Genomic DNA, 72,089 nt, shown 5'->3' on the forward strand with positions numbered 1-72,089 from the left:
TCTTCATTCAACACCCTTCTTCAGGGACTTCCCTGGTGGCATAGTGGATAAGGCTCCACGCTCCCAATGCAGGGGGCCCAAGTTTGATCCCTGGTCAGGGAACTAGATCCCACATGCATGCTGCAACTAAGAGTTCACATGCCACAACTAAGGAGCCCGCCTGCCGCAACTAAGACCCCACGCAACCAAATAAATAAATAAAATATTAAAAACACGAACCCTTTTTCATTCCTCACCAGGCAAAACTGCATGCAGATCAAGCACTGTCTGTTGCTCGCAGTCATCTCCTCTTCCTTGAGCAGAATTGTGTTCCTCCTGCCTTCCCGTAACACTGTTTATATACCAAAATGGTGTGTCTTTCAACATTATCTTTCCATATTTGTATCCTTCACTGTACAGTGAAGATCTATTCATGTGTCTTCTCCCGTTGTTGCACCATCAGTGCCTGGGAAAGAGTACAGAGTGCTCATTCTTTTATTTAGTTATTTATTTTTAATTCAGTGAGTGTTTGCTGAGCACCTACAAGGTACCAAGAATTATTCTAGGCCCTGGAGACACAGTAGGGAATAAAACAAAGGGCCTGCCTTCATAGAGCCTGTAATCCAGTAGGGGAGATAGTAACAGGGGATGCTATCAGAAAGAATAAAACAGTGAAGGAGTTAAAAGATGCTGACGTGTAGAGAATTGCCACGGTAGGTCTATCTGATAAGCTGACGCTTGATTTCAAAAAAGTCAAAGAGCAGGCCAGGCTGCTATAGGGGACGTGGTCCTCAGAAGAAGCAAGAGCAGCAGTGGGAGTGTGCGGGCAAGTTTAGGGTTAAAGAATGAGGTCGCTGTGGTCAGAGCCCGGTAATTGAGAAGGTCATATAAGTACCTTGGCTGTGAATTGTGTTATGCAAAGCCATTGGAGGGATTTGAACAGGGATGGACATGATCTGACCATTTTCAAAACTCATTCTAAGTAACATCCAACGTTAACACAGGATCTTAGGTAAGATGCTGTTACACAGTAAGCCCCACAGGAGACAGCAGAAGCTGAGGCTGCGGGGTTGGTGCTGGAGTGAAGTGGACCAGGTCAGCTGGGATCGAATGTGTCTGAAATACAGACAGGGGTCAAGGTCTTCGTCTCTGTGAATGAGGATGCCATGCTTCACGTGGCAAACACAGGGACTGAAGCAGGTTTGGGAGGAAAAATATAAAATTTTGCTTTGGGAAATTGTAGGTATATATCCAAGAGGGGTTGTCAAGAGTCTTGAGTTCACAGAGAGGGTCAAGTCAGGAAAAAAATAATTGAAGTTCATCAATAAATACACAAAATTTAAAGACGTGGGGCTGGGTAAGCTGGGAAATGAGTGTAGCTGCACAGAAAGAAGGTACTAGGTTTTAGTTGGGGCAGGACATTTTGGTGCAAAGATGAGGACTATTCAAATCATGGACTGAGAAGGTGGGACTCTGAGCTAGGAGGAGAGAAGGGATAACCCTCCAAGGAGGAAGAGGGCTTCCACTGTGTAAGTAGGAGGAGGCAAGGCTTGGTGAGCGGGCTCACAGTGGGAGGCCGCGGTGGCTCTGGTCTGGAAGCGAGCCCGCTGGTGGGTGGAGAGGGACCGGGAAGAGGTGCCGTGGAAATAGAACGTGGAGCGCCTCTGAGGAGCTGGTGCCGGAGGTGCCCCACTAGGTGTGGTGGCTGTGGTCGTCGTGAGGTCATGAGAGTGGTTTTTATTCGGTGGATTGCTGTGTTGCATTCTTATAATGGGCCCTGGAACACATGTCTGTGTGCTCATGGGAATGAGACTAGAGAATTGATGAAGGAAAATAGAGTAAGTTCTAAGAACAAAATCTTTGAGTCAGGGAACTTGGAATCCTGAGGGCAATACATTTTTCTTCTGCTGGATGCCTAACTGGAAACGTATGCTGTGCAAATACACACTGTGTAATAGCCCATAAGTGACAGTTGACACAAGAGGACCTTTATGTGACCTTGTGTGGGAGGGTGGAACTAATCCACACCTCTAATCTCACGGTGTTGGGTCAGGCTTCCTATTTCAGTAGGTATTTTTCAGAGGACATCAGTCAAAATATGAAATAAAAATATACACAAAGAACCATACGATTACAGTGTTTTTCTCTATAATACAATAGATCTAGCACAAGTAATAGCAAACTGTTCTCTTATTTGGCAAGAGTTTTCAATTGCTTTTAAAGAAATGACAGCAAAGATGTGATTCGAGTTGAGAGTATATAGTCTATTAGGAGGAGAATGACTTCTGTCAGATGAAGATAAAGTTCCCTGGATTGTGACAGCTTTATTTTACTATTATTTCCTAGAAAGTCTACCATTATGTTTTGGTATGACAAATAAATATTTGTTGAGTTGAATTGAATGATATTACCTTTTTTTTTTTCCTTGCTGGATCATACTAAAGATAGGTCAAATTAATGAGTATATCTCCACAGTGGTGAGAGTAGTTTGAATATGTTAGGGATCCAGAATAGAGTTTTTACCTAAATGAAAAACAGGATAAAGACAATGTAGAAAGCGTGGAGCTCAGATGTTGACCAATAAGTTGGGTGAGATGAGGGAAAAACTGGAGCAGAGATTTCCTCTTCATACGGGGTTGGGATGCCAGTGATGAAACTTGTGGATGATGGGAATAGAAAAGATGGATTAAAATGGAGAAATATTGGGGGAGATGATGGTTTGGATTTAATATGTTCCTTGAGAATACAGAATCCACACTTTAGAGTCAGAACTTGAAAGATAGTAGTTGGAAATCAGAAAGCAAAGGCAATATCTTTTCAGATGAAATAGCACAGTTTCCCCACCACCATAGGAAAAACTTTCGTCTCCCACTCATTGCAATAATGCTCATCCTTTAATTGACGCTTTAACCTCTTTGAAGCTCTTTCCACCATTCAGACCCCTAATGGTGGCCCACTGTTTGATCCTGTTTGAGTAAACACTGGGCATTACACGCTGAGAACACAGCAAGAAGGATCAACAACACACTGAATGATGGCCCATGAGACCCATGACAACCAGAGTGCAGTTGTACCCATATATAGAGATTTGAAAGAGTTGGTACTAAAGAATGAGACAAATACAAAATGCTGTTATTAGTACTGTTATTTTGGACATTTAATCCCCAAATGCAGCAATACACCAGACATTATTCTTTTTTTTCTTTTTAACTAAATTTAGCACTTTCTTCCTGGGTAGTTTACAGAAATTTCTAGCAGGATCCAGAATATTTTTCATTACGCATCAATAAAACATGGTTTATAAATTGAAAAATAGACGGGAAAAGGTTTTGCTATTCCATACTGAGGTGTATTTTAGGGGTGAAATTGGTTATGATAATCTTTCCGCCCTGTGAAAAAACCCTGTGATACTGCTTTTAGTTTGTTCTCCATTGGGTCTTGTTTATCCAAAGCACCTTTAAGAGGACAGTAACTGATTTTAGCAATTAGGCGTATCACTAAAATAATTTCATACTGTTAAAGTGACAGTTTTGAGTGGATCATGTTATTATAATGTTATACATTTATTTTTAAAAATACTATATTCCATTTGTCAGAAAACTCACAGTACAAAGGAAGACAACCCGTATGACAGTTACAGCAGAGCCTGGGGGGGAAATATATATATATGTTTATTTTTTAAGTAATAGCACCTTTTTATTCTTGCTAAATAATTTTTGAGTATTTAGCCGGGTTCCCACGAGTGCACTCTGTCTCTTCATGTCTCAGAATATGACCTCGAGCCTTGTGACGATCCTGGCGTCCCTGCCTTCAGCAGGAGAATCGGTTTTCACTTCGGAGTTGGAGACTTTCTGACGTTTTCGTGCTTCCCAGGTTATCGCTTAGAAGGCGCAACCAAGCTCACGTGCCTGGGCGGGGGTCGTCGTGTATGGAGCGCATCTCTGCCAAGGTGTGTGGGTAGGTGGTCACGTGCTTTCATTTCATTCCCCCGGGGGGCAGGGCGGTGCGGTCAGCGGTCAGCGTGAAGGAACCTGCCAGCAAGGGAGGACAGGAGGCCTGCACTGGGCGGGCGCTCCGCTCCCCGGGGAAGCGGAGGAGGGGCCTCTCTGGGCTGTGGTTACCTCATCGGTGAAGCCAGCCCCTTTCAGCCCCAAGACGCCCTGGCTGAAGAGGAGTGAAACTGAAGCATGTGTCAAGGATATTTATGGAGAAAAAAAAAAAAAAAAAAAAAATATATATATATATATATATATACACACACACACACACACACACACTATACCTGGGACAAAAGACAAAATAAAAGCTAGAAGCCATGCTGTATTAACACAACCTTTGACAATTCTGTTGCTTAAAAGCAGTGGTATCACCTGGTATAATGATGGGGACAATTTAAAATACTCGTTTTGTTGTTTTTTTACACTTTAACTCTGATTAGATGATCGTGCATACTCTCGCAAAGTGGGCGTTGTAGACATTTTAATGCTGAATTAGCTTTTTCACAGTGTTCTTGAAGAATTCAAGAGGTCATTCCAGAGAGTAATAGGAATCTTTATTTAGGTACTTGAAACTAGGCACTGTGCTAAGATGGAATTAAGATGCCCATTCAGTGGGGTGTATTTATTGTTAATCTGAACCTGTGCTGCTGTAGGGAGTTCCTCAAATCGTGGTGGCTCAGTTTAACTATGGAATCTTGGCCGCAGGTCTAGAGGGTCTGGTCATCAGCCCCAGAGGCAATATCTGGTAACTGTCACTTGGCCACGTTGCTCAGCATGTAAAGGGCGTACAAGCTGTCCTTTAAAGTCACAGAAACTGGCTAATGTAGCATTATGACATTTGTCTAGTGATGAACCATGGACCCCCTTAATTGTGAGCCGTCTGAGTCCTTGAGGCACCTGTGATCTTACCAGCTGATAAACTAGAGGCAGGTGGGAAAGTTGTGAAAATAAGATTTCATAACCCATAAAAATGCTAAGCTGTTAACTTAGTAAACCAGATTTTTCTAATGCACAGAATCTCTTCAGTTATTTAGGAATATTATGTGGTTCAAAAGTTAATATACTGTCTTTTTGTGTTCCAGTGTGCCATAGATAGTAGGATAGTGAGGCCTTCATTATAGAAAAATTACACAAGTGAACATGAATCAAATCATCTTTATCTCTTGCCAGGGCACATATCTGATCTTTCTATGATGTGGTTTTCTCCTAAAACAGTAGTTCTCACTTTTTTTTTTTTTAGTTATGATTTTTATTTGAGATTTGGATGCCAATTTTGAACACTATCTCAAGAAAAAAAGATACAATATTTTCTAGATGATCCTAGATGTTCCCAGAGTTGCCTAGAATCCATATGCCCCAAATTGGAAACTACTGAGCAAGATAGTTTAAAATCTGGGGGAAAAAAACTCCCAACTGAATGAAGTCAAAGCCTTAATCCACATATGTAACATTGTCTATTGATTATAATATTCCATTTGCATTCTTCTATTATTTTGTCTAGATTCATTATCTTTACACTCTTAATCTTGTTATTTGGGGTTTTACACTGTTGCCTAAAGTATAAAATGAGGAGTAACTGGGGTTGAAATAATGTTTATTGAGCACTGATTCTAGACCAGCACTGCTCTGAGCTCTCTCCATGTGTTATCTTATTTAATCCCCCAGACACCTCTATGAAGTAAGCGCTATTATTGTCAGTTCCATTCTACAGATGGGAACACTGAGGCACAAAGAACTTAAGGCCTTTGCCCACCGGCACACAGCCAGCAAGATTCCAACACAGGGCACCTAAAACCAGGCCTTTCAGCCCTGCTTTGCACTGAGAGAATGGCCTGGCGGGGCCGTTCTGTATTTCACCTCTTTTATTTCACCTCTTGTATTTTACCTACTGCTTCCTGACTTTCCTTCCAGCCCATCTGGCCACGAGAGACCTTTAAATAAACATGTTAGTAAAGCACTAAAATCCACCAGGTGACCCACGTGGCACCTGGGAGTTCTCATTTCTCCCTTTCTCTCATTCTCCACATCGGATTAGTTGCTAGTTCTGAAGATTCTGCCTCTCCCCAGCTCTCCAGGGAGGCTCCCCGCCCATCCTCTCTGCCCAGCCTTGCAAAGGCTTCACATCCTTGCAAAGCTTCACAGCCTTGCAAAGCTTCACATCCCGAAGATGCTTCCCACCTCCAGGACAGCGCCAACCACTGTTGCCGCAGTCCCCAGAGTGATCTGTCCGAATTCAGAACCTCACAGATTCATCCCCCTTAACAGAACCCATGAATCAGCTCCCATAATGTGCAGAACAAACCCTCCACTCGCCGGGGACGCAGGCCCCTTATTCACTGGCCAGACTCTCCGACGTCTTGCCCAGCTCACTCGACCTGAAACTGCCCTGGTTCTCTCTTATGCTCAAGCCTCTCCCTACACTGCTCCCTCATTTACAACGTGCACCCCCTTTTCTGCCAGGCTGACTTTCTCATTTTGGAACTCACCTCCCATGTAAACTCTTTCTACCCGCTTACCCACCGGCTGGAGAGGGACCCTCCAGGATAACCACTGTACTCCAGTAAACTTGTCTTCCTATTTCTGTCTCTCCCGTTAGGCTGACCTTTCCTTACAGTGGAGGCTGCCTTAGCCCTAAATCCAGCTCTGTGCCTTATTCAATACATGTTTGTCAAACAAATAAACATTATTTCTCTTGGAAGCTCCTATCTTGATCTCAAAGTTTGATTCATTAGGACGCTGTGTCTGTCTTTCTTCCTGTAAAACCATAGAAATAAGAATAATCTATCCCTAGACCAAAGTTGCAAATCCAATCCAAAGATCACAGGTGACCCTGGAGGAGTGCCAAGTGGATTATGAGAATGCTCCTTTCCCTTTTTCTAATAAACATCTGGTGGTAAATAGAAGTTCTAGTGAACACCTGGGCTGAGAAGCGGCCCTGTGAGATGAGGGGCATTGCAAAGCCTCGGTAGTATTTAGGGGGGTAAGTTCTTCAGCAACAGAATTGGAATCCAGATTAGCATGATGAGTAAGCAGATTGAGAGAGTATAGATTTTCATCTACTGTGTTACTATCAAATAGTAAATTAATATCCCCAATAAAATATTTATTGATATTGAATATTTATTATTGCTTACAAATAATATGGTTAGTGCTGTGGATGTGGACTTCCAGCTTCCAGAGCTGTGAGAAATAAATGTTATTTTATTTATTTATTTTTTTTTTTTGCGGTACACGGGCCTCTCACTGTTGTGGCCTCTCCTGTGTGGAGCACAGGCTCCGGACGCGCAGGCTCAGCAGCCATGGCTCACGGGCCCAGCCGCTCCGCGGCATGTGGGATCTTCCCGGACCGGGGCACGAACCCATGTCCCCTGCATCAGCAGGCAGACTCTCAACCACTGCACCACCAGGGAAGCCCTAAATGTTATTCTTTAAGCCTCTTGTCTGTGTTCTGTTACATCACCCAGAGCTGCTAAGACCATCTCATGGGTTGATGCTTTTGTACAGAAGAATTAACTGAAAAATCAATTGACTCCTTTCTATTTTGTTCATTTAATTTTAATAAGTTTAGTTCCATTACAAAACTCTCAATGACAATTCAATTTTAATTGCAGTTTCAGGAGGTCCTTTATAAAAAAGAGCAAATGATTCATTTTAAGGGAAATTATATTCATTCATCTTAAAATCACTTTAAATGGATTTTGGGAAGAACTGAAAATTGATCCATTTAATTGCTCTAGGAATGGAGATTTGCAATGGATGTCTGAAATCAAGTTCAAAGAATTTCTGAAATTCTGATGATTTACATTTTGTAACTTTCTGAGCATCTGCTCTTTACCATTTGTTGTGTTTCACTTAGTTATCTCCTGTGGGACAGCGTCTCAGGCTTTAGTGCACCTTCCTCAGTCTTCTTGACACGTTTCAATTCTTGCATTTGGAAATGTGTTGCATTCGTCTTTGTGCACTAGTTGATTTAATTCGAAATAAATTTAAGTCAGTGGCCTGCCTCAGAAACAGGATCCCAATGCAGGCATTCCTGTTCCACGGCAGGACATTCTGTGAGACATTGGATTAAGACGTTCGGAAGTTGTGTTTCCCACAACAGCCTCATGTTCCTACTCTTTTGGAGTCATACATTCATACATGTTCCTCGTGGGTTACTTAACATCTATAAATGTAATTAATTATCACTATTGTATTTTGACAAACATAATGTGGTTATTACCAGACCAGCTGGAGTTCAGATCACAGCTCCACCAACGCCCCCCTCCATGTGATCTTAAGCAAGTTAATTATTAACCTAACACTATCTCAGTTTCTTCATCTGTAAAATGGATTTAGTGTTGATACTGACCTCATGGAATTGTTATATTTATTCAATGATATAATAGTTATAAAAATGCACTCTGTGCAAGTGACAAATAGACCAAAAGAAAAACAGATGGCTGTACCCAGCTGGGCAAAGTGTTAGTACATTTTATAGGCTCTACAATTACTTGTTTGATGATCTTCCAGTGTGTTCCTCTGGACTGGGAATTCTAGAATTTGTTGACATGTCCATTTTCACACTACAACACTCTGTGTTTTCCTTTAAAGTGTTTAGGATTCACTGTTTTCTTTTAGTGCATCTCCTCTTTTCCAAACAGATGTTTATCAGGACACCTCTGCGCTCCAAACCCTCCAGGGATCCTGATTCAGTGACACCCATACACCCACTGCCATCTGGTTCAGTCTCTCTTTACAGCCAGATCCCCTAAGTCCTCTCAAATGTTCCCCTGCTTTGTCGCGCCCGTAAGGCCACCTGAACACCCACGTGTCTCACACCTGAGACTTTGCCATGTGCCATAGCTCCAGGTCCCCGACCCGCATTTCTCACCAGACCTTTGATGTTGCCAGCCTGCTATGGAACCAAGTCAGAATGAACCAAGACCCTCAAGACCAAATGGCTGATCACGTTCAGCCTGTAAAAGGTCATATTTTCTTATTGGTCTTCACATAAAATCAGAAAACAACTCCAGCAGCAGCCACGCATGTTCATCGGAATAGTGTCAAACACAAATAACTGCCTAAAACCGAGGAAAGTAACAATTTAAAAAAATAAAAGTAATTACATGATGATCTACATGAAAATCTTTGAAGAATATAAAGTGATACAGATATAAATCAAATAGTAATAATGCATATTATATGTCTATATTAAATAAAACACTATAGTAAAATAGGCTTTTTAAATTGATGTTTGTATACCAGGTTTGTATACTCTACAAGCAATTTCATATTCTTGGGGAAAAATTTGAATAAATACTATCTTTTAAGTCCTGTACTGTACACTCTAGAATAATGAATTCTGACCTTCCACTTCTAAGTGCACGTGCCATGTATGTTTAGGTTCACTCACAGATGTATCATGAGTAAATTAATTGTTACTGCTTATTCACTTAGGAACTTTACTTGCATCTCAGGTTATGAGCACTAGTTGCCCTGACGCTAGTGGAGGTTTTGTGTTCAAGAGGCGAGTATAAAGTGAGCGGAGACGTGCCGGTGAGGCGGCTGGCCCTTTTCCGCGTCTTTCTACCAGTTACAGCAATGGCCTTGTTCCTCTGCCAAGAATTACTGGTTACGACCGGCCAGTTAATCTCCCACACTCATTACTTCGATGTCGTGTAGACTTGCACTTAATCAGCACCACTTATTATATATCTGCTTTAGAAAAAAATCCCAGAATCCAAATCTTCACAAAAAGACATGTAAAATTACATCTTTAGATTTGATAAATTTTTTCTCCCTGGCTACCCAAATGCTAAAGCCTTCTTTCTAGTCCTACCTTTTTGTTGTATTATGAGAAATAAATGGTTAATATCCTAAATGCTAATGTGAAAACAAATATAACCTCAGTTAATTGGTAACTTAACTTTTATCCTATCTGGATAAAATCTTTAAAAGTATACTGTCTTCTACAACAAAATTTTGCTCTGCTAGTTTCATTACCAATAATTATGAATAATATTATGAACTTTTAACTATAAAGTATATCCATCATTAATTAGCATTTTTTAAAAGTCCACAATTCTTTTCCTAAGCTAAGCACTTAGAGGTTATATCAAATCAATAATGAGTCTGTACTAGTGGTGTGACCTTGGGAAAAACGACTTTTGAGCTAGTCTGTGCTTCAGTTTCCTTATCTGTGAAACGGGGTTTATTACCTCATCACGTAAGGTTATTGTGAGGGTTAAATGATTTAATGTAACTGAAGAACTTAGAAAAATTTGTGACATATACCATTTACACATCAGCCTTATTGTGATAGACTGAGTCTACATTTAAAAAAGGATACTCCTGAGCCTGGAAAATTCTCTGTGTGGCAAGTCTGTCAAGGAGAAGAAGGGAATAGAAACAAAGTGGTGTGAAGACCCAAAGAAAGGAATTCCACCCATAAGAAGAACAAGAGAACACATCTGCCGGACGTAGGAGCAGAGCCTCCAGACAACAGAGAGAGAGGTGTAGGCTCCCCTGCCTCAGGAAGGGGAAAGCACGCCCTTCCCAGGATCACAGGGCTGGAGCCCATCGGAGTGGGTCTCCTTGGCTTTGCCTTCCTCATGGGACAGCCCCCTGAAGACACACAGGGACTTCTTGCAGGCAGTTTTCACAGTTACCCCAGAGTGGCAAAGCTCTCATGCCACATTTTGGGTTCAAGGTGTGTGGACTCAGCACTGTGTTGAGCTAACTACCCCGGGCGTCCTTCAACCCGCCCTCTGGCCCCTTGACCTCATTCAGTCAAGAAAGAAGACCGCTCATCTCCTGATGGCCAGAGGGGGGCCCAGGGCCCTTATTAGCCCTTTTACCTCCTGCCCACCTCAAAGCATGTTTGATGCAAGGCTGCCCACACCTCACAGTGGATGTTCAGTGAACACAGTGCACGATGGATCTCATGCAGTCATATATGCAGTAAACCCAAACCCACACAACCAGTTACAGTAGCCATAAAAAGTATCCCTTCCAAAGTATCCCTTAGACTAAAAATGGTCTAGTTGCCACTCTATCGGTATTTATTACGTTTTCAATTGCAAGAGATGTTTTTTCAAACTTACAAAGTAATAGATAAAAAGACATAAATTTGATTTTTGAATGATTTCCTTTATTGATCACTGTCCAATTCAATTCTAAATAAAAATTCTTAGTGCTTGTGATAGGTTCCATATTCTGGTTATCAGAATTCTATGAGTTTCTTCTTTTATCCTCTTTACGTCCAATATCTTTAACGAGTTTGAACCCCTTGCTGTTTGATCCACAGAGCAGCCAAAGGGGGACCTTCTGCTTTGCTGTTTCAGTGTTCTTTTCACTTATTTTGGCTTTTATGTTAAAAATCGCCATTTCTTCAGGAAAGAAAAATGGTATAAGAATATGCAATAAAGCCCATGAATGATTACCATTTCTCAAAGAGATTACTTGCCCAAAGTGCTTGTTGAATTTAAGAGATGAAGCCGCACATCGTCAGTCTCAGAATTGCTGAGAATCACCAGATTCTTGACATGAAAGGACATCCACGTCCCAGCCTGAGCAAAAATGAAAGTCCAAACACAGCCTGAGAGACACACCACTTGCCTTTCTCACCATAAAAATGTTTCTTAAAAAGTATTAAAATTACACAAATATATGAATATATAATAATAGTAATTATAGCTATAATTTTAAAGTTATTCTTATAAAATCCCATTGCCATGTTTTGGGGTCACCACTTCCCTGTGCTTCTTTCTCAACACTGTTTCCCATGAAACCCTCCTTCAGGTCCTTACGGGGAAAGATCAGGGGCAGGTGAGCCAAGTTCTCCTGTGTTTCTCTCCCTGATTTTCTCCCCGACCCTTCTACGTGGGGACATCATGAGATTCAAGGGCGCAAGTCATCATGAGCTGATCCTGAATCTCCAGCTTATTCCTTCCATCACTCAGGCCAGGGAAGGCTCGTGGTGTAGCTGATTTCAGTGATTGTCGGAGAAGACGGGGATGTCAGAGACTTGGAATTATGAAAACGGGCGTGCACAGGACATCTGCCACAGTTGTGTGATACCTCAAGCAGCCCCCTTAGACTGAACCCTGTCCCCCTTCTCTCACCCCCGTTACATGTAGGCATTTTACTGATTTTCAGTTTCCAAGTTGATCATTATTCTTCACACTCAGACTTACTTTGTTGAAATTTTAAAAATCACTGTGCTTTTCACATAGTGTGGCCAATAAGTTATTTCATGCAGAATCACATGGAGCGCTCTTGTCACACAGACACACACAGGCATACACACAGAGATACACACGCACATGCATACACAGATGCACACACATCATACATATACAAACACATACACAGAGCAATTTTATTATTTTATGATTGTTTTGGACGAATAGAATTTTAGGAGTTAGCCTCTCACTTTCATAGGTGAGGAAACAGGTGCTGAGAGTTTAGGTGACTTTCTCCAAGTTGGCAGAAAGTGGAGAGCTATATTTATTTTCATTTTTACTCTGATTAAAGTTCTTTATGCAAATTTGGATGTAGAGGTGAATTGCCCTCTCCTTTCGTCAAGGGGAGAAGAACATATTTTCTGCCGCCGAAAGGGCTTCCGTCCCAAGACAGGCAGATGGGCTCAGTGCTGTGAGACAGTAGCAGGGGACTCAGTGGTTTGGTCCACGGCTAGAATCCCCTTTAAATGCATCCAGGTTGAGGCCACAGAATACCAACGTGGGAAAACTGCATGGACATAACTGTCGAGTCAGCACATTGGAATTGGCGGGGATGCTTCATGAAGCAGAGATGGGGCACAGAGAGGTGACTGCCAGTGATACAGCCAAAGTGCTCGGGCATACCTATTTTATTCTAGAATTCTTTGTAAGTTAGGAGTAAGATGCATTCTATTAAAAGAAATAAAATCTTGAAAATAGGATGAATGGGGGTATCTTTCCTGTCCAGTGGATAAAACAGTAGAAGGAAGTCACTAATCTATAAAAACAATATAGTGCTAGCAGATACATTGAGAGAAAAGAGGGTTGTCATGATTTAAAAGTTTTTCTTTATTAAAATCAATAATTCCACTTTTGAATCCTCTTTCTTTTTTTAATGTCCTATTTATTTTAGCTGAATGTGGAGCAAGTGTCAAAGGAAATGAAGGAACATTACTGTCTCCAAATTTCCCATCAAATTATGATAATAACCATGAGTGTATCTATAAAATTGAAACAGAAGCTGGCAAGGGGATCCATCTCAGAGCACGAAGCTTCCAGCTGTTTGAAGGAGATATTCTAAAGGTAAAAAAAAATCTGTTTTAATAGGACTCCATCTTTCCTTCTCAAGGAATAAATATAATGTTGATCCATCTATATACGTAGATATATACATATATTAATGTATCTTTATATATACACATATTTTCCCAATTTGTTTATCCAGCTGGTTTGAGAAGGTGGCCTATAGTATCATGTGTATGTGGACTTTGAAATACCTAAGTCTATAATCCTGGATCTAAAATTTATTAGTTGTGTATTTTAGGGATATTATTTAACATTTTTAAGCCTTATTTTTCTTATATGTAAAAACATGCAATGGTACCTACCTTTTTGTGATGTTCTGAGGGTTAAATAATATAGATAACATATTTCTAGTATTGTTCCTAGCACATACTAATAATTGTAAAAAAAACTTGCAGGATCCCCAGACCAACCCTTTCTACAGTTGCTCTTGATTTGTAAATGTGATCATGACAGAGCATCCTTCAGAGCTAGAAGGATTTTGATGTGAGAGTAAACTCAAGCCCTGCCACTGTTGCTGGACCACAAAGCAGGGTTGATGTGGAGAAGCCAAGCCAGGATGAGGCAGAATCTCACTCAACCAGTCAGAGCTGTGTTCACAGGACTCCGAGGTGTGCTAGGCATGGGACCAGCATCAAGGGTCAGTGCAGTAGATGACTCAAAGCATCAGAGCCTCGGGGAACTGCTCCAGGTGGAGCACACCACTCACATTCCAGATGGACTCCAGGGAAACAGGCAGGGGGACGGATTCAGGGGGCATCCAGGTCTTGCCTTGAGCTCCAACTGCAAGTGCCCCCACACTTCTAAGACTTCTGAAATAGTTTCCACCTCTCCTGTGACTATTTCAGGAACCTGGGGACCTCTCTGGCTCTAGGGGCTGAGTAGTTGGCACTTGTAGCCCGAGCCTCAGGGCCTTGAAAGAGAGTGGCTTTGAGCAACAAAGACCAACACTGGCCATCATCCAGCCCATCCACCTGCTTGTTCCACTGGGAAGTAAGCGACTTGTCCAGGCCACACGGCTTGTGTATGGCAAGAGAAGGACACATCTCATCCCGTTTCTAAAGTTCTAGGGTTTTTCAGTCATATGTACATCTACATGGACACACACGATGCTCCATCTCAGATGCAGTAGATTTGACTCACTTGAAGCTGTGAGCATTAAGAAGCTATGCAAAGATCCTGCTAAGAGGGGAAACTTAGTGCCCTCCAGGTGTGTCCTCTGTTTGCACAGTGGATAAAGTGGGGTCGCTGGTAGGTTCCGTTATGTGCACAGGTCAATAGAAGCTTCCAGACTCAAGTGCTCATCACTTCCTCCAAGTCCACCTTTGACTATGCTTCAAGGTCATAATTTAGGAGAGAGGTTTTATTCTAGTTGTTCTTTCATTGTAATAGTCTTTTGAAAGCTCATGCTGGCAGTATGAGTCGCTGTAATTAAGAAGTGATTTTCAGGCATGAAACTAGTACATCCTCACTGATCTGAAAAAAAGTTAAATTTGCATCAAAGAACTGTTTTCTGAATTCTTTGATAACCTCAAATTTAGACATCAGTAAGCCTTTAAGGCAAACTTTTATGGAACAATTAACCATACTTTGGTGCAGGTGAGTGATTAGAGACACTGGATTAAATATACACTGGTACATATTACTGGAATGGAAGGAAGCAAATCATTTTCATTTGTGATTGTGTGCTGTTTAAACTTGTTGATTATAACAAAAAATCAAAAAACATCTTGCTTACCACCTTTACTTGCAGAGAAACTGTCAATCATCTGAAAAACCTAGATGCTGTGCAGACATACCTTTTATTGAGTATGCTAATAAATACCAAAAGGTTAAAAACATTTCAAGTGGGACTACCTTGAATTTTGAGCATAATCCCGCACACGTAGTGTGATCCATTAACAAAGACCAGAGTTTATGTACACACCCTCCCCCGCATAAACGTGATGCTTGCTTGTTTCATGTGGAAACACCGTGTAAGAGAAATACAGCTCTAAGGAGAGTGTCATGATAGGGATACGTAATGGAAAGCGAGGTTAGTTCTGGAAACAGAGCCCTCAGGTATAACTCCGGTAAAGTGGGGACGATTTCCCCAGTCCTTTCAGCATTGTCATTCCAGGATTCCTTGTGATGTTTTCTAATCTGTGCTTATCTGCTCTCTTGGCTATTCCACTCAGAGCATATGGCATTTATTATGTGCCAGGCTCCAAGGAGGGTCTGTAGCGCCAATAGTTATAGCCTTGTATTAACATATGACCCAAGGAACCTTTTCCTAATGACCGAAAGGGACACTGATCCCAGCTGCTTGTAGATGAGGATATACAACTAGGAGGTTTTGTGCTGAACTAAACTCGCTTGTTACTAATTTAATTGGAAGTAAACATCAAGTGTTTTGCCTTCCAATACTATCTGGGTTGTCATTTGTGATACATGAGAAGCATGAATCCAGATTTTCACCTTGCGAGAGCTGACAACATAATATCCCCACTAGTCAGTTACTTTTCCGTTCAGAGATTTCTGCTGTCAAGCCCAGTGCTAACTGCTAGTGATGCAGATAAATAAGACAGAATTACTCTTCCAGAGATGCTTAATAATTCAGTGTGGCAATGGTTCATTTTTAGTGGTCTAGCTATGAGGATCCTGGAGCTAGACGCTGTCCATGTAAGCTATTAAATCTTGGAGAAGCACTTAGACAAGCTAAGACCAGTGGAGGTGACAGTGGAAAATGCTTCAGAGCTTTGAGGACCGAGCCTAAGTGTGTGTTTATTTCCTTTAATGCTCCCTCATCTCCATGGATTTCTATGAATCACAGAGAATTACATGACATGTGGAGTAACGTAAGACCTTGCTGGAGAGGCCTGGACACTTTATTTTTGAGCCAGCATGCTCTGGATTTTAAAACTCTTTATAATCTGGGTGCCAGCAACCTCGCTATCAAATGAATCTATGTTAAGCCAAACAATGATTTTTCCTACACTAGCTTGTTGCTAGCTTGCATGAGAAGTTATAGGGTATTTGATTTTCCTACTTGAGCATATGCATATTTAATTAAAATGAAATCAAATAATGATCCATAAAATTAATTCTTCTAAATGTGTTTTCTCCATTTAGGAGTATGAATTTGTAAGTCTGTCAAGCAGCATTCATGGTTTACATATGCATTAGAGAAGAGCAGGAGAAGAAAAGTAAGAATCTGTGTGAGAAGGAAAAGAAGTGAGAGAAATAGGCAGATATGGGGGAGGCTACCAGGGGCTTTGATATGCTTTATTTAGATAAGATATCTTTTATCGAAAAGAACTGGATGTTCTCCAGTGTGATGTGATACATTTTCATTCTTTCTTCTAAAAAGCCCTTATCCATACCAGCAGTTCCTTGCCATGAACCATTGCAATGGTTTCAAGAGGCAAATGGATGAACCTTTGCCACGAAGCATTATAGTCTTGACCACTTAGCGGGGGTGTGAGGGGCTCAAAACTAAATTCTCCTAGAACATGAACGCTGTTTGCTCTGGCATTAGGAACGTGTACTGTGGGACGCCCCCCAATGCCCACGCCTTAAAACTGTCTGACGCAGTCTCCACTGGGGGAATGTGATTGGCAACCCTGCACTCCCAGTGTGCACCTGGGAAGTCATCACTTCGTGTCCCTTACCCGTGATGTCTGCTCAGAACCAAGCCCGGTCCACTTGCCTTCCAAATGTTCGGGGTATCCACCCAGGCTGTACAACCACCTGGAAAAATGGAGTCAGTCGCAAAATGCTTCAGAGCAAGATGACCTCTCTCTCTGATATCGGACATGACAGGATTGCTTTCCTACAACACATTCAAAACTAAAGTCACTGCAGGCTCAGGGGCTACAAAATGTGACAAGGTTTCAGCACCTCGACTTATAACAACACATTTGGATGGAGGAGGAGACATTCACACTGAACTATGGCACATCCTTCCACCCTTTGTAAGTGCCAGGCTTACAAAGGTGGACCATGCAACCTGGAAATGCAAATACATGATGATTTCATTTTAAATAAACACAGAATGTTCAGCTTGATGCAGATGAAATGATCTGGGCACAAATGGAATCTTTTGTCTTTAATGTTAACGGTAAAGATAAAACTTAAAGAAAAAAGGTTGTTTGCCAGTGTCTTCCATCCACTCAGCTTTCTATAAACTGTGTCACTTTTTAAATTACTGTATAAAATCATATCTTTGAAAATTTGGATTTCTTGTTAAAATTGCTAACATACAAACAGAATTAATTGATAAGGGGATTCGTGCTGTGAATTCTCCTCAGGTCTACGATGGAAGAGATAGTTCATCACGTCCGCTGGGGGCCTTCACTAAAAATGAGCTGACGGGGCTCATCCTGAACAGCACCTCCAACCACCTGTGGCTGGAGTTCAACTCCAATGGGTCTGACACTGACCAGGGTTTTCAGCTCACCTATACTAGTAAGTGCCATACGACTTAATCGTTTCACTTTACTTTTATTTTCTCAGGATACATCTGTTACTTTGCTGATATGATACATTTTAAATATCGATTTTTTTTCCTGGCCCCCGTCCTGTGTTTTGGATTGCTGTTTAATTCTGTACACTGTTGAGCAGGCAGTAAATTTAAACACATTATCAGAAGTAAGAGTTTGAAACGTGTTTATTTAGAAGTATTAGTATTTTCATAACATGACTGTACCTGAAAAGAAAATATTATGACATTTAAGAGATATTAGGGTTGGGCTTCCGTGGTGGCGCAGTGGTTGAGAGTCCACCAGCCGATGCAGGGGACGTAGGTTCATGCCCCGCTCCGGGAAGATCCCACATGCCGCGGAGCGGCTGGGCCCGTGAGCCATGGCCGCTGAGCCTGCGCGTCTGGAGCCTGTGCTCCGCAACGGGAGAGACCACAACAGTGAGAGGCCCGCGTACCGCAAAAAAAAAAAATGCTTGACTTAAAGAGATATTAGGGTTAAAATTATTGTGTGATTTAATGCACATTGACAAAAATTCATAGACAATATATGAAATATTTAAAATGAATGATATAATTAATAGTAATAGTCTTTGAATGCCTGCAACACATCAATACTTTTCTATTATATCTATCTATACATACACATATTAGATTCCGTACATTATGTAAAATAGATTACATGTGTGTAAAATATAATAATTTATACATATAGATACACACATGCACACATATAGGTGTGTGTGTATATATACCCTATGTTGTAAGTGCTTTCTTATCACAACTCATTTCCTCCTGAGAAAACTAAACACAAGTAATTGGAGTGTGTGTCCAGGATACCAGCTGTCTGAGTCAGTGGAACCAGGATTCGGTCTGTAGCTCACAGTTTTAAGCTGTGTTCTTAGTGCCCCCTCCATTAATATAATTAATATAAATCAATATGGAAAATGCCTTTTTTAAAAAAAAAGATGAATGTGAAGAAGACAGAGGAGCGTAAAACAAAGGAGGAGAAGGAATTGTTCTTTCACAAAGAGAAGTTGGATGTGTGATAACTGTCATTTTCAACATTTTTATTTCCAGAAAAATAAAGTAAAAAATATAGTTATTTGATATAGGTTATTAATTAAAATTAAGTAATAAATTAGCTAAAATGCTTAAAATATACAAGACAGTCCAATCCTTCACCAACCCGATGATTAAAAATCTTTGTGATACCAAATACCATGACATAAGAAATTAAAATTTTCGGATTTTTGAGCATGAAAGTCTATTAGTGATTATCAAGACTGATTCCTTTATTTGACAGATAAACAAATGAAGGCCTGAAAAATATAATAACTATCCCAGACATAAAGCTAACCCAGGTGCCTTAAAGGAGGATTAATTGCCTCAAATCCCCCTTGGTAGGTGAAATTACAGTTGAAGAATTATAATCCTTTTGACAAAAATAGAATTATAGTCCCATGGACAGGATGAGAAAACCCACATTTCACTTTCATGAATATAACCATTTAAAAGACTCTGTGAATTGAAAGCATACTAATTATATCATGTGCAAAGAAATTACTAGCAGTTATATTACCAAATAAATTTATAATTACAACTTTTGTTTACTAGAATTCTACTTTAGAGAATTTCATGCTCAAAAAAGTTTCAGAGAGTTCTTGTCAAACCAGTTTGCTTTGATTACAGATAAAATGTAAACCGCCATGATCTCTTTTTCTTCTACTGCGGGTTTTCCATCAAATGCTCATCAATTTTTAATTTATTACTCGGATGTGTCAACACACGCCTCCCAGTTTTTATACTGGTCTTACAGCCTTAGAGGAACATGGGCACATGAGAAGGAAGACAATGTGAAAGCTCTAGGCGCCTTTCTGAGTTTCCTGTGATGCACACCTGGGTCCCCCTCCATTGTTGCTTTGGCCTATCTGACAAATCGTGCTTCTTCCAATGGCTTGTAAGCAAAGAGCTAAAACCTTGGCCCGAGAGCTGTCCTCTCTCCTCTGTGCATCGTCACGACCTTATCCTCAGGGCCGCCCAAGTGTGGAGAGCTGTCCTCTCTCCTCTGTGCATCGTCACGACCTTATCCTCAGGGCCGCCCAAGTGTGGAGGTTGCTAAGCTCACAGCTACTTCCTAGGAAAGGTATCATGTTAGACTTCTACGTTACACTGCAGGACTTTTTCAGCCGTAGTTACCGCGTCCTGTTTTCCCTCTGACGATTTCCAAGGAGAGTAATTCTTGATTTGTGAGCACTCATTCCTCTCCTCTCATGGCAGTGCAAATTCAAGCCTGCTGGAATTTATAGTCGCTTTATTTATTTATCAGTGAGATGGGGGTTACAGGACTGTTTCCAGAATTCTTACATCCCCTTTATTTTCCAAATGGCAGTGAAGAAAGTCCATATACCCTAAAAATGTGTGATGGGATTGAAATTAGAGGTTGTAGCTTCCTTTGTGTATCATGCCCACCTTCCCTCGTCAAGAAGAGTTGCTTCCACATGTATACAATGGAATATTGCTCAGCCATAAAAAGAAACAAAATTGAGTTATTTGTAGTGAGGTGGATGGACCTAGAGTCTGTCATACAGAGTGAAGTCAGAAAGAGAAAAACAAATACCGTATGCTAACACATATAAATGGAATCTAAAAAAATTTAAAACAAAAAGGTTCTGATGAACCTAGGGGCAGGACAGGAATAAAGACACAGACACAGAGAATGGACTAGAGGACACGGGCAGGGGGAAGGGTAAGCTGGGATGAAGTGAGACAGTGGCATGGACTTATATATACTACCAAATGTAAACTAGATAGCTAGTGGGAAGCAGCCACATAGCACAAGGAGATCAGCTCTGTGCTTTGTGACCACCTAGAGGGGTGGGATAGGGAGGGTGGGAGGGAGACGCGAGAGGGAGGAGATATGGGGATATATGTATACATAGAGCTGACTCACTTTGTTATACAGCAGAAACTAGCACAACACTGTAAAGCAATTATACTCCAATAAAGATTTTTTTTTTTTTAAAAAAAGAGTTGCTTCCATGCGCTATTCTAAGCCCCTACTAGACAGCATGTGATGGTTGTCACTGTTTCTCCATGGCACCCTCCAGACTGTGAGGACCTTTACTGCTCCTCGCATTTCTCTGAGTAACTTTGAGAAACCTTGAAGCTGTGGATCTGTTTATGGGCACTTTCCAATTATATGGATTTTATTTTTATAACATAGCAGCACAGACTTTCTAAAAGAAGAAGAAAGAAATGTTGGTGACGGTTTCCAGTTATTTAGCTCTTAGTATAATCAATTTGATGGGAGTAACTATCTTTTCTGCCTGTTTTTCCTGTTTCCTCCACCTACAATAACACAGATGCTACCCAGGTGCAAGTCTTGTTTCCAGGATTGTCCTGGAGCTGGAACACACTGCCAGATGGAAAAAGATATTTGTAATATAGCACTGATGGTGCTGATGGCTATAATCAAAATATTATTGACTTCACATTAAATTCTTATGTTTAAACACTCGGTAATTAAGTTTAAGAAATCCCACGCTCCCACAATGTGGTTGAATACCTGAATCAAATCTTCATCTCTAAAAGATGGTTTGGAAATAATGAATGGCTGTAAAATGTTTTCAGCCAATTATTAAAGCTTAAGCCTATTTGAAGGCGCTTTCAACTATTTTCAGAAGACTTTTGTAATTGCCTCTTGCTCGTTAATTGCATTACTGAAGGAAACATTCATATTTAAATGTTTCAAATCCGTAATTAATCTATACACAAGTGGATTAGAAAAAGTCAACAGAGTAAATATATAGCTTAATAAACATCTTGAAGTTTTTCAAATGAGTACAAATCATTTTGTATATCCTCTAATATTTAGAGCGTACTACCCAATACCTTCTAATTTTACCATCTTGGCAATTCTGGGTCTTGGTAAATAGCTCCTTTTACTCTTCTTTGTAAGTTAGAAACTCAGTCTCCAAATCTGTAAGTGGTTTGCTGAGGCTTTTACCTATGGGGTGTTATAGCTGGGAGCCAATCCAGGTCTTCTAAACAAGGGCCAGAACTGTTGATGACCTTATTTTCAAATATTTTAGATGATCCCACTTTGATGAGTTCCATATTTATTGACTAATACTTACATATATAAAGGCATTGGCAAGGAAGAAAAGCCAGGCATCTTTGGGACAAGTAGGAATAAATGTATTAGTAAACAACTGCTGATTTCTGAGTAGTAGGTTAGAGCAACATACAACTGGAAAAGTTTACCTCCATTGGAAAACACTGCTTTTTACTACAGATTTGTCCATTTTCATAACAGATGATAGTCTTCTGAGCCTACAATTATGTCAAGTGGAAGCATAACCCATAAGCTCTTTTAGATCAGGGACAATGGGTGTTCATTTTTTATTCCCCTCTGTACCTCGCACAGATGTCTGATCTATAATATTAAAAGCTTAGATTGGATCATTGTTATTCAAGCTGTATTCCATGGAGCACTAAGATTCTGCAGAGCTGTCTCAGGCCAATAAGAGTTTCACATTATTTAACATAAGCCTGTCTTTTCTTTTTCTTTGTTATCCCAGTGATTGTAAAGCTCTCAAATATCAGGAAAACCATATTGACAGTGGATTGCTATGTCTTCTAAATATTTCAGCAAATATTTTTACAGAAAAGTAGTTCTGGAAATTTAAAAAAAAATTCCCTGTTGAATTCAGAATTCTTTAAAAAATATACTGACCCCTTTCGAGTTCCACAGGGATGCTCCCAGAACAGTCACTCTTCAGAAACAGTTTCCCACAGGACTTTCTGGTTGTCACTCTTACTGATTTAAGTAGAGAGGAGCAAGCAAAACACCAGTCACACCTGAACAAAAATTCTTGCTGTTTGGGGGTGTCGTAAAAGAACTGTATTCACCTTCTCTGCGCCATCTCGGTGTGTCTGTGTGCTGCTCGATCAATGACTGTACCGTGTATTATTTGTGTACTGAATGCTTAGCACTATATTGAAACAGAGAAGGCAAAAGCCACGGTTCCCGTCCACAGATAAATGACTTAGGAGAGTCACGTGCAGCACTTGTGAAACACTGGTCCGTGGAAATGTGGCTGCACCTTCATGTTCTCAACTATGGGATGGGTCAGCAGGGGGTGCCATAGAAATCAGTTCAGGGCCCAAGCTGATATGTTTGACCGTAATGTATCCATCTCCTGATGCACTACGTTGATGCAAAGATGAAAATCTTTTGATTCTGACCCTTACTGTATTGTATTTGACCCCTAGTACATTTCGTTTTATATGAGTTTGCTCTTTTTCTCCAAAGAAACTATAGCTCCTCGATGATAGTATGTGATCCTAGTACCCCAAGAGTTAGAAATATATATGACACATATTGTATTTATTTATTTGTGATGATGGCAAATATAATTTTCCAGAGCAATGAGAGATCATTGAAAGCTGGAATCACCCTAGAGGGCTCCAGAATTTTCTTTCCTTCCTGCTAGATGCCTTTGACTCATCCCTTAAGATTGCAGTTAAATGCCAGTTTCTGTATAAAGGCTGCTCTGCTCCAGATTTCTGGAGCAGAATCACCTGCCTCTCCCATGCTCCCTACCCCATGCATTTTGTCTCTAATCCTTTGTTTTTACTAACAGAAGGGTGAGGTTTTCAAGAGGAGTAATCTTAACTTGCTCACTTTTGTATGACCTCCATAGTCACTTAACAAATGATAATTGAGTTGACCTAGATTTGCCTGGAAGGAGGCAGATTTGAGTAAAGATGCATGCGGAGAGTAGAGTATGATCTTGGAACTCATGAGATAATGAATATGAAAGTCTGAATAGAGTGGAAGATGCATGATGAGGAGAAAAAGGAAGACAAATGAGCTGTGGGAACCTGATTATGGAAGCCACTGAAAGCTGATCAGGGGTATTGGTCAACATTAAGGCAGAGCCATTAATAACATTGGAGGAATGAAATTAATGCAAGTGTGAGATTGAAAGGAGAGGATGATAACAGCCCCAAACAGCTCTGTCTGTGCTCTTGCCACCCACGAGTGACCTGAGAGTAAAGGAGAAAACTACTTGCTGACTTTTACAATAACACATATAATGGGACAGAGCAGAAATATGGACTTATTTTTACTTATAAATGGAGTGGTCAGATTGAAATGCTAAATATCTTTTAAAAACAAAAAGAAAAAGGAGGGATGCCTTGGGAGGGTGGTGTGGGGTAGTCAGTAGTCACAGAAGAACAGATAGATGGACCTTAAAAATGGAAGTTCTTTGGTAACCCCTCAAGATGTATTTGGCACAGAAGACTAAGCAAGTAGATGCTGGAGTCTTATCCCCCTGGGAAACCTGTGCTGTGGTGGAGGTGGACTAATTAGGCTGCCCTCCCTTCAGGTCCACTGGCTTTATTTAACTAAAGTCTCTTGCTCTGATTCTGTAGTTATCAGGCAATATTCTCAGTGTGACTGGGGTGTCAGTGTGGCTCTGCCAGTAGGAAGAGAGTGACTTATTTGTGTTGACATAGGGATTCCAGTACATGGACTGAATCCATTTATTGTTTTCAATTAGGGAATTGGAATTCTGGCGTTGTGCTTAAGTCACTAGAGTCCCCCATGAGATGAATCTCTTTTGGGTACAGAACTAGGTGTCTGATCCTACAAAGTCATCCTTCAGGAGGCAGCCTGCTAGCTTTCCTGGGGTGACTTAACCCCCCTGGCTGTTGCAAGCCTCATTTTTCTGTTTCAGACTCTTATAATATAGACTGTAGAGTGGGGAACCCACGGTCAGGGACATCTCTAAAACGCTGAAGGAAAAGAAGCTTGAGGGGATAGACGAGGAAGAACGTTTCAAAGAACTACTAAGAGGCTGGAGGTGAGCATGCAGGCCTGAAGGACAGAGCCACCACTGGTCCATAAGGCCCCTTTGTGCGTATTATTGTTTACGAAGGAGGGGAAGTGCTTATCCTGGAAAGTCAGGGCCTCGGGGCACGCCCTCCGCAGCTGCACTAGGCAGCTCTGCGAACAGCAAAGCACACAGCCTGGAGCCCAGAGACCTGCCCAGCACCTGGGCTGCATAATTTGCAGACGATGGTGTTCTGTTTGGGGGCAGGAAAATTAGGACTCGCTCTCCCCACAGCCAAATCTCTCATGGCTGGTTAATTTCCATTCTTCAGTGTCTTGAAATGGCCACCCTGCACCCAACCCTGAATTATCTAAGATAAGCACCCTAGACTAGAGAAACCTCCAAGTCCCCTACAACTGGAATCTGGGAGGAAAGAATGTGTCCGTTTCCCAGGATGGCCCCTCATCTCCAGCTTCAGGGATCCCCGCCCCCCATTCACACTGTTTTCTCTAGCTGATAAGGGGCGGAGGTGGGTGATTTGGCACTGACTGATTTGGAACCACCCACAACATATTCTGGGAAGCGGAAATAAGTGCCCAGAGCCACAGTTATGCAGCTGTCATCTCGATTTTATTAACATGCTGATAGAATTAAAATGACACCAGCATTAAACACGCTATTATAAATGAGTGAACGACTCTGGATATGAATATATCCTCAAGGCCAATAATGAAATACTAAGCACTGTCACCTTCGTGCTTCAAAACAAGTCACAAATATTGCAAGCATGAAGTATACACGGGCAGGGTGAGCCATCAATTACGGGAAACAGAGCTGCTGACGGTAAAGAATAGAGTTAAGTCAGAAGCTGAAATTGGAAGACCTTGAAATCATGGCTTGATAACAAGAGCTAGTTATCTACGGGCTTGGTTGACATCCTAAGTGGGTGGATGTAATTTTGGGGGTGTCCCTCCTCCCGCCCATCACCACCCAGTTACATCAGGAGTTGCCATATTTCTTTGGGGTTTTCTCCCCCAGCTTTACTGAAATATAAATGGCACATAATAAGTTTTAGGTGTACAGTGTGATGATCTGCTACACGTATAAATTGTGAAATGATTACCGTAAGGTTTATTTAATGCCACCATCGCCTCACATAATTACTTTTTTGTGTGTGTGGTGAGATCTGCCTATTTCTGATAGAGATTCTTCTGATACCTTTTCCTCCCCGACTATGAAGGAGGTTTAAGTGCACAATGATGTGTTCATTTCATAACTGCTTTTTTTTGACAACTAGATTTTGGAAATTCTGTACAAGCTAGGTGGCAGTTATAAAAGCAGGTTCTTGAATCCAGGTTTATAAATAGCAAAGACATACACTAATTTCTCAGAAAGTCGTGGTTGTAATATGTGCAAGCATTGATGTTTATCTAATAAAACCTACCATGTTATTCCAAGAATAGCATTTATCACATTTTCAGTCTTTATGTTCTAGAAAGTCATGTCAAAACAATGTTTGGTTCAATGAGTAGTTTTAAAACTTATTTAAAGTCGTGCTACAAATCAGGGGAAAGTATGGAATAGGGTCCAGAAAATAACCGGCTTGCACGTGAGTCCACACAACAGATTTTTATTTCATTTCAATGAAGATGAAAATTGTGGCAAATATATCTTGCTGCTCTGGTGTCTGCTTGTGTGATACTAGAGTATAAATGTGTAATTTGTAAATAAAGGTTTATGGAGCAAGAAATTGTTCTTAAATTCAGCAGATAAAACTGCTGGGAAAATGTGATTAGTATTATTTGTTTTTCCACAGTTAACTAGTAGGTAATTTTATAAAAGCGTTATAAAATAATAGGCAGTTATTTTGTGAATAAGTCTATTCCCAGAAAAAAATGAGTTGTGTACTTTAACTTTATTATACCTAGGTTAGATTTATTTTAGTTTGGGGGTTATCACCGGAACACTTCTCCCATGAATCAAGTACTACATAGCAACTGTCACCTGTGAAGAAAAAAAAGGATAATTTTTAATTTTTTTTTTTTTTTTTTTTGCGGTACGTGGGCCTCTCCCTGTTGTGGCCTCTCCCGTTGCGGAGCACAGGCTCTGGATGCTCAGGCTCAGCGGCCATGGCTCACGGGCCCAGCCGCTCCGCCGCATGTGGGATCCTCCCGGACCGGGGCACGAACCTGTGTCCCCTGCATCGGCAGGTGGACTCTCAACCACTGCGCCACTAGGGAAGCCCCAAACTGATATTTTTAAAAGGTGTATATATTAAGTGAAAATTAAACTGTATACTCAGAATTTATTGTGCTATGAAAAGGATGGTATAATAAAGAGAGAAAACAGTTTAAATTCAGTTATGTGACTGGCATATGACCATATGCTTATGTGATTGCATTATTGGAAAGCTCCCCTATCAAAATATCAAGCCATCTCCATACATTTTTTTATAAGCTTACACCTTCTTGTAAGAATTCTGAAAATCGCATTTTTACTCTGCTTTTACAAGAAAAGAAAGCTTATAGAATCATGTTGTATATAATACACTTTTCAAAATAGAATGGCTTTCAGTGGAAATATCACAGTGGAAAAGGCAGTCCAATAGAGAGAGAGGCAGTCTGTTAGTCCCTACAAAGAACTCTGTGTTTACTGTAAAACAAGGTGGACATTTTAGAAAGAGGAAAGCATCTCAGGGAATGGCGAATAAAAAACCAGTTCCCAGTTCCCAGTCCAAGCATACAATTCATGGTTTGCCTTAGAAAGTTTTATTTTTATGGATACATTTTTAGATAAACATCCAAATAAATGTTTAATCCTTGTAAAACATCATTAAGAAAATACTTGAGGCCAAACTTGATAGCATTTTTAAGAAGTGAGGCTTAGGGTTGAGTCATTGCTTTACCTGGAGACTGAAACCCCTCCTACCTGTGGCTACCCCATGGGGAGGCTGCCGTAAACACAGGACATGAATCTGCATCCATTTTTCACAGGGAGGAAAAGGCAAAATATTATTATGAATATTTTAACAAAGGAAAGTGACACAGGTGATGCTTAATCGACTTACTCGGTGTCAAAAGCAAATTCGAGGTAGAGATGGGCATACAGGCTGGGTTGCTTGCCTTCTAACTGGGTGTTTTATCATCTTGCTCCCTTCTTAGCATGTATAACATCACAAAGACTAAAATATAAGTGTTTACAGTGTTTTTAAAAAATTCCAGTGAAACCATGAGATGCTTTGCTTCTGTGTCAATGTGAGAGTTGCCTAATTGGTATCACAGGTCACCCTAGTGACCCACGTCATGGTCCTCCGAGCCCTGTGAAAGCCCCTGCATGCCAGTGGGTCTAGGAACCGCTTCTACATAGCTTTTCCTCATTTTCTATGAAGTTTAGTTTTGTGGGCTTTTTTTTAAATTTTGTAATTCATAATTCTTTATATTTTGTGACAATTTAACAGTTGATACACACTGCTATCTATTTTCCTCTTTCAGAGTTAAATATATTGTTGGTCACCAATTCTTTGAGAAAGACAAAAGGACTCAGAGAAGAGTGACATAAATGATTTAATTACAGGGATTAAACTAAAAGCATATGACTTGAGTGTGAAATAAGATGAAGGCTGACAGATGATATCACCAAATACTATAAAATCTTAACATTTTATGGGAAGAGTGATGACAGAATTTTTTCCCTTCTTCTTTAGGGGAAGTAAAAAGCAATAATTATTGTATTAGTCAAAGTCATAGATACATTGTTTTTGCAAAGAGTCATTCATGGGAAGATAGGAATCTCAGAGAGACTTCAATGTCTTGTCAGAAGGGAAGTGCTGGGTAATGGATCATGGGTCACTTTATGTCTGATTTTGATTTTTCTTGCATGCATTATAGCATCCTTAATGACTCTTTAAAAGGAAAAGACGCATGAAATCTATTCAGATTCAAAATTATTGTTTTCTCAACTTCATGAATTTTGACATAAGGACATTTGAATGCTATTCAGATTTCCACAGCATCATCAAATGAGAGGTTATTTTGTTTTTTTTTTTTACTAAGTAAACATTCCAGAAAATACTGTTATGAAATAATTATGTCTGTCAAATTCCAACACTAGGCAGTTAGCCTGGGGGATATGAAAAAGGCATCTGGAACATTCATCTTCACATTTGCGAAGACTTGAGAGTGGTACACTTAACACCATTCAGTAACAAACTCCAGGAATGTGCATGCACTGTCAAGTATTTTAACCTGATAGTGAGATGTGAGGTGAAACATACACTTTCCTGAGTCTCTGGAGACCAGGAGCACGAGTCCCGACTCTGTCACCAGCCAGCTGTTGGATTTGTCATACCACAGACCATATTTGTCTTTTGTAAATAAGTAGTTGTTTTTGGACACTCAGTTCTGAAATTCTATGAAAAAAATCACCAAAGGATATTTTAACTGTTGGAAGTGGTGTGAAAGTTTTCTTGTGATTATTTTAAGAACGTTTACCCTTTAATGCCCTTAACAATTGGGTAACTGAGGGCTCTGGCATGAAGTGTAAGAGGACCAGAGAGCCACGCCAACATTCCTGGACCCGGTGGCTATTGTTTAATGAGCCGGGGTAATGGGGAAGGGGGGATTTCATAGTAGGAGAGAGGCAGACTTTATTTATGGATAATGGCACTTTGACATCACTTGATATTTGGTGTTAGGGTTTTAATCTTGCTACAATATATAGCACTGATTGTAGATGCAAGTGAAGTTAGAATTTACTTATTGGACATTGTGTGATCTAATTCTGATGTAATGACTGTAAGAACAAGGTGGTAAAGGTAAAAATATAAATGACAGATGTTTTTTAAAACCCTCAGTTTCCAGGACTCAGTGATGAAGTGGATTGTAAATGAGATGAAGAAAGGCATGAGGATGGCTCTGAGGGTTGAGTTTGAACAGATGAGGGAGGTTTCAGTGCTGTTGCGATCGGTAATAAAAACAGTTCGGGACTTAGCTGGAAATTCTAGCATTTCCTAAGAGAGGGTAATGATGTATAATGAGAACTGATGGGATTCCCTCTTTGGAAAAAACGTTTATGGAGAAATGTGTCTGTCTACCCTCCATTCTAAGTTTGTTCAGTAATGCTGAATGCATTCTGAAATTTTCCTAACTGCATATTTTTTATTGAAAGCTATTTTTAAATCCTCCCAAATTTTGTAAAAATCAGAAAAGTATTAAAATTCGAAAGGCATGCATTTATATTCATGATTTTGAAAGCCAGTTCACCTATTTTTTTATATGTGGACAAGCAGTGAATTTTGTATTTTCATAACACTTGGAAATCATTGGAAGCCTAATGGTTTATTTGAATCAAAGGCACTTACTAACAAATTAGAATTAAAATAAGCATCAATGGATCATAGTAAATAAATATATTCACTGTTTCTATTTTAACTTGTGTGCTTACTTAGGTGATACAGTAAACAGAATTCACTATTCTATCCCTGTCTTCAAGGAGGTGAGGTTTTAGATGGAAAAATAAACTATATGCACAAGAAAACATCGAAGACCAGAAGTTTAGTGGTAGGATTCACAGCAAATCCAGGGAGGAAGAAGAGAACTCAGGAGGAATAGCTAGAAGCCCCAGCAGGAATGCTCTGAACTTGACCCTCGAGGATGAGCATGGTTTGGAGGATGAGCAGTACTTGGGCACAGTTGGGCAGTCAGCCTGCATGCTGAGGCAGTGGTGGGTGACAGGACATGACAAGAACGATCTTGTCATGGGTGTGACAAGATGGGTATTGATGGGTATTTCCTGGGTCTTGTAGGCTATCCCGCCAGGAAGTCTCTTAGAAGGCCAGGCAGACCCTCAGCAGGAGGTGAGGAAGATGGGCACCAGCAGGTGAGGGTCAGGAGGGAGGTTTTTTGCAAGACATGGGTGAGTGGTTTGGGAGCAGTGGAAAGATGGAGTCAGAGATTATCTCCAGGAGTGGGGAGTGTGAGCATCTTTGAGAAGAGTGAGGAGGTAAGAAAGTGATGCCGATTGGGAAGCAGTGCATCCATGGGCTTTGTGGGCTCACAGAATCATCTGGCTGCACACTTGGCTTTCTTATGCATCTGGGCTTTGCTCCTGAACTCTCTGTGATGCTTAGTGCAGGTGAAGCTTCACAGCCCCTGTGGCGAAGTCCCAAGGAGCCCGTTCTGTCTCAGCTGGGCTCGGGGCTGCCCCAGAGCTAAGTTAGGTAGCTCGTGTTACTAGTGTCCCAGGAGAGAGCTGGGTGAGCACACGGGCTGGCAATGACAAGTCACAGTTAGGCTGATGGACGGCAGTCACGCACACAGACAGTCCTTGAAAGAATGAGCTGTAGAAAACGAGGAACAGCATTCTTACCTCCTTCTGCTGTGATGGGCCAGCAGTTGTCTTGTTGTGGCTGTCACGTATTAGGAATTGACGCCCTCACCACGTTGTTTGAGGTGGAACATTCTAGCATGTGGTTTGACAATTACATTGCATTTGTTGTAGAATAATAAAAGTAACAACGTGTGAGTAATAACAGCAGCAATAAATCTAAGTACTATTGGTAATCCTTTATATTTATAGAGTGTACTTATGAAGGGCTCAAAGTGTTTTCATAAATCTTTTACTTTTTCTTATAAAAATCTCCACAATATGGGGGCAGAAAGAAAGAAGCGTCACTCTGTATAGTGAGCACTTGGAAACTGAAAAGGACAGGCTAAGGGACGTGAATCCGAGGATGGACTGAGTCTAGGACGGCATTTTGCAAGTATTTCCCCTGATCCTCCATCCTCTCCAACTGGTCCTCACGTCCCGGGCCCCTGGCCATCTGATTATGATGTTCTCAGCTTCTCACCAGTGGGGACCCTTTCATTCATCACTCACTCACCTTCTTCCCCTTGGGGTCTTTAGACATCAGCCAGTAGGGGTGACTTTGCCTTCCTCCCAGACTTTTTTTTTGTGCCATGAGTAGAAACACAAACTAAAGAGAGGAAAGAACAGTCCTTGGGGAATCAGGACTCTTGTCAGATGTTGCCTCCAGTATAATCTCTTGGGGATTAGCGTGAGGTTCATTTGGTGTGGGTAAAATTGACATGTTTCTTGATCCAATGTGGAAAATTTTCTGTGGAAAATAAAATGTAACAGTTATTTTATGAGTGAAGAATCATGAAGCCCCCCATGGGACTTTTCAAAATGATTTTCATTCCTTTTTCGGCTAAATCAAGTGACCCTTCCTTAGCGGATGAGAAGAGACTAGGTACCTCGTCTTCTATAGTTTGTCAGGATGTGTCTTAGTTCCCCCATTCCTGTCTCAGTGAGAATGGCTGGAGGACCCCGGGGTGGGCACATCCGGTGCTGGGGGGAGTTCCTCCTGGAACGGAGACCGAGTAGCGGGAGAGGGAGGGACCGCTTCAAAAGCTGCAGAGGGAACACCCTCTGTAGCGGGAATCGTCATCTTGATTCTGTGCTTATTCAACTGCTTGACGTGTGTGCTTGACTTTCTCTGTGCTGCCACCATTTATTTCGGTTGTGACAAACTCTCCAGTCTGTCTTGCTTAGGATCTTGTGATTTTCTAAGATTATTTCCAGGATTAAGAGAGAGAGCGTAGATGAAAGTCCCTGACATACTGAGTGGTGCAGAGCAGGTGTTTTGTACGTGCTGCTTCCCTCCCCTTCAGGTTCATGTCCATCTTCATGGAGACACACATCTGAAGTCAGGGCCCAGTCCGTTCATTTGGTTCCTAAGCAAATAGTAGACGCTGAGATCCACGGGCGAAAATAGTAAATGAGCATCAGCTTGTATTTCTCTATTAAAGTAAAAAAAAGTATGATGTCGATCTGGATATTGCCATATAAAAACAAATAAATGCAAACATAGACATCATAGAGTTTGAGACACTGGACATTAAAATTATATGTTATACTACTAGTAAACGACTGTTTTAAAAATAACTTATTGATGTGTTCCTAATTGTCCTCCTCCAATTTTCCCATTGTTTCATTTAATGGATTTAGTTTTTCTTAAGCGATATGGAAAAAAATCGGAAAGTTTTTCTATGGGTAAAATAATAATATAAATCAATTTGACAGGAATGCTCAAGTTTCTTTTAAAAAATCATCATTGAAAGTGTCTTCTTGTTAAAAATATGCAAATATATTACAATATATTTCAAATATGGTATTTATGATAGATAAACGTAGAAGTTTCTCATTTCCCACCTTGTTCTAGTTATTGGCTCTACTTATATTGATATTTAATTTCATAAGCTATCAAAACCTATCTTCAATCTGGTTTTAATTTCTACCCTGTTTTGCTATCAGGTTACATCAAATTATATAATTATATATTGTAAAGGATTTCAGTTCTTCTCAACTTTGCATTTGGCCCTGAAGATCCTTCAGGACTATAAACTAAAATTTAAAGAATCAACAATAGTTAATCAAATGCTTAAAATAGTTAAGGTACTTTAAGCAATTTGTGATTTTCAAAGTTTAGAATAAAAACATGTTGAGTTTTATTTTTTAGACATATTATCCCTGGACAAAAACACAGAACACAGACCTTTAAAGAGAAGTTACTTTTTAAATTCTGCTGCAAAAAAGAAAAATGAAAAACTACCACTCTGTCTTGCAATATGTTCCGACAATAATTGAATTACATTCTTTGTAATTAAATGTGACGTACAGTTGGCCGAACTCATTCCATTGTACTTCAGGGTGTCCCTTTATGTAAATGGATGTCTGTATGCATGTCTATCTGTTTTTGTCAGTAAAACTGAAAGAAGTGTCCACCTTTGAGTGTGACATGTTGTTTGTGGTCACCTGGTGTCCCTTGGAGAGTACAGGTGGCTCATTTAGAAGCAGCCATATGTTATGTGGGTGGCTGCCTGTGAATGGGCTGCCCTGTACTGGCATCCTGCTTTCACAGAAACCTCAGGAAGCACGGGAGTCTCCAGCTCTGTGAGCAGTTCCGCACCTGAAACGTCGATGTTTGTCCATTCCGTTCTCCTTAAGCACTTGTTGGTGTGAGAGTATCGCTGCCGACGGAGCTCTGAGCCCTGAGGGCCAGGCTCTGCCTGCACATGCAACCACAGTGCAGTGTCGTGTGAGACTTACCACATAGTAAGTGCTTAACAAGTGTGTGTTCAATTAATGACTGGGTGTCCCTTTAAGATGTATGATATTAACTGTTGTTTTTCTTCCTGTACAGATTGTGAGCTCCTGGTGGGGCAGGACTGAAGTTAATTAATTTTTTATCTTCAGCACCTAGTAGAATGCATGACACACAGTAGGCACTTTATATATGCATGTCAACTAGGTGATTTAATTAATGAATTAAGGTTGTAGGTCAGAAGACAAGATGCTCCAGATTTATGTTCCTAACTATATTAGTGAAATTATCTCATTTTTTTCACTTTATGCCTATTAACATAGTGGGTTAAAAATTATATTGAGATTATACTCTCCAACACATTTTATCCGTAAAAAAGTAATATTACTAGACTAAGCTACTGTTTATAATTTACTACCTTCATCATCAGGTAGGAATCATGATTAAAAATACATTTTAGGAGAAGAGTATTAATAGCTTACATTTACAATCAGAGTAGCGGTATTTATGTCAACATGAAAACATTTTTGCTTAAAACTAAAATGTGTAAAGGACATGGATCATCTGAACAGATTCAGTAGTTGTGCCAGACAAACATTAGTATTTATCAGATAACTTGAGGCTCATTCTGTTTGGTGAAAGGAGCCATCCTTATAAAACTTTACAGGTGTTCCTGTTAAAAAAATATTCTGTGCATGTCCTACAATTATTAACCTCCAATATAAAAAGAAGTGAATACAACAGAACAGAAATAATTAAGAAAAAGTAGAAAAACTAATAAAGAATAGGGGCCCAGGACAACAGAGAACAGAAATACGCATTTGTTAGGATTATGTCCGTGTTGACTCATATTTTATGTATTTCTATTGCTTGGATACTCATCACAATCTGTTATTTGTTATTATATCTGATTCCTGTGTCGGACAGTAAGCTCTCTAAGTCCTGGTACCTTCTTGTTCTTGTCTCAAAATTTTGCAAATCTTGTTTGTTTTAAATTATTTCATGGAAGAAGTTGTTGATGAAGGGTTTTCTTGTTTTCCTGGATAAATTCACTGGATCTGTAATGAGACGACACCAATGTTACAAGTTGATGACGTTGATTCTTCTGTTTTCTGCCTGACATGCAAGCCCTACCTCTCTCGTACCAGCTCGTTCCCTCTCTTGTCTTCTCTCTTCACAGACCATCTCTCTGCAGCCTCCAGTCACCTCTCAAGCTCCCTCCACCTGATAAAATGTTTGCAAGCTTCACACACACACATAATCTTACCTCATCCACTACCATGTATCCCCTGCTACAACCTACCTTTCAGCACTAAATATCTTTTTGTTTTCCTGCCTTTTTTTCTCACTCCAATCCATACTCTATAGGACTACTGATTATCTCTCTGAAGTGCAGATATATTTGCGTGACTTTCTGTGCAGCTGCCCTGGCTTCTCCATGACCCTGTTACATACTGACTCGGTCTCAACTCCCTGGGCTCCAATCCAGCCCTTTCCCTTGTCACCCATATCCACTCTGTCTTCTCTTCAGTCCTATTCCCACTCCACCTCCACATGCTTAAAACGAAGCTTCAGCAAATACAGATGCTCCCAGAAATTGTTCTGCACTCCAAGATACACCACATTCTTCCGAACTCCCATGCGTCTGTGAAGACTTTACCTGGAGTTTCTCCCTCTAGTTTTATCACTCCCGACACCGACTAGGCTTCTGGACCAGCTCAGGTCTTATCCCAACACTCCTGCTTCCTTTGGTGCCCCTCTCAACCTTCACAGGAACCTCTACTGTAACATCTATTCTTTTTAAAATACTTATTTTCCTATCTGTGTAATTAACTAGACTATGGAAGATAAGGGGCCATGTTTCATTCAGTACTTCTCACAACATCTAATAAAGCCCCAGAAGTGATACTAAATGTGTCTGGAAATTTGGACAATGCTCTGATTATATGTTCTTACCATAGTGTGTGTTAGAATAATATTCACCCTTTGGATGTGTTTAAAAACTGATTCAGAGTAAAATGCCTTCATCCATCCATTTTCGTGCAGATGCCTCATCCTGATCTTGCCCCAAGTTCCCTGAACCATCAGCTTTCAATGTCCTCTGCACGGACCAATAGGTGTGTATAGTGTTAAAGATCTGTGAGAAGGTGAATACTACGAATTCTTCCAGGAAGCCTTCTCAGAACTGGTGTTAACAATTGGAACCACTGGGTAGCTCTACTCAAACTCAGAGTATAGTCAACATTAAAGATTTGTTTTGGAATTATATAATATATTCAGAATTACACAACATTTCAAGATGGACTCCTGGAATTCCTAGCTGTGATTACCTTGCTTTATGATATCTTAGTGACATGTGTGATAAAAACCAACATGGTTCCAGAAAAAATAGGTAATTTCTTTGGTTATATGATTCTCATTCTGGACTTTTACAGGGTTTTGTTGTCTAGTTTTGTTTTTTACTCTGAAGCTCAGAAGTTCTGAGCTCTTTTAAGCTTTTCCGTTTAAAAATTACCACCATCCTTATGATTAATGCTATTTGGGTAAAATTTAGAGTGTCTTTCCACAGGGGTGGCTGACATAATCACAAAATAATAGCAGCAGCAATAAAACTTAGCACGTGGGGAAAAGAAATGGGTTAAATGAAAAAAAAAAGCTGAACAAAAAAACCCAATTTGAAATCAATAACAGACATGGCTAAACAAACAGCACAGATATATAATTTAATAGATAATAATTTAAAAATCAAACACACACACACACACACAAATACTTCACCCAGAATTTCATTCTTAAATAATGAGAGTTGCATTTAAAAACGTGAATTAATCAAATACTTCATGAAATTCCCTGTTAATGAACTTCTCACGTGAACCACAAAAATTAGTTTTAGCAGTGCTCTCCTCCCGAATACAATTTTTTCTAGGTAACTGGAAATAAAGGAAGTTAATAAAAAGGAATTTTTAACAGTTCTTCTTTTACTGAATGAAAATGAGCTGTTGTTGCTGTTTTTGCATATGGCAACCTTTCTTAGATTACTAACTTTTAATTTTTTTACAAAGAAGTACATTATTCAAGTTGAATTAAGTCTTAGGTAAAGTTATGAGATAATGTTTCTATAAGCATGCAAGGCTTTATCAGTGGTTCATAGGAGAAGATATCAGAGATTCTTAAATGATAAGGATTCTTTGTCAGTCGTGTACTCAAAGCTCACCTGAGCATGAAGGTAATTTCTCAAGAGTCCCTCGGATGGAGGACGAAGAGTTCACATGACTGCGACCCTCACGGTTCATCTTGGGTGTATGAAGTGGATTAAATCTACAGCAGCTTCTTTTCAAACATAAGTGCTTGATTTTGAAGATAAGAACTAGTCCAAACACTTGAGAGTTAAGTAGAAGTCTCTTATAAAACTAATATTTTGTTAGACTTTAAAGAGATACAGGATTTAATCCTTAAAAACATTAAGACTGGGTAATTACCGCAAAAGAGATGGAGTAATAATTTTCATCTGCCTGATGTTGGGAGCTTGTTTTGACTAGAACATTTTGTTCAGAGCATCTTTGCTGCTTATGTGACTACGAAGAAATCAGTGGAAAACAGAAAGAACTAGAATTACTAAATCGTTTCAAGCAACAATTGCAATTCTTAATAGGTAATGTTTTGAAACAAATAACTTGATTTAATCTTCTTAACGTTTCTATGGCTTAAAGAAAATACAGAAAATCGGAATTTATACACTGATTTATGGCAGGCTACTGGCTTCAAGATAAAAAAGGATAACTTCTCTATATTTTTAAACCACTATTCTATAGCAGCCTTAAGAGTGATCATTTTAAAGTCTTTTAGATTCAGGGACTTCCCTGGTAGCGCTGTGGTTAAGAATCCGCCTGCCAACGCAGGGGAAATGGTTTCAATCCCTGGTCCGGGAAGATCCCACATGCTGCGGAGCAACTAAGCCCATGTGCCACAACTACTGAGCCTGTGCTCTAGAGCCCATGAGCCACAGCTGCTGAAGCCCACATGCCACAACTACTGAAGCCCACCCACCTAGAGCCGTGCTCTGCAACAAGAGAAGCCACTGCAATGAGAAGCCTGCGCACCACAACGAAGAGTAGCCCCCGCTTGCTACAACTAGAGTAAAGCCTGCACTCAGCAACGAAGACCCAACGCAGCCAAAAATAAAATAAATAAATTAAAAAAATTTTTTTTTAATTTAAAGTCTTTTAGATTCAAGTTAAAATGGAAGTATCTCTTCTTTGGAGGACTATCTTTGTAGATCTAAATATAAATCTAAGAAAATAATTTTTGAGATTTTTTAATAACTACAGAAAAATATTTTTCCTGAAAGGGACACAAAATCAACAGCACAAAACTTTATATTGTCATTGAAGAACTCTGCTGTTATACATCGATTCAACTTATTTCACCAATGTTTAAAAGCAGCGTTGAAATTTTTAAGAGACAATGATAATATTACACCCTAACCACATAGCAAGCAGAGCTCAATTGAAATGACTGTCATTCAGTTTGTGAAGAGAGAGGCTGCAGAGGGGCTGTGTATCTACTCTGTGTGGACAGACTGAGTCCAAGCATCAAACTGGTTCACTGCACAAGCAACAAATTTGGGGTTTCTAGAGCTCCTTCTCTAATCCTTTCAAGATGTTGATTGAATGCTTCCTCTAGGAATAAATGTCTATGTTACTGCCTGTAACTGTGCATGAATTATTAAACCCTGTCAGAAGTTTTGAACAAACAAAGCTCCCTTCACTGAGTTGGAAAACTAAACTTGGGAATATCAAAATAATAAATAAAGATAATAAACACTTTTCAAGTTTCTGACAAGAAGAGGAATATATTGGGCTTCCCTGGTGGCGCAGTTGTTGAGAGTCCGCCTGCCGATGCAGGGGACACGGGTTCGTGCCCCAGTCCGGGAAGATCCCACATGCCGCAGAGCGGCTGGGCCCGTGAGCCACGGCCACTGAGCCTGTGCGTCCAGAGCCTGTGCTCCACAACGGGAGAAGCCACAACAGTGAGAGGCCCACATACCACCAAAAAAAAAAAAAAAAAAAAGAACAGGAATATATTGCATATAATGACTTTAGGTAGGTCTAGAAGCTTCAGGCACTTAGGAATCAAGTGTAGGACTTTTTACAAAATAACATATTTCACGATATTGTCAAGGACTTAACTGATCTTTTGAAAAAACAATAAATGGAATCATAAGAAAAACAGGACAGCCGGTAGTGGGAAGAGTAACTGCCCTTTCAAAAATAGCTTGGCTCATAGCTCAGGGAGATCAGCTCAGTGCTTTATGACCACCTAGAGGAGTGGGTTAGGGAGGGTGGGAGGGAGATGCAAGAAGGAGGAGATATGGGGGGATATATGTATATGTATAGCTGATTCATTTTACTGTAAAGCAGAAACTAACACACCATTGTAAAGCAATTATACTCCAGTAAAGATGTTAAAGAAAAAATAGCTTGGCTTAACTCTGCATGATGAGGTGTGGTTTAGAAAACAAAATCTTTCAAGACTGAGTGATAGAAAAAGCAATAAAACAGACATTTTTATAATAATTCAACACAAAGTTTAGCAGTCATTTTTATTGGTACATCTGTGTTTACTTGTTCATTTTTCAATGTTTCTTCCTTCCTTCCTCCAGAAAGGTTTTAATGCAGGTTTTAGGGCAGAGGAAAACGTTTCTTCAAGCTAATTTTAATGTAAGATTTGGGGGTTTTAGAACTTTGATAACTTGTTTGATGGAAAACTTTAAAAGCCATGCTCTCTGAACTTAGAGGGAAAGTCTGGATAACCTTTAAGCATGAGTGTTTATCTGTGAAGTGGATGGCTAATGAGACAGCACGTAAATCACCAGGAAAGTCAATGTCATTACTTTATCTTTTATAGGCATCAATCTCCAGGGAGGACAGTCTTTCATAACAAACTGTTCTGTGTAACCAGGAAATAATTCACTGTCAGAATAAAAGGTCTCTGGCAAGTCAGCTGGACCATTTCTTTGTCCACCCCTTAATCATCCTCAGAAGTTCTGTGTGTTTCAAAGTTTAGTCTTAAAAAATTAGATGGAACATTGCCGACTTTTCAGAAGTGAGTCTCAGCCTTCACCAAAAACTGAGAAATTATCAATGTCTTTTAAAGTTATTTATGTCTAGCTTTCACAATCTAATCCTGGATTTTAAACATCTCCATTTCCAAAATAGGTATTTATTCAACAAGCATTTTATAAACTTAAAAAATCCAGGTTTCAGGTGCTCCTAGAAAAATCAGAAGCTTGGGTCAGAGGGAGTGTGAATTTCAGCAGGACAGCAGGTTGTCACTGTCTCCTGGGTTGCTGTCCTGCACGGCCTTGCTCTGCGTTGGTAAGACCTGCATGGCCCCATTAGCACTTGAGCTTGGCACCTCTCATGTAGGTTTTACTTCACCCAGGTTTCTGTCACAGGGGTACAATCAAAAGGGATAGATGTTTGACTCTTTCTGTTCATAATTTTGAGACATGGATTTTGTCTCCTGCATATGTCCAATTTTATGCACCACTGACACTTGATACTCAGATACCTAATTTGACTTCCAAATGGTGAAACAGTTTGAAACATTGGTTATTATTACCATTGTTAGTGGAGCCCTACTCCAGCCATCATTCCAGCTTGTCATTCTGCTCCAGCCAGCGGTGGCTTCCGGTCCTTGTCACCATGGGCAGTGGTGCTTTCAGAAGCACTGCTCTGATGCTGTCTCTTCCAAGCCCCAAACCAAATAAAGCAGTAACAACAAAGACTTGCTTCCTCTTTCCGTTCTGTACAAAGAAAAGCTAGAGCTAAATAACCTGCAGTCTGCAGCACGTGAGCAAGGGTGGTTGTTTGTCCTAAGCGAGTTCAGAAGCTCGCTTCCTTTCCCGGTGGTGCTGGGACTATGCGTCAGACTAGCCTTGTCAGATATTTGCATGAGCCCTGAAACCCTATGTGACTGGGGCCCTTCCCCTTAATTCCGATCCCCTTCGTGGTAATTTAAAATATCCTTGTTTCGTGCTGAAATTGACATACTGTTACACACTTTCCTTCTGGGCATCTTTTTTTTTTAAATATATTTTAAAATTAATTTTATTTATTTTTGGCTGCATTGGGTCTTCGTTGCTGTGCGCTGGCTTTCTCTAGTTGCGGCGAGCAGGGCCTGCTCTTCATAGCGGTGAGAGGGCTTCTCATTGCGGTGGCATCTCTTGTTGTGGAGCACGTGCTCTAGGCACATGGGCTTCAGTAGTTGTGGCATGTGGGCTCAGTAATTGTGGCTCGCAGGCTCTAGAGTGCAGGCTCAGTAGTTGTGGCTCACAGGCTTAGCTGGTCTGCGGCATGTGGGATCTTCCCAGACCAGAGATTGAACCCGTGTCCGCTGCATTGGCAGGCGGATTCTTAACCACTGCGCCACCAGGGAAATCCCTCCTTCTGGGCATCTTGAATTACAACTATTTGCATTTCTTAAATAGATAAACAGAGAGTTCTTGTAAAGGCACAGTAGGTAAAGACTGACATTTTATAGAAGGAAACTGTAAAGAGGGAAACTTTTCTTGGCAACTGTATGTAAATTACCAAATGTGTACTCATTTCCCTCCCATATACAAACCTGAAGAACTCAATCTTGATTATGTAGATATTATGAGGGTAGATGATAGTGTGAATTTAAAGGTATATCTTCCTCAATGGAAAGCACTCAGAATGCAAATTTGACAGGCAGACTTAGCAAAATCACACGTTCATTTTTTAAAATTTTATTTATTTATTTTTGTGAAAAGGAAAATGTCAAAGTTAGGTGGAAATAGATGTGATCCCATGTGGTCCCTCAAGTTTCCAGCTCTACTTTTTTAAATGGTCAAAATTTGCATCATGATATGAGGAGAGAGATTTGTTAGTGTAGAGCTGTCTTCACAGATGGCCTTAAATTATTGCCTCATGCAAAAGCAATGTATGGTTCTCAGTAACGCAGAGGCTAAATCTTCATTTCTATCATCTGTTTCTTTGAGTCTCAGAGCTTAGCTTGATGAAGTCATTACTATGATTCATTCTGGGGTTTCTGCTGTGCACGGAGGGACTTAGGAGTCTCTCACCCTGGCCCTTGGGACCACAGCAGGTAGGACAGAGAGCCCGGCTCCCATAAGCAGAAAGGACTTGTTAACTTCCCGAGAAGCTTGAGATCTGGGAGTTTTAGAGGAAGTGGGTCTGGGGGCAGGGGCTCGAGTGAGCACAGGCAGTAAAGACCCTGATAAGCACCAGGTGGCAGCGAGGGGTGGCCCTGCTGGAAGGTCCCAGGTGTGACAAAGAGGGGATGTGGACACAGGAAAGGCATACATGAAGCTTACTGGAGAATCCAGAAGGCTGGCTGGACATATGGGTTACCTGATGACAGTTTGGAACTCTTTAGAATCTCCTTGTGTTACTCAAAGTGGGGTCTAGCTGCTCGCCATTTGAAGGCTAATCCTCAAGAGGCAAGATTGGTGGAAAGGAAAGTTTGCTTTATTCCAGAGGCTGGTAACTGGGGGAGAAGGTGGACTTGTATCCAAAGGCTGACTGCCCCGTGACAACCAGCGGGCAAGAGCTTTTATAGGTGGAGGGAGGGAGCTATGTGCAGAAACAGCACAGTTAGCTCCGACGGCCATCTTGAAATTGGTCATGATCAGCGTCATCTTGACTGTTTTAAGTAGTTAGTCTTCAGTTCCAGGGTCAGTTTGTTAACATTTCTTTGAGGCCAGTTCTCAGAATTGTGGCAGCTTGTGTCATGGCTGCAGTCTGGTCATGATGTAGTTAACTTCTTCCACCTGGTAGGGGTTTCAGTATCTACATAACAGCTCAAAGGATATGACTCTGAATATTATCTATAGCCCTTGAGGAGGAGCTAAAGGTCCTTGACTTTGCTTAATGACTAAACTGTTATTATTTTGTCCTGTTTGAATGCTTTCCTTTCTTTCTGCATTTTCTCACTTCTCCGATTAAACTTTTTCTTTGGCTAAAGTTTTCTACAGACAAAAGACAGGTGGAGGCCATGGTCCTGCTCAGTTTCACTTGTAAGTATATCAATAGATAGGAACAAATAAAGTGATCGAACCCCAAGAAACAACCAATGGTTAACAGATAAACCCAATCAAGACTCACATGTATTTCCCCATTTTTAAATTCAGGGTCTTCTTTTTCTTTCTACACTTCAAGGGACATTTGACAACCTGGTCTATTTCATCGATATTTTAACGCCAATATAGATGCCACTGTTACGTTTTTCTACTAATTCCCTCCTTCTTTTCTCATAGGTTTTGACCTAGTGAAATGTGAGGATCCGGGGATCCCTAACTATGGCTACAGGATCCGGGATGAAGGCCACTTCACGGACACGGTGGTTCTGTACAGCTGTAACCCAGGCTACGCCATGCACGGTGGCAACACTCTGACCTGTCTGAGTGGTGACCGGAGAGTGTGGGACAGACCACTGCCCTCCTGTGTAGGTGAGTTACTTACAAGTGCACAATGAGAGCTGGAGGCCCACGCATGTGCTCTGACTTAGTTCTTACAGAGGAAGGGGGAAGGATTTCCACTGCTCTCTCTCCAGTATGGGTTGTTATGTATTCCTAATATTTGTGTGAGTGTGTGTGTTTGTTTTTTTTTCTTTTTTTAGGTAGGAAAGACATATCTCCTAGTACTATTTTATTGAGGCTCTCTGCACAGAATTATTATTAGAAATATAACACAGTGTTTCACTGTTTTATTCTCTTGACTTTGCACAGAGGATACTGCCTTTCCATCAAGATAATGCTAGGGAACAAGTAAAGGAAAGCAATGACAGGGACAAACAGATGGCTGTGATTGTTTTCCTGTGTGTACAACACAGACGTGATGGTTTGGGCTTTTAAAGGTAGTTACAGGAAGCCTTTAATGCCTGGAGTAAACTTCCCTGTGTTTCTGTATCCCTTTCAGCGGAATGTGGGGGTCAGATCCACGCTGCCACTTCAGGACGCATCTTGTCTCCTGGCTACCCCGCTCCATACGACAACAACCTCCACTGCACCTGGGTTGTAGAGGCAGACCCAGGAAAGACCATCAGGTACTTGTTTTATTGGGTTTCAGTGATTTGAGAATAGAAGCATGGCTCCTATTCTTGTAGTGGAGATAGTGGTACATCCATTATTACCCACTATTAGATTTAAGTTTCTGAGTTAAAGAAGAAAATGTAAACACATGGCCAAGGTTTTTGTTGGTTTGCATGCTCACTTTGGTATTCCTTTGAAAATTTGTGTTAAGCCATCCATAGTAAAGATAAAAAAAGTAAGTACCTCAGTTAGCTTTGGCTGCGTAACAAGTGGGCCCCTGAAACTTAGTTGCTGCAAACGATGATTTATGTGCTCATGTCTTTGTGGGTTGCCCAGGCAGTTCTAGTTGGTTGGGGTGGGTGGTTTAGGAGGGCCTCATGCAGGTTTGGGGGGCTCAGCTGGATGGTTAAAGGCTGCGGTCTCTCCAGGTTCTGTTCCTTCAGGAAACTAATGATGGTAGAAGGTTCCTAGAAGCAAGAGATGGAGACTTTGCAAACTTTTGCTTGCATCACATTTGCTGATGTGCCATCTGCCAAAGCAGGTCTCAGGGGCAAGATAAAGTTTGAAGAAATATAATCCACCCCTTAATGGGAAGAGAATCAGTTATATTGAAAAGGTTCTGCATATAGAGGTGGAAGAGGTGTGTGATTATTTTATGATATTCCAAAGTAAGTTTGAAGGAGACCAAGAAAGTATTCCAATCTAAAGTTACATGTATAACAGAAAATCATGAAAAATCTCAGATAATTGTGCCAACATTTCAACAGAAAGTATTACTCTATTTCAATCGATAGTCCTAAATGATGGTAATTTTTTTAATTAACAAGTAAACCAACAAAAAGTAAAATTCTCCATGTGCCAGTCAAAAGGCTGTGTCAAAAACCACAGTACGTAAAGCAAAAAGTAATTTCAAAATAAGCTGTTCTTTAATTATAGATCTTGATGAACAAGGAGAGAATGTACATTCTTTAGTCACGCCTCATAAAATCCCTTTTCTCCTCGCATTAACTCTCCTCTTTCATTGTATTCTTTTGAAATCTCCCCGGAAAGTTAATTTTTTAAAAAACTCTGTACCCCACCTCCCAACAGCCTTAATCCACGTGCCTCTGTTCCTTTTCCTCTTCCCTGTGTTATTGCACTGACCAAAGACTAAAAGAATCCAGGCAACTCAACTCTGAAATATGTGAAGAAGCTCAAAGAGACAGGTGCAAAGCAGAAACCTCTTTCTGGGGCAAGTGGATACATGAAAACATTTATGAACTAGTGGGTTTTGTCCTTATTCACAAAAGGTTTGCCCAGCAAACTTAGTAAATTTATCATACTGCAACTTTATAACTTAGTAAAAAAGTGAAACGGGACAAGGAGGAGTGAGGTGACCTGCTGATTCCATTCAGTGTTGCTGTTTCTCATCAGGTGACTTCCATCCTCCCTGAAATTCACCAGACCTCCTTGAAGTTTGATCACATTTACATCTTGGGAGTGAGTTAAACTGACATGGCACAAACTATTACCACTTTCAGACCCTCCAAAAGAAATATTCTTACTATGTACAAGGAGCAAGGGAAGGAATTTAAAGCATGTAAATATTGCAAAAAACATTATTTTATAATAACTCATTTAAAAATTAACTTGTGTCATTAAGAAAAATGATTAGGTAGTTATGGATCCATTGGGACACAAATAAGGCATATTTGAGGAACAGAATTTAAGAGTCTGTATTCTTCATAAAAATCAACATAGTCACTTATCCAGTGAACTAAATAGAATTAAATACTACTTCTTAACTTTGAATTCCTGAACACTTGATCTGAATAATCCAAAAGCCATTACACCGAATTTGATTGTGAAAAATCCTAGGAATCATCTGTGATTCATAAAATGACTTTACATAAACAGGATATATTTCCTTTTAGGCTGATTTCAAAATTTTCTATTTCTGACACATCTCCTTGTGATTTGTTTCCCAAGAATTGGAAAGAGCACTTGTTCCCCTAATGCAAACCAAGTGATGAATTCACTCTTTGCAGGTGAATGTAATACTTCATTAACATTTTAGTAAGAACAGAGAAAAGAAATTAATAAAGAATGAGTTGAAGTAATAAAAAATGTACAGCTTTTGCATCATGAACTGACTTTGTCATTTAACCGTTAATGTTCTAGAAAAAAAAAAGACATTGCCTATACCACTTTATTGTTTGGGGAATTTTTTTCTTGTACGTATCTTTCAAGTTACTCAATTTGTAAACAGATCTTTTTCATTTAAGGCATAAAGTCCTTCATAATAAGGAAGTTAAGAAGCAAACATCAGTACTTGTAATTAATTTACTCCATCGGTATTCAACCTCATCCCAAAATGTTTCTGGTGATTTCTCTTCGTTAAGAAAATATGTACTATTTTTAGTATGGCAATTTGGAAAATAACATAAAAGTTACTTAAAATTGTATATTATGTACTTAAAAGTGCATAATATACAATTTTAGTCTTAAAATGGTACTGATGCTAAGAAAAATAGGGCTTGGTCTTAGTTTGGATATTCTTTAGCTTAGTTTACTGAATTATTTCATTGGTATCATAGCCAGTATTTTATCTACATCGTTTGCTTGAAAATAAGGAATACATCAGTCATATAAACATGAGCCCAGGGTTTAATTTAAGTATTAAAAATTCTTAATATAAATGGAATTCATTACTATACATTCTATTATGATTTCTTTAAATGTCAGTGTTTTTCACTGTCAAAGAATAAATAAGGAACAAGATCTCGGAAATTATAAAAGGTCTGGTTTCAACACTTCAGGCCAGTTATTACTGGGCCTATTTTGATTTCTTGGAGGTCCAAAGCAATTTCTGATTGCATATTGCTGTAACTTTTTGTTCGAGGTAATAGAAGACCCCAAAATAGTTTTTGTTATAGGGCACTTGGGTCTGGAAGAGGTTTGTAATTTTAACATGCATACTATAAAGCAGTTACCAGAATTAAATTTAATTAAAAGTCTAATCACAAGACACTGCAGTAACTTCAGCCACGTTAAGAGTTATATGTAAGCATGTGTCTAAGAGACCCAGTGTGTTTCACTGCTGAGCACAGCTGTAATTTATACGATAACGGGAACAGCATTACAAACACCTTCAGCAGGCAGCGTCAAGGCAGTGTTTTTCATAATCGTATGTGTATATTGTTCCCTGGCTTTAATTGCTTTTCTGCAAGTGTAATTGTCTGGAAAACTCACTTTGAAAGTATTTCTGTTCCTAATTGTTCCCAGGAAATTGCATTTGGAGGTGTAGTTGAGGGGGATTTTATTAGAAAAGCTCATGCAGTATTGAAAACATTAGAGGCCTATCAAAAGTGTATCAAGATTGTCAAAACTGTCCACGTGCAGACTTTTAAAGAAAGTGAAATGTGGGATGTGATCCTGATCTCACCACATCTGGCCGGATGGGCTGTAGAAAGATCGGGGGAGATGTGGTTTGGAGATCTAGGAATGTTTTAATTTATTTTTGACCAACCTTCAAGATCACTGTGAGACACAGACTAAGCAGGAGAAGGACGGGCAATTGATTCCACTTCACTGGACATTTGTCTCCAAACGTGAGGTTGGCATGTAGTAAATGTGCTGGGAACATGAGTCGGGAGTCTTTTGCTGACAAGACAGACAGGCGTGGGGCCCGGAACCCAAACACCTCACACGCCCCTTTCCTGTCAGGGCCACAGCGGGGTATCCTGTCTATCTTTGTGGGTAAGGTGAGGAAATAACCGGTCAAGAGAATTCCAGCCATCCAAATAAAAGAGAGCAGTAGCTCTTCAAAGTCTGCCCAGTGTCTGAGGCTGGGCTCCGGCCCGCCTTAGCTGGGGCTGTGGGAGCAGCTGCTGGGTTTAGGGAACCCGACCAGCTGCCTGCAGAGTGAGAGAGAGGGAGAACCCTGCAGGCACCCGCCAGGGCACAAGATCCTCATGCAGGCGATTTCAGTTACTCCGCTTCAGCTAAACAACGCCAGTGCCCCAAAACAGGATTCAGATTTCAGTTGCAGACTTACTGTGAAGAATTGCATGAAGGACAGACTTCTCTTTTAGCCCTTCGGCTCCCAGATCTCTGCATAAACAACAGAGGCACGTCACAGGCAGTTCTTGATCGCGTCTCGCGCCTTCCCGAGGGGGATTGCTGCGCTCAGCTCAGCCACAGACAGCAGAGTGTGTCCTCGTGTTGCTTCCTTGTCTCCCAGTGATAAACACACTTGGCGTTTTACAAACACGGATAATCAAAAAGGGAACTGGCCATTGAAGATGAAAGTGTAGAAAGAATTGAAAAGTGGTAACACTGGAAGTGAAATTCCAATCACACATAAATGGAGCTTAGGAGAAGCAGTTGATGGTGGGGACGTTGGTATGGCTGCTGTTGCAGGGATGAATGCCTCACAGGCACAAGGCAGGCACGCCAATTTCAGGATTATTATCATCCCCCCTGGGCCTCTTTCTACTTCTTTATTCCCTATTTCTGTTAATGCCTGTCTTCCTCAGAATGGCTGGAGGTTTTAATTTTCAGTATTCTGCTCTTCCTTGTTTCTCCCTCACCAGCCTCCAATATTTTCCCAACTGAAAAAAACAAACAAACAGGTATTAATATATGTCTCACAGCATTCTTTTAGTGAACTACATTAAATTTCTTCATAATAGGCTCTGAGAAAAAATTAGTTGCATGCAAGCCAAATCCTTGTCAGCTCTACCCTTGTTTGTCTTTCTTCTTATCTGTGATTCCCAGTTCCTACTTCCCAGGCTGTTACTTTAATCTTCTCCCAGTGAGCCTTCCAAATCCGTCCTCCACCCTCTCCATCTCTGAGCCACCTCTTTGCTAATCAGCGAACATAAGCTCCTTAACCAGAACTGTAACACCCTCTCGACTTGGCGTCTGGTCCCCTACTGGTTTACCTCCGACGGCTCATATGCAGGTTACATTTCAGCACAGATGAAGCGTGTATGAGTCTCCCATCCCAACCTTGTCATCATAGCTCTCTCGACCTGTGCTCCCCCCAGTTTCTCCTTGTTGCCTCACCTCCAGATTCTTCCCATCTTTGGGGGCCCAGTTAAAAGGTCAACCCCTCAACAAGAATTTCATTCTTGTTATCTCATCTGAAAATAATCTGTGTTCTTCTCTGGACTCAGTGTTTGCCCTGCAGTTCCTTCCTTCTGAAGTAGGGTCATCACTACATAGCAAGACATCCAGGCAAGCCTCCTAGTGTCACGAGCTCCTCCCTCCTTCCCACACTCCTGTGATCACACATCTCAGTAATCCTACGTGGAGCCCCAGGTCTGCTCTCCCACCAGTACTGCTGCTACTTCCCTAGTCCAGACCAGCATGACTCACTGGGCCTCTTCTCTGACCATCCTGCCAGGGCTGCCTCTCAACCACTGCTCCCACTCTAAGGAACATGTTTTATTTTTTTCAATTAAAATATTAATTTTATATGGCTGAAAAATAAATGTATATCTAGACATCTTCAAAAGTATAAAAAAGAAAGGCATGCATTATCCCCATACTAGACATCATTGTTGCCATGTTCACATATGTCTTACATGGACCTTTGCATATTCTACAGTGTGGGTGTCTATAATTAATTATTGTCTCTCTTGGTTATTTACATTATTTCTAATTTTCAATATTATACATAATAATATGGCAAATAGTATTGCAAGTAAAGCTTTGCCTCTTTTTATAATTAATACCTTAGAATAAATTCCCAGGAAAATTCTTTCTGGGTCAAATGGTTGAGACATTTTTGTGTGTCTTAATACAAATATTTCTATCAAATAAAGCTGATCATATCACTTACCCCCTTTAAAAAAAGTACATATTTTGTCTGCTCATTATGTGCAGAATCAATTCAAGTTCATTGTCATGACGTTCAAAGTTACTTATTTTCCCAATTTTTGAAATACTAGAAAAGTGTTGCAGAAAGGTAAAAAGCCTGAAAAGTAGTTTGCTATAATCCTAGACACAAAATATAACTACAGTTTAAAATTTGGTATATATTTTTATAATTTCTTATGCAAACACACACACACACACCCCCATATATATATATAATATACATACATATATATACAGCTTGATTTATCTGTTTATCTACTTGTTTAATTATTTTTGAAAAATAGTATCATGCCTTAATATTATTCTGAAGATTTCCATCAGTCAATAAACATGGTCAAAGGTTTATATCCTTACTTGTAATTCCACCTCATTCTGTTTAGTCATGGAAGAAGATTCTATTGCCTGAATGCACCATAATTTATTTAAACTATACCCTATTGGGATATTTGTGTTGTTTTCAGTTTTTCACTCTTTTCAGCCATGCTACCATCCTCCCAATATATCACCTCGAGGGTACTTTCTACAATGAATTTCTAAAGCTGGACTTGCTGTGTATGCACATTTAAATTTGTGTGGTTATTACCAAATTGCTTTTATGAAGAGTAGATATGGCTTCAACAGCATATGAAAAGGTAGGGTCTCCACAATGTCACTGAAACTGGATAAAGTGTTTATAATCTTTGCCAATCTGGTAGGAAAAAAATCTTTGCATCATTTTTTGTTATATTTGTAACTTTTGTATCTTTACATTTTTAGCATATTAATGAATGTATTTGTTCAGTCGCTTTTTGTCTCATCCTCTTTATTGAATTATCCTTCCTATTTCTCTCTGCCTGACAAAGCCCTTCCCAGACACCTTGAGGCAGAATTAAACACACCTGATGCTTTGTTCACATCTCTTAAAGCTTGTGACACTGTGCATTGCAAAGTGTATGTTTTTGTTTTTTTTTTCTTTCATGACTGTGTCTGAAATGACTAACAGTTCCTTCAGGATGATACTTTTTAAAATCAATTTTTAAACTTTCCCTACCTAGTGGTATGGTGTCTGCATATTGACTTTAATTATTTTTTTTAGAATGAAAAATGGCCATTTCTTTATCTGTTTAAATTTTGTTATATCATTTTTGTTGTTGTTGAATTTACAAGGTATTTCCCAAATGGCAAAACTTACAGCATCAGGGTGAATCTTTTTTTGTCTATGTAAGCTTCTCATTAACATATAACATAGGCACATAAGACTATCCAAATGATAAGTATACAGCTTGTTTGTAAAAATACCCCTTGTTACCAGCAACCAGATCAAGACCCACATTGTGCCCTTTGAGCTCCATTTAAACGATCCATTCTTAAGGATAATCACTATCCTAACTTCAGATAGATAATCGCTATCCTAATTTGAACTTTATAAAAATCGAATTATACAGTGTGATTAGTTTTGTGTCTTGATTTCCTCAACCTTCACTGCCACTGATACAGGTAAATTATTCCATTGCATGAATACACAATGATTTACTTATTTATTCCGAGTGTTGGTGGACGTGTGAATTGTTTTTACACAGTTTAAGGTTATTGCAAATGACGTCGTGTTGGATATGCTTTCATGTATTATTTGGTGGATGTGTGCATGTTTTTGTCTCAGGTGTACACCTGCACTCAGCTATGGTAGATACTGTCAAATGATTTCCCGAAGTGGTTAAACCAACACCACTCGCATCACAGTGTAGGTCACTCCCAGGTACCTCACCTTCCCCTGCACTAAGCATTGACTGTCTTTCCTTTTAGCCATTCTAGTGTGTAGTTGTTTTAATTTGCTTGTCCTTGGTGACTGATCAAGGCCATCACTTTTTTATATGTTTATTGGTCTCTTGACTATCCTCTTTTATAAATGTCAGTTGAAGATTTTTGCTCATTTCTTTTTGCACTGGAATGCCTATCTTTTCCTTTTGATTAGTATATAGTTTTTATACATCTGAATGCAATCTTTTGTTGATTATATATTCACCAGCTATATTCTTATACTCAGTGGTCTTTTGGTTTCATAATGATGTCTTTTGGTAAAGACAGGTTTTCAATTTCAGCGAGTCAAATTCATTTTGGCTCATTTTTCTTTTATGGTTAGTGTATTTCTTATTCTTTAAGTTATATCAAATATTTTGGGGGGGGTTTCTTAGTGTTTTTGTGTCCAGTTTAAGAAATCCTGCCTCTCCAAAGTTATAAAAAATATTATCTTAAGTTTTTTTTTGTAGGAGATCTATTTTATCTTCCACATTTATGTTTTCATTTCATCTGGAATTAACTTTTGTGTAAGGTATTAGGACGATGAAAGGAATCTTTTGTCCATAGTGCAGTTCAACTGACCATTTGTTGGAAAGTCAGTCTTTCTCCATTAACTGAAGTGCAGTTATAAACCAGATAATTATAATTATATGATTATATAATTATAGGCCTGTTTCTGAACTTCATTACATTGATCTATTTGTCCATCTAGTGCAATACCTTTCTATCTTAATCACTGAATTACTTAATAAGTACTGATATCTGGTACTGTATTCCTCCAGCTTTGTTCTTTTTCATGTAGATTGCCATGGCTATTCTTGACCCTTTGCATTTCCATATGAGTTTTAGAAACACTTGTTACTTTCTACAAGGAAGTTGCTAGGGTTTTAGCTGGAATCACATTATATCAATAGATCAGCTTAGGGAAACATGACATCATTTCCGATTCTGAATTTTCTGATCTCTGATATAGTATATTGTCTCATTTATGTAGATCTTATATAATTTGTCTCAATAATGATAGTTTTCTGTGAGGAGCTCTTGTACATCTTTTGCTAGAATTATCCCTAGCTATAGCACACTTTTTGATGATAATGTAAATAGTATTTTTATTTCACTTTCTAGTTGTGACTGTTTTGTGAAAATAAATTATATTTTTATATTTATCTTGTATAAATAAATTCACTTACTAATTCTGAGTTCTTAGGTTTAAAATTTTTTTCTTTGTGAACAATCATGTTATCTACATTAATAAAAGATTGATTTCCTTTTTTGTCAAATTTTTTGGCTTTGTCTTGCCTTGTTGCACTGGCTACAGTCACCAGAATAATGATTTGAAATGAATTTCATTGTCCTGGTCCCAATCTCAGAGACTAAACTTTTAATTATTTATTTATTTCAATAAATATATGTGAATTATATTTTAAAAACTCCATAATGGAAAAAATATTAAATTCTACCACCTAAAGATATAAAATTCAAAAACAACTATAGGAAATTATTGGAATTAATAAATGAAATTATTTATGCAAGACAAGTAAAAAACATAGTGTTTTCTACATTTTTTTCACTTAGCAGTACTTTTATGGACTTTCTACATATCAGTATTTACTGAACTTTTAATTCTTTTGTTGCTGGACATTTGTCCTGTTTTCAGTTTATCACCAATTTCAAAATATTTTGATAAATATAAGATGTATATTTCTGTATGTTTGTCTATATTGGTTTCCTTGAGTCAATTTTAGTAATTTCTATTTTCTAGAAAACCATTTTATGCATAGTTTAAAATATATTGCCATAGATTTATATGCATAGTTATCACTTAGATTCTTTTTCTTTCTTTCTTCACTAGTTTATATTTTTATCAACTACTCCATACACACAGTATAAAAGTAAAATAATTCTGCAGTGATGGTTACAGAAAGCAGTAATTCTCTACATCCCTTAAATCTCTAGTAGAATTGCTGGATGATGTGAATTTTGCGTTTAATAAAAGCCTAATGTGTCTCGAGTAGCATTAGTAAAGGTCAGTGCATGCCTAGACACATTCTAGAAAGCCTAAGGACACCAAAGGTGGAGAAAAGATCCGAGAAACAGCTAAAAAAAGGAAGATATATATTAGCTAGCCTGATAGAAGACTTCTTAACAATACAGACCAAAAGAAAGAGGTATTTGAAGTACTAAAGGAAAATAACTGTCAACCTGGAATCTATATTCAAACAACCTGTCATTCCCTTGTAAGTGTTCCTATTATGCGATTACTGTTAACACACAAAATACTACTATTGGTTTAGGGATATATATTCACCAGACATATGTGATAGTTAAGAGGAACTTTTATCCAGCTAAGAATATAGCTTAATACAAACAAAATAAATAAATTATATGGAGACATTGGAAATTGCACAGCATGCCTCCTTTAACTCTTTATAACTCATAAATCAAACAGGTAACAAATTAGTAAGTTTACAGAGGATTTGAACCATGCAATTACTAAGCTTATTTTAAAAAGACATACAGCTTTCAACTAGAAAGTGCACATTCTGTTCAAGTAAATATGGAACATGTGCAAACATGATCACAAACTAGGAACAAACTAATCAGTGAAAACAATAAAGCAGAGAATCACTTTTATACTCCACACCATGACCAAAATGGAATAGAAATAGAAATCTGTAGCAAGAAGGAAAACACATGCTCAATTTTGAAAAGAAAAGACACATGATTAACAGCTTACTGTGAAATTTATAGCCTTAAATGCACATATTGGAAAAAGAGGATCACTTGAAAATCAAGTTAAGCTCCAGCTAATGGAATTTGAAAAATGCTATCAGAGTAAATTCAAAGAAGTATAGTTGAAAAACAACAAATATAGTAAAAGAAATTAATGGAAGAAATAATATAGAGAATTACCAAACCCACAAACTGATTCTTGAAAAGGTATCATTGGTAGAAAAATAACTGACATATTATGATAGAATACAGGAGGCCCAAATAATTGACATTAGAAATGGAATTGAAATATACCCCTACAATAAGGATTACTTTTAGAAAATTTAAGAAAATAATAGATTATATTATACCAATATATAGGAAAAACCTTCCATCCAAAAGAAAAATATGGAAATGATCTGATTCATTTAATGAGGCTAAAATAACCTTCATATCACAAGAACAAGTAAAGAACAGAAAATAAAAATAAAGAGCTGAACTCTGTAATTACTCCCATTTTATATATTAAGAAAAATGACCTGTATGATCATCTAAATAGGTAGAGAAAAAGTAGTTTAATAGAATTGAATACATGTTCATGATCAACAACATAAAGAGATAAAACGAAAACCTTCCTAGCGTAGTCAGTAGCAGGATTTTTTTCTTAAAACGATAAAGGGTATGTAACAAAATCCATCCGCAAGAGTATAATATATAAACAGTAATAAAAGAGATGAAGAATGCATTACAAAAGTGGGCAATCATATGTGATCAGATAATTCAGAGTCCATGGTCCTATTCTCCATCTAAGACCTTTGATGATCTCATGTAGTCCCATGACTTAAGACCATTTATTTCCAAAGACACAGGTTTATTATTTCCTTTCAGAGTTCTCTCTGAAGCTCCAGGTTCGCATGAACAGCTGTCTGCTCAAGTCTCTACTCAATATGCGGTAGGCATCTTGAATTTACAGGCCCACATCATAATCCCTGGTCTTCCCACCCCACAAACCTTTCCACCTGCACCCTTTCTCACCTCAGCCCGTGACCTCTCCACCTTTCTCATTTCTCAGGCAAAAACCTTCGAGTGACCTTGCATCCTCTCTTAATCATACATGGCTCACCCAGTCCTGTTTTCCCCACCTTCAAACCGTGCCCAGAATCTGACAACCTCTCAGTACCTCCCCTGTCCAGCTCCTCTGAGCAACAGCCATCTGATTCTTGATTCTGCCTTGCCCTGTATAGCCTGTTGCCAACACAAGTGCAGAACAATTATTTTTAAATCACAGGTGGGATAACTTCTTTACCAAAAACACCACATTGGTCTGTCACCCAGGGTGAAAGCCAGAATCTTCAGAACAATCTATAAAACCCTGTGTGTTGCCCACCAGCCCCCCGCTTCCCCCTCCCCATCCACTACACCCGTTATTTCTCTGGCCTCAGTTTCCTTATCAGGCCCTCTCTCTGCTCTGGTTAAATTGGTGCCTGGATGGTCCCAAATGCTGAAACCATGCCCTCTGTGTCGGGCTTTTGCTGGGCTTCACTCTCCCCTCACACCAAGTATAACAACCCCTCCATCTCCTTCGGTCTGCGCAAACCTCTCCTCACCAACATGGGTTAACCAACAACCCCGTATAATACCTAAATCTCCCCCCATCCTCTGGTCCTGGCATGACCAGTGCTTCTTATTCTGCTCTGCTTTTTTCTTTCCTCAGTGGCATTTACCACTTACTGAAATGCAGTCTTCTTTACTTATTTTTTATGGTTGCTGTTTTTCGCTCATCTCCCCCATTACCAACCATGTAAGCTCCATGAAGGCAGGCTTCTTCATTTAGTTCACTGATGTATCCAAAATTCCTAGAAGAGTGGAGTGCCTCGTACACAGTCGGTGCTCAATAAGTGTTTGCTGAATGGCTGAACTATGTTGAAAGGGGGTTGCTTTAGACTCACAAAAGGATGTTCAACCTCATGAATATTCAGGGAGATGTAACTTAAACATGATACCGTTCCACAATCATCAAATTTTCTCTTTTTACAACTATTTAAGTCTGATGTTATCAGATATTGGTGAAGATGTGACAACACAGAGCCATTTGTACTTTATTGTGAGACTGTAAGAAGTTACAGTCACATGCTAGAACAACTTGGCCGTTTCTCTTCTTGAGCCTAGAGGGACCCTAGGCTGAGCACCATTTGTCATGATAAAATGCAGAAACTAACTATCTTTTGTTAGAGGACCAGACAAATGAAGCATTTCCTCATGCTTCTAAAGCGACTTAACAAAATCTACATCTTTCAGTTTAGAGGAATTTCACCTTATGCTGAATATAAAAAGCAGCTTGAAAATGATACAAGCACATACATGCCAAAATGACATCTAGTATGTAATTACTGTTAAACGCACAAAATAGTACTGTATATTGTTTGGAGATAGGTATACTACATGAGCATATGAAAATTATAAAAATATAAATGAGAAGAGACCATCACGATTTCAGAATGTGGGGTGAGAGGAAAGACAAATGCATAAGTGGAGAGGCAGGGGAGTAGGACTGTGTCTATAAAATTTTATTTTTAAAAAAGATCTGAAGCAAATAAGGCAAAATGTTAACATTGGTGGTGGTAGGTATCTAAGTGTCTGCTATATTATGTACTTCCCTCTATATTAAAAATATTTTAAATCAAACATTTAAAAATATACTACATTTTATATTTATGCAGGGTGAGATAGATATTTTCTTTGAATTTATAATATGCACAAAGTAAATAATTGGGATTTGTGTACCGTTTTTCGTATGTCATTTATTATGATTTTTCTCTCTTACAATTTTGTGCAGTAACCAGTGAGTGAAAAACAATGAATGAAAGCATTCAGCAAATACAGATTTTTGTTGATATTAAACTGTTTTATCTGTCTGAATTGCCATAAATAGAATTACAGGTCTGCTGCCGTCACTGAAAGAGCTTCCTCTGACATAGAGATTTTAAGTTGCTTTGATATCTGTAAATGTGATAGAAGTATGTTAAAATGTTATGAAGAAGGGAGTTTATACTACACATTTCTGCCTTTGTGTTGGTATTTCAAATAATGTATTTTTTCCGAAAATACAATGTACAGAAACAAACACAACATAAGCTGAGATCATTCAGATACAGGTACACAGTATCCTCCTGCTGTAAACATCGTCTCTGCCAGCGTTTCTGTCCTGGCATGGATGCTACCACCTAGTGGGGCATTGCAGGAACAACACTGATACCACACGCATTAAAATCCGACGTCTGTTAGCTTAAAACAAAGCTGTATCAGACCCGTCTTTGATTTGTGTGCCCGAGAAAGCTTTGAATTGTAAAAAGAGCTGACAGTCTCAAAAGGCCTGGTTTCATCCTTAAACACACAGCTCAGCATAGAGCTCCGTGGTCTCACTGTATCCATCACAGAAACAAGTAGGCGCTTCTGTTTTCTGATGTGCACGAGTGAATCCACTTCTGTGAGGCTCCAGGCTCATCCATAACTGTCAGACAAGGAAAGGCGCATTGGGGTGGGGTTTGGTGTGGGTGAAACGGGCTGGTGTGTACCCGAGTTTTGTGCTGGGGTGTCCTCACTGGGCGGGAGGGGCCTTTCAGTCACCGTACCAGCTGTGCTCTCCTTGCAGCCTCCACTTCATCGTGTTTGACACGGAGCTGGCCCATGACATCCTGAAGGTGTGGGACGGGCCGGTGGACAGCGCCATCCTGCTGAAGGAGTGGAGCGGCTCAGCACTGCCCGAGGACATTCACAGCACCTTCAATTCGCTCACTCTGCAGTTCGACAGCGACTTCTTCATCAGCAAGTCCGGCTTCTCCATCCAGTTCTCAAGTAGGTGCACGGCCCCCTTCTTCGTGATCTGGACAGTGGGAGACAGATCCGCATCTGTGTCTTAAGGTTCCCCGGACAGGGGTGTACCTTTTGTTGAGCAAAATACACAATTTTGAAAACACCTATCAAGAGAACGGTTTGTCTTGGGAAATTCTGTTCATTCTCAGATGGGGATGGACAGTGGCTCTCCTTAGTTATGGGGGAAAAACAACTTACTTTAAAGGTTTGAGTTAATCAGTACATATTTAAACTTGGGCCCAGGACAGATGTGGGTCTCTACCGGGAGGTCAAGTTTATCTTTGGTGCCCCCTGCCACACCCAGCACCAGCGCCAGGCTCCCTCACTCTCTGGTTGGTGCCAGGAAGTCTTGATGTCTCCAGGCTGCTTCAGTTTTCTGCTTTCAACTTCCCTGAATAGAAGGGCCCTGCATTTTTTCCCTCCTTAGGGCTGATGTTTCAAATAGCTTATGTAGGATAGTAATCTCTGCAGGATTTAGTGGGCACCACGTTTGCACTTTGAAGCTGTTACCTCTTGACGATGGTTCCCACCTTCACTGTCTAGCCCATTTTTAAGGAACAGTTTCCTGAGAAGGAAGGGGTGGAGATATTTTGTGGCAGTTCCGTCTTTGCGAACCCTTCAAACTGCACTGTGTAGAGGTGTCATATAATGTGGTAGCACCCAGTGTCAGCCGTCATCGTAAAACTAGCGGAATTTGCACATAAACATATTCTGGCTCAGTTTATCTCTGGGCAGGTCACTGGTGAGCCGTATTTAGGATTTACATGAGTAAATGGACTTAGGTCAATTTGATGCTTTAAAAGGTTGGTAATAAAATTAAGGTTAAAGTCTGCACAGTTTCTTACCTCTGGTTCGCTGTGCTTTGAGGCAGTAGTTTGTGAATATGTGTTCATGGAATAGAATCTCTACGTGGTAAAATTTTCACTGGTTTATGGCAAAAATATCAAGGTAAGTTTGCTTCTACTATCCTGCCTTGGGAAAAAATGTTTTTTATTCCAAGGTTATATCATTTTTGCGAGATAAATATGGCTTCCATCTTTAGAAATTGTGGTAAGAGTAGGTGAAAGATGTGTGATGTAATGTCCTTGTTTAGCAAAATGAAAAAGTTGGTACCATTTTGAGGTTATGTTTGTTTTCCTTTCCTACCCATTCTATACTCTCCTGGCCTTGGTTTCTTTTTCTTTTTCTTTTTTTTTAATAGAATTTATTCTTTAGAGCAGTTTTAGGTTCACAGCAAATCACATGCATTTAAGGTTCCTCCATGTCTTTTCACAGCTTGGTAGCTCATTTCTTTTTAGTGCTGAATAGTATTCTATTGTCTGGATGTATCACTGTTTATTTATCCATCACCTACTGAAAGACATCTTGGTTGCTTCCAACTTTTGGCAATTGTGAATAAAGCTGCTATAAACATTTGCATGTAGGTTTTTGTGTCGACATAAGTTTTTAATTTCTTTGGGTAAATACCAAAGAGTGTGATTGCTATATTATATGGTAAGAGTATGTTGTTTTGTTCCTGGCCTTTTAAAATCTTCCCTTTTTAAAAATTCATGTGGAACCAAGAAACCACTTATTTTTCTATATTCCTCATGATTTTCTCTTTGAAAAGACATCTTCCTAGTTTGGGTTAAAGACAAAGGAGAATCCTTTATTATAGTTATTTGAGAGCATAGACATTTATGTTCTATATTTATAATTATACAAATAATATACTTAACTGACATATTGATGCTTAGGAGGTGATAAACATGAACACGCCCATTAAAGTTCCTACAGAAATGAAACTTGCTTAATTTTTTTAACTTGGTTTTCCAAGTGTTCTAGTTTGAACCATACAGAATTGTCATTTTTGCAGATAAAAAATGGTTGAATGTTAGCATTTTCATATGGTTTAACATAGCATTTAGTATGCACTTTGGGAAATACCATTTGAAAATAAAATGTTGACTCTGAGGCTTTTGTATGAATGGGTTTCTGCATGGTCTTTAAAACTCTATGGGAAGGAAAAAACAAGATATAAAAACTTTGCTTGGCATAATTTAGAAAAACTTGGCCTGAAGTGTGAAGCTGAAAATTTGGGTTTCTATCTTGATCTCTAGAGATTTGAAACTGACCTATCTCTTTCTTTATTGCTTTATTTGTGAATTGAAGATATTGCACCAAATTCTAAGCACCTTTCCACTTGCATCATGTATTTTCCCTTTACCTTTTTAGATCTACTCTCCACCATTTCTCAATCTACTCTGATCCTAGTGGTGGACATGTGTGGACTATGTTCTGTGCCCTCTGCCTGGGTTCCTCCAGTGGGGGGCTCGGGCAGGAGATGAGAGGTGCAGGGAGGAGAGCGGTGTCGGAGTGTGATACCTCCCTATCAGATTCCCTCAACCAAAGCTCACTACTTTTCTCAAGAAGCCGTATCCATACATGTCCCTTTCCAGGTTTCTGTAACCAACTCCCAGTGACCATACTTCTACCTGGGCTTCTCCAAACCCAACATTTGTAAAGAAACCCTCTCAAATGATCTATGGGAAGTGTGTCATATGTTTTGTGTTGGATCCTAAATGATACAGTTCCCAAAGGAACATTGTCAAGCCCGTGAAACTGACATTCCTATGTCCCAGGAACCCTCTTCAGCAATGGCAAGCTGGGATATCTGGTCAACCTCCCTACACCCATGACCAATGTGCCACTCTCCACTCCTGCAATTCTGAGCCATCCTTTCCCCACTGGAGAATCCAGCCATGAAACTAGATCAGGCTAGAGTCTTTCTAAACCAAAGGCTTGAATCTCCTTGAAACATGCAAAAGAGCCTATCCCTCCAGCTCAAGAAGCCTTACTGCTCTTCTGTAGGTGGAAAGCAGGAAAAGCCTATTTATTTGTCTTTATGATCCCGGGACTTAAAAAAAAAGAGGTACTTTATGTGTAAGTTAGATTGCGCTGCCATTCCTAAGACAAACTAATGTTAGAATTTGAAGTATTAGCGCTTATCTATGATTTCAGAATAAAATAAAAAATAATGGAACTTCAGTATTTTCCTCAAATAATTGATACTTTGAGTATGACCTTTGTTGCAAAGCAAAAATGACATGTATTCAATAGTATTAAATTAGTTTTCTTGGTAAACCATTTTAACTTGATAGTATGCCAATACTATGTGAACTTCGCATTGTAGGTGTAACTTGGTTATTGGAGGAAAAGCCCTTATTTGAACATTCGTTTTCTTAGAGACACTTGAATGATCAGACTTTTCTCAATAAAGTTAAAGTGTAAGGATTTAACATCAATGTCACCCTCCCTCTCAGTCACATAATCCATACCTGGTTGTGGCTTTTTAATTTTGACAATTTCTCTATTATTAGAACACCTTCTTTAACTGCCTTCCATCTCCCCATCCCCTCTTGGTCCTCCTTCTTCCAGTGGCCACTCCATTATAGTCTTTTTTCTGGTTTTCATCTTTCCTTCCCCAAGCTGTAAAGGTTGGATTCCACTAGGGCCCATCCTCATGTCTCTTTCTCTCAATCGGTACTGACTCCTCAGGTTCCATCAGTCAGCCTCCCAAGACCTCTCCCCTGAGTACCCGAGGTTTCCCTCCAACTTGATGTGGGGATAGAAAGCAGAGGACATACCATGTGAAACGTGACCACATTTCCAATCCTCTCCTTTCTCAAACCTGGTTTCCTTCAAGCTTTCCCATCTCGGTGAATGTCAGCTGCATTCTGAGTCGCCCCTTTATCTTCCACCCCACATATAATCCAGCATCAAATTCAGTAGGGTCCATATTCAAAATCCCACATCTCTCCACCTGTACCCCTACCACCTTGATCTGGGTCCTTCCACACCGGACTGAGCTTCCATGGCTTACAGACTGGCTTCGTCTCCCCGCTCTTGTCCATTTACTATCTTACCTGACCAGAGGAACCAGGATGGGTCTTAATGAGGCACCTTGCTCTGGTCAGAACTCTCCACTGGCTTCCCATCTCAGCCAGAGAGAGTTCTGATTCTCCCCATTGCCAAAATAAAGGCTATAAAAGCCTGTATGCACACTTATGCAAAACTCCACATTTTCAGTTTTCATCCTTAATTACTGCCCTCCACCCTGTCAATCCCCCTGTAACATACACACCAGCAAGAGGCGTGTATGTATTTGTATGCACGTATTTGGTATGTGTTCATTTTACACACTGCTCTTGGCTTTTTCCTCTTTGCTTGCTTAATGAATCCACATGTGGACACACCATCTTTTAAGACCCCTTTAGCAGAATTAATGACATTGTCACTTACAGTGCCCAAATTCAGTGCTCATATTTCTGAGACAGTGTTTATCCCATCATGTGTGAGCATCCTACTTGCAGTCTACGGGACTAAGTTCCTGGAGGGCAGAATGTCTAGAACATGACATACAGTCAGTGGCTAAAAATTGTTTTCTAATCAAATATGCTTGAAAACTTTCCAACGATGCGAATCTTGGAAATATTAGGATGATTTTGATTGTGTGACAAACGCTATGTCATGTACCAAAAAGGTTGTTTCATTACTGATTTCAGCTTCATTCAAAAATGTTAATAGAAAAGCCTTTAATAATAAAGATTCTTTCAGTTCTGAGTTAGTTTCTGTCCAGTGTTAATGGTCTTTATATGACATTTATTATCAGAAGTAGTGGACAGTATAGACTGTGTTTTCACTGGTAAAAAAACGCATTAGACAGATTTAATAACATGTATGCATCTTTGTTGACCTTTTAAGTTTTATAATTCTTTATACATTTATTTATCCTTCCTTAATGTTTTGATACCAGTTGGAAACCAAGCAGACTATTTTCATTTTATAAAGATTAATACCCATGTTTTAATTTAAATGAACATAGTTTAATCTATTATTTGATAAATTTCCTGATTTTATTTAAAAAAGATCATTTTTTTCCCTGCTTTATAATAATCTTGGGAGAAGAACAACTGCTTACTGGGGTGCGGGGATATTGATTCTTAGCCTCAGTGCTATGTGTCTGTGTGCAGGCTTAATGGCCACTGAGGGAGCAGCTGCACACCACACCCTTCCTTATGTGTGTGTTTACCTTCCCTTTGCTGTAAGACATTTTCTCCACTAGAAAAATGAACTGTTGGTGCTCACAGGATATTCACACCCCATTCAAGGTCCATTGTCCTGCCAGCTCCACACAGCATGTAAAACATAAGAATAAGAAGTGACTAGTGCAATTATGTTAATTGTAATCAGCCTAACACTTTTCATTAAAGTTTAATTACTATTTAACCATGCATAAAATGTAAGAAAATGGAGTTTGGCTCACAAAACTTACCTTTACTCTAGGGGTTAAATAAACTTCAGCTGAGCCTCTAGTGGTCCGAACTCTCAGCTCTCCCACTCTAGGGAGAACGGCTCCAGGGCGATCTTGCACCCTCAGATTCCATGAGATGGATTTCCCTGTAAATAATGGTCCTAACTTAGCGGCTACATAACATCCCTTCCTAATTTACTTTATTGAAGGATAATTTAATAGGTACATTTTCATTAAAAAAAAATCATTTGTTGTTCAAAACAAGAGAGACCCTTGGGGCTGCCAGTTGCTGAGCAGAGTGGGATTGTTTATAGGAGAGAACCGGCCATAGAGCCCGGGCGCCTGTACCAAGTTTCTGCGCAGAGACAGGACACAGCAGGTGCAGCTAGACTGCTCACCCCCTGCTCTCTTGGGACTCCCCTTGTGGGGCTGGTGGAAAACTGATCGTATGTTCTTATCATTGGCCACTCACACCCAGAGAGGCCAAGGAGTTTTATCCACCTTTGATTACTCGCACCCAGCTCATAACAGGGGTAGAACTGGTGTGTGTTGAATTATTGAGACTAAGATGCTAGCTTATTTAGAATTTAGTTTAAATTCTAAATCCTGGATTCCACAGAGTGTTGGGGTTTTAGCTGTGGTTGGCTTTGTCTAATACTAACAAGATTGATAACAAGAGGAACAGAGAAAAACAGGACACATAATGGCATCTTCCCTATTCTTGGGGACGTATCTTTTTTCCCCTTCAGTTTTATTGAAATATAACAGACTTATTGCATATGTGGAATCTAAGAAACAAAGCAAACTAGTGAATATAAAAAATAGAAACAGGAACAGACTCACCAGTAGAGAGAACAAACTAGTGGTTACCAGTGGGGAGAGGGAAGTGGGGAAGGGCAAGATAGGGTAGGGGGTTAAGAGGTACAAACAATTGTATATAACATAGATAAGCCACAAAGATATGTACAACACAGGGAAATAAAGCCATTGTTTTGTAACAATGTTAAATGGAGTATAATCTATAAAAATATTGAATCACTGTGTTGTACACCTGAAACTAACATATTCAGTAATACCGTACATCAACTATACCTCAATTTTAAAAAATAATAAAATAATTGATACATAGAAATGTGTAAGTTTAAGGTGTACGGCATGTTGATTTGATGCATTTAGAGACTAAACAGTGATCACCACTGTAGTTCATACCACGTCACATCACATAACTACCACTGCTTTTTGGTGGTGAGAACGCTGAAGAGCTACTATCTTAGCAACTTTCAGGTATATAATGCGGTGTTCTTAACTGTAGTCACCATGCTGTGCGTGACTTATTTATCTTGTTACTGGAGGTTTGTGCCCTTTGACCAACATCTCCCCATTCCCCCCCACCCCCCAGCCCCTGATAACCACCATTCTACTCGCTGATTCTATGAATTCAGCTTTTGCAGATTCCACATATGTGCTATCATACAGTATTTGTCTTTCTCTTCCTGACATCCCACATAGCATAATGCCCTTGAGGTCCATCCATGTTGTAGCAAATGGCAGGATTTCCTTCTTCTTCATGGGTGAATAACAGTCCAGTGTGTGTGTGTGTGTGTGTGTGTGTGTGCATGTACTGCATCTTCTTTATCCATTCATCCGTAGATAGACACTTAGGTTGTTTCCATATCTTGGCTATTGTGAATAGTGCTGCAGTGGACATGGGGGTGCGGGTATCTCTTTGAGATCCTGTTTTCATTCCCTTTGATCTTATGTGCAGAAGTGGGATTGCTGGATCATATGGTAGCTCTATTTTTAATTTTTTGAGGAACCTCCCCACTGTGTTCCACAGTGGCTACACCAATTAGCATTCCCGCCAACAGTGCACAAAGAGTTCCCTTTCCTTGAGGATGTATCTAATACTTACTGTGAAAGAGATCTCAACCCTTTTCTATAAAACTACTAGTGGGAGTATCATCTGTACCTACCTTTCTGCTAATCTAAATCTTACTCCTACTGAAAGCTCATAAATCATTCCTCAGGCAGCAGTGATTTCTGTGGGGGAGTCCCAGCCCGGCCCCCTCCCCCAGGACCGCGGACGTAACCGTCAGTCAGCGCAGTGCAGTAGGCAGAGTTATGCTACCTCGCTTGAATGAGAAGGGAATGCTCCTAAATTTTACAGACTGAATTATCATAATGTCTTTAAAAGCATGTCATTCAGAAATAAGTTGAGTCAGTGAGGAGAACATAGAAAATTTGAATCACTGTGACAAATATTGAGATAAGCATCTGACCGCACCCTGCCCAGGTCACCCTTGTCCTCATAATGTGTGTGAACACATTGGTGTAATAATGAGGAATTAATGAACTAACCACTCATTCATTCATTCATGTATTACTTTATTTATTCACCAACCAATATTGAACCCCTTCCTCCTGTGCTCCTGATCAGTGCTGGCGTTGGGGATCCAGTGCTAATAAGGCAGACGTTGCCCAGTCTTCATAAAAGTTATGGGGAAACATATGCCATTCACCTAGAATCTCCTTGTCTCTGTCCGCCTCCTCTGGACGGCCCACCTGGTGAGGACCCTGGTCTGCTTCCCTGCAGCTCCGGGATGTGTCCTCCACCTTCCCTGGGGTGACGCCCACCTCTGAGGTCTTCAGCTCCTACTTGACGCCCTGCGGTCTCCACTCCACTCCACCAGCCACTCTTGGGAAGGTGCACTGCATCCTGTTTTGCCTTCAGTCGGCAAAGTTGAACTGGAACGTGCTGCTCTGTTCCCACAGCTGATCTTTCCATCTTCACTTCCCTGCCTGTGTCGGTTCTTAGTGCTTTACTGGGGCATCTAGGCTGTCACTGTTCTCCCTTCTATTGGTTCCTCCTAAATTCCCGATACTTCTTTTCTGTCTTCAGCCGCTTTATCCTTAAAATCAAGTCTCTTACCACGTGCTAAGCTCCCTGGCCCATGTGCTTCCTGCATCGCATCTGCCCAGCATCCTCTGGTGAGAAGGAGATGCATAAACCAAGAGCTTCTTCCCAGTGACTGTGGGACCCCCACCCTCACGTAGCTGAGCTACAGTCACTTATTTTGCCAGGGAACTCTGGGTCCCATTCACCTCATTTTCAAACCTTCGCCCCTTTGCTCGTCTCCTCTTTGGGGCAGTGGATGATCTGGAGTCTTCATTCACAAAGATAAACCTGTCAGAAGGATTTCCTTCCACTTCCTCCAGGAGACATCATTCTGTTTCTTCACTCCTGTTAGCTTGGGATAGTCACGCCTTCTCCCAAGCAAGGCTGGTCCTATCATGGATATGCCCCCGGCTGCTGGGACCTTGCCCGGTGTGCCCTCGTCTTCTTTCATTTTCATCCGTTCCTCTGACTCCTCACTCCTTGTACACAGACGCTCAAATCACAATTTAAGATAAATACATACAACAACCCTTTGCCACTTTTGAGCATCCTGTTTTTCTCCTTCATCTAGAACATGTTTTGGGCTTGCTGTGTGCGTTTCCTCACCTCCAAATCATCCTGCAGCCCCCTGGTTTGTTTCTGCCTCCATCACCTCGGTTTCACTGCTCTTGTCACGGTCAAAAATAAGCCATGAGTCTCAATCAACACACACCTTTTCGTGGTTCTGGCAAGTGGCCTCCTGCAGAAGTTCAGTGCATCTGACACTTTCCACCTTGTTGAAATATTATTTTCCCTGGATTTTCACAACTGTCCCTCCGATCCTTCCTGCCTTGCCAGTCTCTCTGTTGTCTCCTGCAGTCTCACCTTCCTCTTCCTGGTTTCCTTGGGACCTGGTCTTAGGTCATCTGCTCTCTCTATTCACTGTCTCTCTGAGCAATGTTCTTTCTTCCCTGGGTGTGGACAAAGATCCAGAAGGTCATCACTTCAAAACTCTCTATTCGGAGCTCACACCTGTCTTGTGAAGCTCTAAGGGGCCAAATACATAAATTCGTTTGAACATCTTGCAGACATGTCAAAATTGGCATGTCCGGGTCTATCCCATCACCACATCCGATCCAATCCAGACCCAGCCTCCAACAAGACCTCGTGTGGCTGCTCTTATCTTGCATTTCCCCTTCATCACACAAGCCCACATCTGCTGGGTCTCACCCACACCAGACCCTGTCTAAAGGGCTGCTCAGAGGAGGGTGATTGTATTGAACCTGCGTTTGAGAAAAGCCACGTTGGCCAAGAGCAAATCTAATCAAGCTAAGCCCCCCACTTAAAAAGTCCTTCTCCAGTTTCTGACTGGAGAATAAAATCCTGTTACATGACCCCCGACTGATTGACGTGGGGCTCCCGTGTATCTGCCCATCCTCACCCACTCCTTCCACCTGGCTTCTAAGGATTTTTTTCTCCTGTTTTCAGACCTTCACTTGCAAAGTGCCTTCTGTCCAGGACTCTGTCCCCCTGTTCACTGCCTGCTATTCCAGTCCATTTCCCGAGTGGCAATTAAACACCACTCCTTGTAGGAGGATTCTCTGAGCCCAAAGAATAAATAAGAACCCATTTTATATCATTTTTACACTTCCCCCTCTATAATGTTCACCACTAGTTATTTTTATAACTTTTTGGCTGTTACTGAATATCCTGGTATTCAGAAGTCAGATATTTTACACTAGTTACTGCATTTATTTCTGCCTCACTTTTGACACTTAAAAGTATTTTGTCTATTGTTTTCTAGTTTCTTGTGTATGTGTCTATATTTTCTGCTTCTTTTTTTTTTTGGTTATTGGTTCTAGTGAGACTGAATTTCCTAAATTATTGATTTTTTTTAATATTTCTGCTCTAATATTCAGTCTTTAGCATGGTTCCAATTACAAGAGCAACCACCCAGTAGGTGTGTGTTGAACTGAATTTTAAAAGTGACTTAAAACTTGTCTTTGGACTTCCCTGGTGGCGCAGTGGTTAAGAATCCACGTGCCAATGCAGGGGACACGGGTTTGAGCCCTGGTCCAGGAAGATCCCACATGCCGCGGAGCAGCTAAGCCCGTGTGCCACAACTACTGAGCCTGCACTCTACAGCCCGTGAACCACAACTGCTGAGCCCATGTGCCACAACTACTGAAGCCCGTGTGCCTAGAGCCCGTGCTCCACAACAGGAGAAGCCACCGCAGTGAGAAGCCGGCACACCGCAATGAAGAGCAGCCCCCGCTTGCCTTAACTAGAGAAACCCTGAGTGCAGCAACGAGGACCCAACGCAACCAAAAATAAATAAATAAATTTAAAAAAAAGAACTTGTCCTCCCCAGATAACTCACGTTCTCATTAAGGTGATTAAAAAAGAAATTTGAGGTGCATATTTGAGTAATATGCTTGGAAGCATTTAGCAGTATTAAAGAGAATATAAACTGTCCATATTTAGCAATCCTATCAGAGTGGAAGTGGAAAAAATACATATATATAATATATAATATTATATATATAATATACAATATATGTATATAATATATATTGTATTATATATAAATATATATTATATTTTTATGTATATAATTTTAAGCATTATAAGACTCACTTAAACTATAGTACACTGCATAATCCTGTAACAGAAAACTCTCAAAAGTATACGCACACACATGTAATATTATATAATTTTTAGAACAGGCATCACAGAGGCACTGTTTTTCTACCCATGAAAGATAACATGGCTTGGGGCTAAGCCCCATCTTAACAGCTCTGTAAACAGGCATGTGCACAATTTTCATGGACTTAGGATAAATTAGGGCACCATACTCTTTTTACCACCCACAGTTTTGATGAGGACTGCTCTCAAAAGTAAGGAACACAAAAGCACTTTGATTTATCAGTTTTCCCAAATATAGGGGACTGCTATTATTTATTCTCAGTTCTAGAGATATATTGACTCCAGGGAAGTATTATGTGATAAACGACACAGTCTGCAGCTCTCAAATTAGATTTCCCCAACTCCTTGGCCTCCTGTTTCACACTACTCAGTTCACACTGACAAAAGTAAGAGTCTCCTGACACTTGCTTGGCAGGAAGGCGTGTGGATAGTGCAGTTTTGATTTAGAGGCAGGAAAAGATAGTAAACCGGTTAACTATCACTTAACCACACTAACGTTACGATACCAGATACTTGCATGGCTGCAGCCACCTGAGGTTTCTGTAACATGTTGAAGTTGTTAATCGTGCACTTATTATCAGTAAAGAATAGGTGGATTTGCAGAACGTTTAGTGAAAACTGTGATAGTCATCTTTTTCTCCCCTCAAGTCTGTCTTGTGTCAGTACACAGATTTTTATCTTTCGTACTTATTAAAAGCTGAGAATCAATTTAACAGTGATGACTAATGTGATAGATGTTTAGAACAGGATCTATGGAGGGTGAGGTTTTCCTTTGATCGTGACTTTAGATATAAAGAAACTAAAACCTCTTTGAATAACTGAATGAAGGATTCTTCACTGTTATGAGGATGCAAAACAGGATTTTATCATGCATTCAAAGTGTAAATATCTGTGTTACTAAACAGATATAAAGTGTTTTTAAAGTAACTCTAAAGTCTAAAGTATTTTTAGATCTTCAGACATACTTAGTTTCCCATAGAGTCTATATTTGGCATGATGAAAATAGAAGTGCTAATTAGTATTTTTTCTCAGAGTATTTGCAATTCCTTTATAAAGGAGGAAGTTAGCTTAGTTCCCAGTGCAGTCTTTGGAACTTAACTGACACAAGTGACTGAAGTACTGTTGTGAACACTAGTAGTCTGTTATATTTTTATGTCTTTTAAAATTTTCCAAGTGCATTCTCTTACATGGTCTCATTTTTACAGCTATGTGGTATGCAGATATCAAAAATATAGTTTTATAACTAGCAAACAAATATTAGAACATTTATTTACAAGAAATAGAAAAATTATTTGACTTACAGAAATTGCCTAAATTGGACACGTATTATATACCACTAATGTTCTCTTTCCAATAATTGATTATGAGGATCTTTGAAATCATTTAAAAAGTTAATTTAAAACAATTTAAACAAGTTAGTTTAAAAAATCCAATGTTATACAGATAGAGGACTCAGATCTTACTATAAGCAGCAGAAAAAGTATAAGGACGATTATTACAAAAAAATAAGTGACTCCTGAATTTGAAAATGAAAATGTGTAGGATGAGGGGATTTATTGTCTAGTTTAATAGCTGCAATATAAATAGCTCTTGAATTATTATATTTTGATTTAATTAGCATGAAATATGGGGCTCAACTTTTTTGCTTTAATGGAATTCACATTCCCTATTGTGCAGAATCAAAGTGATTGATTTATTTCTGTTGCATATTGAAGTTTTTTTTAAATTGTAGAACTCAATTTACACTTACGTTTGATAGTCTACTATAATGACATATTTTCATAGCTATTAAGTGTTTATTCAGTACAAAGACCATGAAAGCAAATGTTCCACTTTTGAAACATTGTTACAGAGGATGCTTGAGTAACAGATCATAAAGGGTATTTAATATTTTCGTATACTAACATCACTCTCTCTGTCTGCACAAGTGTTTTAATGCCTGTGGTCCCGCTGACAAACTAAAATCTTTCACGCCTTCCGAGGCTTCAGCGTTCCTGTCTGAGGAATCTTGGCCTCTAATTTGTTCCCTCTGGCCCGCAGTAATAGCATTAATGAAGCCTCTTGGTAAATAGTTAATTGTGTTCATGAGAAAGGACTTCTCGTCTGATTTCGTATTTTTTTATTCCGAAAGAAAGAGTCATTTTCCTCAGGAATGAGTGACAATATATAGTGAGCATCTTCAGATTTGCCAGTATATATCCATAATTTCACAATCCTGAAGCCCGTGTTGCTTTCTGTCATGAAGGAACATGAGAAATAACACGATTCCTGTGTTGAATCCTGATATTGTTTCATTCCTTTGAATTGTGAAATTAAACACGTGTATACACATACATTCATATAATAAAAATAATTTTAAATCTAAAATGATTTGTATTCATTGTATGCAATTCAAGTGAATACTGCAACTCAGACATATATTTGTGCATATATATATAAACCTTTATAATTAAACTTTTTCTTTAGAAGTACTTGTAAATTCACATGCCCTTGTGAGAAGTAAAACAGAGAGATCCTGTGAACCCTTAGGAAGTCCCCTCCAGGGGTAACATCTTGCAAAACTAGAGCACAAATCACAGCCAGAATATCGACAATGATCAGTCAATATGCAGAACATCCATCACCAAAAGGGTCCCTCAGGTTGTCCTTTTATAGCCACACCCACTTCTCTCCTGCCACCACCCCATCCTTAACCCTGGCAACCTCTAATCTGTTCTCTATTTACATGACTTTACCATTCCAACAATGTTATATGAAAGGAATCCTGTAAGGTGTAGTCTCCCTTTTTTCACTCAGAGTAGTTCTGTGGAGATTCACTGGGGCTGTTGTGTGTCCCCTCAGTTTATTCCTTTGTGTTGCGGAGTAGTATTCCATAGACTGGATATACCAGCTTGTTTAGTCATTCACCCACTGAAGGACATCTAGGTTATTTCTAGTTTGGGACCATTATGAATAAAGCTGCCATAAACATTCATGTACAAGTTTTTGTGTGAGCGTAAGTTTTCATTTATCTGGGATAAATACCCAGAAGTATAATTTCTGGGTTGAATGGCAATTGAATGTTTAGATTTTAATGGCCAAATAATTTTCCAGAGTGGCCGTACCATCTTACATTAACACCAACAATGCCTAAGTGATTCCTTTTCTCTGCATCCTCACCATCATTTGATGTTGTCTATATATGTGATATTATTAGCTGCACTAATAGGTATGTAGTGATATCTCTTTGCATTTCCCTGA

At 39.7% G+C, this 72,089-nt stretch overlaps 1 protein-coding gene across 1 annotated transcript; it reads left to right on the top strand.

Annotated features, from left to right (window-relative positions):
- Window positions 1-17,058: 17,058 nt before the first annotated feature.
- On the top strand, window positions 17,059-58,022 carry LOC149744423 (CUB and sushi domain-containing protein 1-like). Its single transcript, XM_089903831.1, has 7 exons — window positions 17,059-17,217; window positions 17,554-17,710; window positions 30,372-30,568; window positions 39,931-40,048; window positions 42,976-43,167; window positions 43,637-43,763; window positions 57,755-58,022. The coding sequence occupies exons 1-7, from the start codon at window positions 17,059-17,061 to the stop codon at window positions 58,020-58,022; spliced, it is 1,218 nt and encodes a 405-aa protein (XP_089759957.1).
- Window positions 58,023-72,089: the final 14,067 nt, after the last annotated feature.

The sequence above is a fragment of the Delphinapterus leucas genome, chromosome 21, assembly GCF_059928025.1.
Source record: "Delphinapterus leucas isolate spDelLeu-1000000601 "Yukka" chromosome 21, BTC_Dleu_Yukka2, whole genome shotgun sequence".
In the NCBI taxonomy this organism is placed as follows: Eukaryota; Metazoa; Chordata; class Mammalia; order Artiodactyla; family Monodontidae; genus Delphinapterus; species Delphinapterus leucas.

What these genes read in the sequence shown, in the direction of transcription:
- LOC149744423 (XM_089903831.1), top strand. Translation starts at nt 17,059, where the DNA reads ATGACAGGATTGCTTTCCTACAACACATTCAAAACTAAAGTCACTGCA. An exon ending in TTTTCAGCTCACCTATACTA is followed by an intron (nt 17,711 to 30,371) that starts GTAAGTGCCATA and finishes TGGGTCTTGTAG; the next exon opens with GCTATCCCGCCAGGAAGTCT. An exon ending in CACGGCCTTGCTCTGCGTTG is followed by an intron (nt 40,049 to 42,975) that starts GTAAGACCTGCA and finishes CTTTTCTCATAG; the next exon opens with GTTTTGACCTAGTGAAATGT.